The sequence below is a fragment of the Pinus tabuliformis genome, chromosome 8 (genome assembly GCF_031772625.1).
Source record: "Pinus tabuliformis cultivar Carrire ecotype Pingquan chromosome 8, CPIR1, whole genome shotgun sequence".
In the NCBI taxonomy this organism is placed as follows: Eukaryota; Viridiplantae; Streptophyta; class Pinopsida; order Pinales; family Pinaceae; genus Pinus; species Pinus tabuliformis.
Window position 1 is genome coordinate 1,414,537,390 of NC_142294.1, and position 72,089 is coordinate 1,414,609,478.

Here is a 72,089-nt window from a genome sequence, read left to right on the forward strand (position 1 = left end):
AGTTAATATATTTTTTAAAATGTTATAAAATTATTAGGGTTTAACGTTTAGGGTTTAGGGTTTAGGGTTTAGAGTTTAGGGTTTAGGGTTTAGGAGTTTAGAGTTTAGGGTTTAGTGTTTGTGGTTACAGTTTAGGGTTAAGGGTTTATAACACTTTAGTAAATTCACTTAATAAACAATTAAATAAAAATTACAAAATGCTTTTTAAAATCTTATAAAATGCTTAGGGTTTAGGGTTTAATATCCACGGTTTGGGGTTTAGTGTTTAATGCTTAGGGTTTAGTATTTATGAATTAGGGTTTAGGGTTTGGGATTTAGGGTTTAGGGTCTAGGGTTCGGGGTTTTCTGTTTAGGTTTAGGGTTTAGTGTTTAGGGTCTACAACATTTTGGTAATTTATTTCAATAAACACTTAAATAAAAGTTACAAAACAATTTTTAAAATGTTATAAAATGGTTAGGGTTTAGGGTTTATGGATTGGGGTTTATGATTTGGGGTTTGGGGTTTAGGGTTTAGGTTTTGGGGTTTAGGGTTTATGTTTTTGTGTTAAGGGTTTATGGTTTTGCATTTATGGTTTAGGTTTGTAACACTTTAGTAAATTCTTTTAATAAACACAAAAAAAAAAGTTACAAAATTCTTCTTAAATTGTTATAAAATTCTTAGGGTTTATGGTTTAAGGTTTAGGGCTTGGGGTTTATGGTTTAGGGTTTAGGTTTTAGGTTCTATGGTTTAATTTTTACCACAATTTAGTAAATTATTTTATAAAACACTTAAATAAAAGTTACAAAATGCTTTTAAAAAAGTTCTAAAATGCCTGCGGTTTATGGTTTAGTTTATAGGGTTTAGGGTTCAGGGTTTATTGTTTACGATTTATGTTTTAGGGTTTAGGGTTTGGGGTTTATCGTTTAAGGTTCATGGTTTATAAAACTTTATTAAGAGCTTCCCCTTCTCTCCCCGCCCCATCACTCCCCCTACCACCCCTTCTCTCTCTGCCTCCCTCCCTCTCCCTCTTTGTCTCTCCCTCCCTTCCTCTCTCCTTCTCCCTCTCCCTCCCTCTGCTCCTCCCTTAACCCTCCCCCTCTCCCTCTCTCTCTACCTTTCCCTCTCCCCACTCTCTTCCACTCCCCCTATCCTTCTTCTGCTTTCTCTCCCTCTCCCCCTCTCACTCTCTCTCCCTCACCCGCTCCCCCTCCTTTTCCCCTCCCCCCCCCCCACATATCTCTACCTCCCCCTCTCCCTCACCCTATCCTCCTCTCTCCCCAAATATCCCACCCTTTCTCTCCCCCTCCCATCACTCCTCCTACCAACCCTTCTCCCTCCACCTCCCTCCCTCCCTCTCTCCCTCTTCCTCTATCTCTATCTCTCCCACTATCTCCCTATCTCCCCCTCTCCCTCCCTCTCCCTCTCTCTCTCCCTCCCCCATCTCTCTCACTTCCCCTCTCCCTAACCCTATCCTCCTCTCTCCCCAATCTCTCTCTCCTCCTCTCTCTCTCTCTCTCCCTGCCTCCCTTCCCTACCACCGCTTCTCTCTCCCCCTCCCTACCATCTCTCTCTCCATCTCTCTCCCCATCCCTCCTTCTTTGTCTCTCCCTCCCTTCCTCTCTCCCTCTCCCTCTCACTCCCTCTCCCCCTCCCTTGCCCCTCCCCTCCCCATCTCCCTCTCTCTCCCCCTCTCCCTCTCCCACTCTCTTCCCCTCCCCCTTTCCCTCATTCGCTCTCTTTCGTACCCCCCCTCTTACTTTCTCTCTCCCTATCCCCCTCCCCTCTCTGTTTCCCTCCCTGTCTCTCCCGCCACATATCACTACCTCCTCTCTCCCTCACCCTATCCTCCTCTCACCCCCATCACCCACTCCTTCTCTCCCCCTCCCATCACTCCCCTTACCACCCCTTCTCTCTCTACCTCCCTCCCCCTCTCTCTCCCTCTCCCTCTCCCTCTCCCTCTCTCTATCTCTCCCACTATCTCCCTATCTCCCCATCTCCATCTCCCTTCCTCTCTCTCTCTCTTCTCTCTCTCTCTCTCCCCCTCCCTGACCCTAACCTTCTCTCTCCCCCATCTCCCTCTCCGCCTCTTCCTCTCCTCCTCTCTCCCCCATTTCTCTCTCCTCCTCTCTCTCTCTCCCTACCTCTCTTCCTTCCCACCCCTTCTATCCCCCCATCCCTCCCCATATCTCTCTCCCTCTCTCTCCCCATCCTTCCCCCCTTGTCTCTCCCTCCGTTCCTCTCTCCCTCTCCCTATCTCCCCCTCTCCCTCTTTGTCTACCTCTCCCTCTCCCACTCTCCTCCCCTCCCACTATCCCTCTTCTGCTCTCTCCCCCTCTCACTCTCTCTCCCTCTCCCTCTCCCCCTCTCTGTTCCCCTCCCCCTCTCTCCCCCCACCTATCTCTACCTCCCCCTCTCCCTCACCCTATCCTTCCCTCTCCCTCTGTCTCTATCTCTCCCATTATCTCCCTATCTCTCTCTCTCTCCCCCCCCTCCTCTCTCTCTCTCCCCCCCCCTCCTCCTCTCTCTCTCTTTCTCCCCCTACTACCACACCCTGACTCTCTCTCTCTCTCTCTCTCTCTCTCTCTCTCTCTCTCTCTCTCTACCACACCCCCACTCCCTCTCTCGCTCCCTCCCCCTCTCTCTCCTGCTCCTTACTCTCATTATTTCTGTCGCTCTCATTATCACCATCATATCATCAAACAACCTAATTTAGGATGTCATTGAACAAATAAAAACATAATCATGGGTATCTTAATCATATCATTTTACATATATAATCCACATCATGTAGCAAACAAAAAGATCTTATGAATTGGAAATCAATAATCATCATATTGTTTAAGAAATACAATCATTATATCATCTAAGAAATAATAAAACAAATACTTACATAATTTTATACAAATTAAACTTGCAAAAAATATCTACACATATTATCTAATTAGCAAAAAGACAACCATCATATCACATAAACAAACAAACAAAAGTTTTCAGTTAAAAAAAATGTTTTTTTAAGCTTCTTTTCACATTTAAATAAAAAAACATATACATTTAGCATGTCTTATAAAAATAAAATAATTCTACTGATAAATAAATTATTTTATATCATCCAATTTGCAAAAAATATATAATTTAATGTAATTTAATATTGAATAAGTTAAATATTTACTTTACCATAATGGAAATCTTCCCTAAAAATAGAAGTGAAGTAAAACCTAGGCTATTGAAAATCTTATGGAAGAAGAGGCATTGGATCTTTTTAAGAAAGCAGTGGATGACGATAGTGAGAAGAGAAGCAGCTACTTCGTAACTACTTGAAGAAGATAGTCAAGATATGTGGATGAGTCCAAAAAATTCATGTCAACTTCTATTTTCCCAAACATCCAAATTGATCAAATATTTAAAAATACAAATATTTCATTAATTGTAAAATTTAAGAAAATATTTTTACTAAATAGAAAATTAAAATTACGTGAATGGTAATATTTAATAAAACTATAATCACAACCTAATTTAAATAATAAATTTCATTCTTCTATATAGATATAGATATTTCAATAATAAATTGTAAAACTTAAAATAATAAACTTTTAATATATATATATATATATATATATATATATATATATATATATATATATATAAAATACTGAATTAATAATTTAGATAAGCTAAACTAAACTTTTTAGCTGCATAATTTTCATACAAAAATTTAATTCGCATTACACTCTATGATATGGATATAATAAAACATATTTTAAAAATAATTTTTTTTAAATAAATCATTAAAATAGAATAGTGACATTGGGATAAACTGCTACCAAATCAAATAAAAGAGAGCAATAATTATCTAATAAATTCATAAACTGAAATCGGTTAACAATCACTTGCATTGGTTTTATATGCATGCAACTTAACTTACATGTGCGAGGCAATAAATAGATATAGTTTTAAAATCCTATTTATATTACGTTGGATTGTCAACGTTGTATATCGGGTTTTATATCGGGTTTTAATTTCGTTTTCCAGCTGTTATCTCTCAACAAAGTAGTTGAGAGAGACTTTGATCCACGCCCTCTGTTTCCCGAGGATTGGACTGGAAATATGCCAAAACGCTAGGGATTGCAGACGGAAGGATTTTTTAAATTTCCCAGAAGCTTTCCCCATATATTGTGGGAAGAGGAGCAAGTGAGGCTTTATGACAAAAAAAACATTGCAATAAGATTAATGGAATTGCTTATCAAGATTAAGAAAAAAATCCATTAATAACATTAGATTATTAATATGTAATTAATGCTATTAGGGACCAAGAACAAATCTAGAAGATGGAAAGAAAACAAAAAAATTAAGAGTATTAATGGGATTGTTGAATAACAATTAAGATTAAAGGATGAGGGACCAAGAACAAATTTAGAATATGGAAAGAAAAAAAAAAAAAAAAAAGAGGAACTAATGTGATTAGTGGATAACAATTAAGATTAAAAGACAAGTAGATAAGAGATTAATGAGATAGGGAGCAATAACAATAGAGCATCAATATTTGAAAACATTGGGCCATGCAGGTAGTGAAGGAGGAATTAAAAACATTGGGCCACACAGGTAGTGAAGAGGAATTGTAATAAAAACAAAAAAAATAGGAGGAATTAATGTGATTACTAGATAACAATTAAGATTAAAAGACAAGTAAATAAAAGATTAATGAGATAGAGAGCAATAACAACAGAGCATCAATATTTGAAAACATTGGGCCATGCAGATAGTGAAGGAGGAATTAAAAACATTGGGCCACATAGGCAGTGAAGAGGAATTGTAATAAAAACAAAAGATATGAAAATTGAAAATTATGCTCTAATCTATGCAACCAAAACGAGAGAATAAGTCATATAATTATGAATATACAATAAATAAAAGAAATATACCTTTCAATATGGTTGTAAACAATATGACTCTTACCGCTCCCCGTGTAAATACCTCTATCCATCCCTGGGTCGACTTTCATTCATGACATCGACTTTCTTTCATTCATGACATTGACTTTCATCCATTCATTCGCTGATCTTCTTGGTCGACTTCAGATTTAAATAAAATCCGTTCTGACAAAACAGAAGGACAGACCCACGGGCATACGAAAGAAGATATCAATGCAAAAGACAAGGAACGAAGCAATCAACGCAAAAGATAATGAAAAGGAAGAGAGATAAAAGATATACATGTGTACTTCACGAGCCTTTGCTACCCATTAGAGTGTTTATTTACTAGAGACATCAACTCCATGCATCCCTGAGTGTTTATTTACTAGAGACATCAACTCCATGCATCCTTACCCATCAGAGCGTTTATTTACTAGAGACATCGATTCCATGCATCCCTGGGTCCGCTTTCATTCATTCATTCGCTGATCTTCTTGGTTAAATTCAGATTTAAATAAAATCTGTTCTGACAAAATAGAAGGACAGACCCATAGGCATAGAGTCACAGAATTATACATCGACAAGAGGAAGCACTTCCACTTCAAATATAATCAAATATCCTACACAATACGACGAGAAATTTTACTGCAAATGCAAATGATGAAACATCTAGGCTCTTCTCCATCAAATGCTACAGGGTACAGACACACAACAGAGACACAATTTAGACAGAAACAGAGGAACCAACAGAGAGTTAATGGAGCGGATCCCATGCCATCGCTCATGTATTTCAAAAAAGTTGTGATCCGTTGAAAGAGCGGATCCTAGGCCATCCCTCGTGTATTTCAAAAAAGATGTGATCAGTTAAAGGAGTAGATCAACGTCTAAACAGAAAATCCTAACATGCGTTTCTTGAAATTTATTGAGATTCTTTTCAAGAAGTCATCTATCCACGTCGGGGAAAAATTGGAAACCACGTCATCTATCCATGTCGGCCCAAAATTTGAATGTTTAGTGTTCAAATTGAATTTGAATTTAAGACAAAATCTTTGATAGTGGATAAAGTAATCCTGGCACAGGCCCTTTGTGGTCTTCTTCTTTGGTGTTCACGCATTCAACATAATTGACAGTATTCATTTCTTTACCTTCAGTAACAACCTCATGTATTTCCAGGCCATCCCTCGTGTATTTCAAAAAATTTGTGATCCTTAAAGGACCAGATCAACGTATATAACGGAAAAACGTAAGATGCTTTTCTTGAAATTCTCGTGCAAAGCAATTGCGTAAATTCTCTTCACATTCGGTGCAAATTTGGAATGTGAGCACAAATTTGGAATGTGGTTGAATTTCTTTGATATTCGGTAAATGGTAAATAGTACGTATTTTATGAAATAATCTTGGCATACGCCTTTTCTGGTGTTATGCTTTTGGAATGTGGTTCAATTTCAATTTGAATTTAAGGTGGAATTTTTGATACTGTGTATATACAGTATTTTACTTAAGAATTTTGAGGAGAGTAAACTTGGAATGTGTGAGGTTTAAGCTGAGATCTTTCATCTCCATGGATAGACAACTACTATCAGTTCACTAATGAGGAATCTCACTGACCTAACTTACATCGTGACACGATATCTTTCATCGCCACGGATGCACAACTACTATCATTTCACTAATGAAGGACCTCAGGGACCTAGTTTACATCGTGACAAGCTACACGTGTGATTCACTAGTGTGAGAAAAAATTAATAGTGTATTCATATTTTAGGAGGCCCGTACAATTGCACAGAATTTGAGTAAACATGCTGCTTCAATATAACTTCAATATAATACAAAGTTTGCAAAATTGCAAAGAATTTCAGTAGAAACCTTTCACATGAGTATAATATTAAGTGGGATTTACAAGAAACAAAAACTAGTAAGTCAGTGAAGTTGCGTATAAATTGAGTGGAAAATAGTTATTTCAATATAATATTGAGTAGCATTCACAACACATACAAACAGGTAATTTGTATTCATATTCTCTAGTTGCAACTGTCTAGGGCCAAGAACTATATTAAATTGTTTTTCTCACTTATAATGTGTATCATTCAATTCAATTGGAAATTGAAACAACTATAAGTTATGTGATCCAAAGTATAACACATATTAGTTAAATTGTAGCATGTGAAAGCTTGTAGAAACATTGAAAAATAAATTTTTTCTCTTTCAAATTTGATGAGATATCCAATGTAGTTAATTAAGAGAAAATAAGAGGTATGTTGTTGGACAATAGAAAAGCATATTGACTAGATCATGAACTAAGATCATGTAAGGCATTCTATGATTAATGTAAGAATGTTTAGTTTTTTCTAATGGAAAAAAATAAAAATAAAAAGTTTTACGTTTGAATTTTTTTAGTACTACATAATTTAAAATGATGTTGTTTATTAATTAGGTGAACAAAGCATTACTATAATATCACATCTAAACATTATAATATGTGCCATGATACATTCAAATAAGCCAACATTATATGAAACACATTTACTAATGTAGTTATGTTACTTAACTAATATAAGTTAAAATTTGTAAATATTGATAAGAATAAACCATTAATATTATTACTTATAGTAAGAATTAATGATAGTTATCGTCACGATAAAATTGAGATAGCCAAAAAAAATATAGTGTAGTTAAATTATGTTAGGAAAATTATTTTAAATTTAAATTATTAGAATATATTAAAAAATATTTCTTTATAATAAATTAAATTTCTAATATAGTATTACAATATATTAAAAGGAAATAAATATGTATTACAACAAATTACAATGTAGTTGAAGAAATTGAGGGTAGATGTTGAATCATATTAAATAACTTCTTAAATTCAAAAATTTTAATGTTGCGATAATTTTAGTATGGTCAATAATATAAATAATAAATTACAGATTATTGTAAAAATAATAGAATGAGTTCCATGTATTGATCCACCCTTTATTGTACAATTATAAATGAGTAGTTGTTAGTGTTGACAACTAGCAAAACCACATTATTAAATGTGGTTGATATACACAGTAAGCTACAACTTAATATATAATGCATTATAAACTTATAATAATATTATAATCTCACAAAAGATTAGAAAATGCAACATATTATTCATATTATAAACCCAAGGGGTTATAAAGCACAACGAAATTAATAAATGTGGTTAATACACACTAGTAAACTATACCAATCACATACATAAACATATTAGTAAATGTAGTGGAAATATCCCAATAGGCATTAATTGTATAGATTTAACATCCATGTTAATATTGATAATGATAGATAGATATAAATAAAACTAATATTATAAAAATAATAATTATATTATAGTATATTATTAAAAATAATTGCTATTATTATTATTATTTATTTTTAAAAATAATTGTTATTATTATTAGTTATTTTTTAAACCCTATCGTTATTATAAATCCAAGGTATTAATATAATTAACTCTTTGGATTATGAATCCTAATGATTAATATTATAAATCCTAGGGATTTTTAGAACCTAATGATTATATTGTTAATAAAAGGATCAATAATATAAAACAAATTGATTGATACTATAAACCCAATGGATCAATAAACCCAAAAGATGAACAATATATACCCAACGGATTATTCATAATAATTTATAAATTTATATATATATATATATATATATATATATATATATATATATATATATATATATATATATATATATATATATTTATCGCTACAATATATTTATATTATATATATATATATATATATATATATATGAAAAGAATAAAACATCATATATTAATAATTTTGCTATCATATACTTCTAGAATGTGTTATTTATAATAAAAAATTTGATGCACATTAATAGTAGCATACAAATATAACAAAGAAAAACATATTTGGAGACATATTTTAAATAATAATCTTTATTTCCATAAATCATCAAAACCAAATATTGATGTTGGTATAGACAACTATCGACTTAAATAAAACATAATAATAGTTATCCAATAAATTCTTAGACCAAAACCATTTTAATAATCACTCTGGTTGGTTCTATATTCATGTTGTATACCTATAGTTTAGTCTACAGGACGGTAGCATTATGATCTAGTTGGTTGGCACCATATCTCCTTGAATTTATGGTTTACTTTGGAAGGGGTACATTTTACTGATCCTTAGGTTGTGGTGGACAATGGAGGATCTATATTGTGAGTTGGGGTGAATAGATCATTTACTGCGGGGCTGTGTGATTTGAATATAACCTGTGGGAATTGTGAAGGGTGGTTGTATACCATTATCCTTTGGATAAAATTCCACCAAACAAGTGGCTTTCGTAGTCTATATTTGGTTCAGTAGCAGGGAAGAAGAAGATATTATTTTTGGTATCTTCACCATACATCACCATAAACCTCGATATATAGTTGATAAATGCATCAGTGGGGCTAACCATGGTCTACCTAGGATTATAGGATGCCCTCCTAAGGAGGATTTAGGATACGACACTAGGAAGTCAAAAATATACTCCTAAGAGTCCATAAAAATGAAAACATCTTCTAGAATCCATTCTAGTAATATTTTAGATTGATCAACTAGTGCTAACATAGTGGGAGTAGGTATAAGGTTAGTAAGTCCAATAAATTATAGTTCAGATTTGGTCATGACATTTATTGTGAAACTCGGGTCAAGAAATGGATTTGGAATAATCATTTTTCCCAATAGAAAAGGTTATTATTATATTTCTAAGGTCATCACACTTATTAGGTAGGGTTTTTCCTAGCATTAGTTATGATAGCATCCCTACAACAATAACAATGGGAGGATTCCTAGTTTTCAACCAATACTTTTTACACATATCTCACTTACATTTTTAACACAAATTGAGATGTCCTTGATCGTTCTAAGCAATGGAATACTAAAAAAAATATTTTTCAATTATTTCATAAATTCAAACTTAATGTTGAAAATGCAGCAAGAAAAGTCTCTATTTTAGTTTTTTCCTTAATTAAAATTGAGGAAAATAGAAATTTCAATTTCAGGAGAATACTTGGAGGTAGTTAACTGAGGTGACATGGCTCTTATCAATCAATTAACTCAGTAAATTGAAGTTGGAGACACTTGAGTTCAGTTATACATGATTTCGTGTTAATTTGTAGCAACATGTTTCAATTAATTTAAGTTATTGTAAGTTTAACTAGTTCTAACCGTTAGAAGAACTAGTGGAGGTCAAGTTTTGCATGTTGAACTTTTTCCACACTGAGTGATGAACTAGCAAGCTGCCAAAATACGCATGCAGAGAATTCTAGTTACCTAGTTGATATTGGAGTTCAAGGGTAGTGTACTATCAGTTGTAAACTAATCCATGTTATAGAGGTGGTGCATGCAATCATACGATTGGCCTATGGTAATTACACAATTCCTTGGTGTGAAATTCCTAAATAATAGGGTAAATTTCACAAGGGAACACTGCAAGGAAATAAGAGCTCGGGAAGGCTTGAAATTGGATAAGTATTGGCCAAATTTGGTTAGTTAGGAAGGGGGATAGACTATACTAGTGCAGGGTGTCGTTAGTGCAGGGTGTCGTTAGGGTTTAGTAAATTTCATGAGCAATTTTTAATGTACACATTAATTTCTACACTTAACACATGGATCAATTTTATCTACATAATTTTTTTTTATAAATTAAATAACATATAAATGAAACACATAAAATATTACAGAAACAAAAATAAAAAAATCCATAAAAAAAGAGAGAGACAGATATACATGCCTCACCCAATTTGGAGTATGCCGACAGAGAAATAGTTATTCCTTCCTTTTATATAATCTAACAAAATGAAGGGACAAAACCTTCAAAAAATATTTTGTAATGTCCTCTTCACCATCACACAATATCCTATCTTTTTGTCAAATAGAATAATACACAGTCGAAATACAATTTCCTCATAAAAACTAAGGGTTGCCATCTAGCGGAAAAACCTTAAATTAACATAAATTATATCGTCAAATATTCCACCTAATGAATAACCTAAATTGACTAAAATTTACATTTTTTGACAAGGAAATTTGTATCTAAATTTATCCACGAGGGTTCTTCCCCAAACCCTAACGAGAGGGGGACTAAAATCATGTTAACACCCCCTCATGATGATAGTGTGGGGCCAAGCCCCCACACACCCCCTTGTCGGGGACTAGGATCCAAACGTGGCTAAAAAGTGACCTCTAAATGAAGAATATAATTAGGCTCCACACCCAACAATCACCCACTGAGAGACTAAACTTTAACACTGCACCACTGGTTCACTTATTGGACAATGCTTCCACCTGTCCTTGTTGTTTCTCATATTTACCATAATACTTGAAGTTCAATTTAAATTTATTATAATATCAATTTCTCCTTAGTTACCACCTTTGTTAACATGTATGTAATATTCTGGCTAGTGTGTATCTTTTCCAGCTTCAATTTTCCATCTTACAAAACTAACTGTATGAAATGGTAATTGAGCTATCTATTTTTCCTCTTAGAATGAAATGTTGAGTTCTTTGAAATATGAATGACACTTTGGTTGTCACTATATAACCTATCAATCTCCTTCTTCTTGCCCAATTGGTCCATAAACATTTGTAACCAAATCATTTCTTTACTCAAAATTGTAGCAACAACATACCCAACTTCCATCGACGAAAGTGCAACAATGAATTGAATTTTAGAAAATGAAATTATTTTTGTTCAACCTATCATATGGTGCTCATAGTATTATCTCTATCACCTTCCATATCTACATCAACATATCCCCTTAGAACAATGTTTAAACATCTAAAACATAATGCTTGATTAGTGGTGCCTCTCAAATATTTGAGAATCCACTTCACTGTCATCTAATTCTCTTTTCCTAGATTGCCCATATACCTTCTCACAACTCCCATTACATGTGAAATATGAGGCCTTGTACACATCATTGCATCCATTAGGCTTCCAACTACTCATACATATGGAACTTCAGACATATAATCCATATCTTTCTGAGTGTTGGGACACATATCCATACATAGTTTGAAATGGCTAGCCAAAGGTATATTAACATATTTTTCATTATAAATTTTAAATATTTCCAAAACATTATCTATGTACTCACTCTAAGACAATGTTAATTTTTAATTTTTGTTGTGTCCAGTTATTCTCATATGAAGGATTTTCATTCCAACACCAAAATCCTTCATTGCGAATGAATAGCCAATTTTCCTATGAGCACATTTATTTTTTGCATGTTATACATTGCAACAATCATGTCATCTACATAAAATAACAATATAATATAGCTTCCATGATTCTCCTTCTTAAGATAAACACAATGGTCATAGTGACATCTAGTATAACCTTGTTCAGACATAAACATGTCAAAGTTTAGATATCACTACATAAAACTGTCCTAATGATCTATGGTTTTTGTAATCATATAAATGATAACGAAAATCATTAATACCATATCCAGTGAAGGTACACTTCTTTAATTTTTCCTCAAGATTTATTCTATTTGCTTTACTAATGTGGACAAATGCTTCAAACCAAAATTCTTTTGAATTGAGTAATTTACCTTCTTACATGTACATGTCTCCTTTGGAATTCCACCATCGAAGGAACTTGAAGGCCATTTTTTATAAGATAAATAACAATATCAATAGCATTTTCCCGACATTTTAAAGGTAACCTAGGATGTAATCTCATACACCTTAGATGCTCCATGATTGTTTTGTTCATCCTTTCTAACACACCATTTTCTTGTGGTATTCCTCAAACAATATTCTTTCCATGGATTCCATGGTATGACTTTCTACACTATTCACCTTCATTGTATGCTATGGGACACTTTAAATTATTTCCTATCTCGTTCTCGACCAAAGCTTTCTATTTCTTAAAATTATAAAAAACATCAGCTTTATTTCTAATACAATAAACCCATGTTTTTGCATTTACATCATCAATAAAAGTAACGTAATAGCGAGAACCATGGGAGATGTTACCTGACCACTTCCCCATACATATATATGCACAATATCTGAGTTCTCACTCTTCTTTTCTTTCCCAAATCTGAGAAATTCGACTCTCTTTTATTTTCCATAAACACAACTCTCACAAAAATCCAAATCTACATACTTCAAACGGGGAAACAATTTTTTTGAGTGAAGAATTTTCATTCCCTTCTCACTCATGTGCCCAAGCCTAATATGCCACAATGTCATATATGCTTCTACATAGGCTAAAACATTAGAAAAATTAGAAATAAAATTGAATAAATACGATGTACTAGCCTTTTCTCCTTTTAATATTATTGAGGCCCCTTTAGTGACCTTGTAGGTTTTGTTTAGAAATTTTTTATACATCCTCCACCTCCCAAATTCCCTATTTAAATTAGACTTTTTTCAGATTTAAAACATGTGCTACCTCCTATAGAAACAACTAGTTGCATTCTATTTTTTTATAAGTACCTTTACCCATTCAAATAATTTTACACGGTTTATCATCGCCCATAATTTTATTAATAAACACTAAAATAAAAGCTACAAAACTCTTTTTAAAATATTATAAAATTCTTAGGGTTTAGGGTTTACGGTTTAGGATTTATGGTTTGGGGTGTAGGGTTAAGTGTTTAGGGTTTATAACACCTTAGCAAATTATTTGAATAAGCACTTAAATAAAAGTTACAAAACTATTTTTAAAATGTTATAAAATGCTTCGGGTGTAGGGTTGAGGGTTTATAACGCTTTAGTAAATTCTTTTAATAAACACTTAAATAAAATTTACAAAACATTTTTTAAAATGTTGTAATATCCTTAGGGTTTATAACACTTTAGTAAATTCTTTTAGTAAACACTTAAATAAAAGTTACAAAATGCTTTTAAAAATGTTATAGAATTCTTAGGGTTTATGGTTTAGTGTTTAGGGTTTAGGGCTTAGGATTTAGGGTTTATAACACTTTAATAAATTATTTTAATAAGCACTTAAACAAAAGTTACAAATAGTTTTAAAATTCTTATAAAATTTTTAGGCTTTAGCATTTAGGGTTTAGTGTTTATAACACTTTAGTAAATGTTTTTAATATACACTTAAATAAAAGTTACAAAACTCTCTTTAAAATGTTATAAATTAATTAGGGTTTATGTTTTTCAGTTTAGGGTTTAGTGTTTAGGATTGAGGATTTATAATGCCTTAGTAAATTATTTTGATAAAAACTTAAATAAAAGTTACAAATTTTTTTTTAGAATGCGATAAAATGCTCAAGGTTTAGGGTTTATAAGGCTTGAGTAAATTTTTATAATAAACACTTAAATAAAAGTTAAAAAAACACTTTCTAAAATGTGATAAATTGCTTAGGGTTTAGTGTTAAGGGTTTAAGTTTTTTTAACACTTTAATATCAATACAAAAAAATTAACCCTTTCTACTTTTAAATTATCAATCATCTATTTAAACAAATTAGAACACCAATATAATATACCAAGGAAGTAATTCGCAATAAAGATAAAATTAGTAAACATTAGCCTTGAAGACAAATGAATAAAATGAAACCCCATATTATTTTTTCTTCTTGTTTAAAATTTTTCAATAATCGATTGAAACAAGGTAGAACCACGTTGTCCTCTTCATTATTTGTGAATATTTTATGTGGAAACAAAAGAAAAATTAAAGCTTCAACAAACCCAATGTTTAAACTTACATTGGATGGTTTGAGCATAAATTCACTGTTCTGTCCATGGGAGTTAGGTCATAGAAATTCATGAGAACAGATGAGAGATCCTAGCTCAAAAATCCAGTTTACAATTAATGCTAATGAGAATATTACTTCAGATAGTAAATAAATCCTAAATGTGTATGAATATATTGTGAAAGAAAGTTGAAGGGGAAAATAGGCCCTCCCTCATTCCATCCCTTTTTCACTCTCTCTCTCTCTCTCTCAATCCCTATAACTCTTGCTCTATCTCGCTCCTGCTATCTCTCTCTCATAGTGTATCAATCTTTCTCTTTATGACTCTTACTATGTGTCTCTCTCACTCTCTCTATGATATTGTATCATTCTCTATCCCTCTCTCCATTAATCTCTCACTGTATCATTCTTTGTATTACTCTCTCTCTTATCCCCTCTCCCTCTCTCTCTTCATCTCTCTCTCCCTCTCTCTCTCCATTTCCACTTCCTCCTCCCTTCCCTACTCTCTCCTTCTCTTCGTCTATATCTCGGTTTCTTTCTCTCACATGCTCTACCTCTCTCTTGATATATCCCTCTCTCAGTGCCTCCCAATAATTCCCTTTCTCACTCTGAGAATGTCTCTCACACACAATCTCTCTGAGATTATATCCTTCTCACTCTCTTGCTTTAATTGTCTTCCCCTCACTCCCTCCCTTTCCTCTCACTCTCACTCTCATTCTGACTACCTCTCTCTCTCCCCCTCTCCCACTTCCAATCTTTCTTTACGTCTCTCTCCTAGCCCTCTCTATCTCCCTCCTCCTTGCTCACTCTCCCTATCTCTCATTCCCTCTACCTCTGTCTCTCACTCTTCCTCTCTCTCATTCTCCATGTCCCTCTCTCTCTCTCTTGATATCCCCCACCCCTCGCCCTCCCTCTCTCCCACCCTTTCTCTCTGTCTCTTGCACTCCTTCCCTTAAAAAAGACACACTTCACTTAACATTACTTAGCATTAAGTGAAACTAATTCTTTCAACAAAAATATATGGTGACAATATCCAATTTTATATACATTATAAACATGAAATCAATTTTATAATATTAATAAAACAATCACAACCTATTATGCCATTTAAAGTGCAATTTTAAAACCTAAAAATAAAGACATAAATTCTAGCAATTTTTATAAAAAAAATAGATTGTAACATTAGTATTTTTTTATCAAGTCATAATAACCCTGCAATATTTAAATACATGTTAAATAAATATACATTTTCATATTTAGAAAAAATAAAAAATTACCTAAAAATAATAACGGACATAAATTAAATAACAAGTTTATATTACCTTACACTAAAAATTTATATTTTATCATTAACATAAGTCAATGTTGTTTTATAATAAAAAACGAATAAACAAATATATAATTATAAAAAATATAAATTTATAATATGTATATATATTTTCAAGATATTTTTTAGTTAATGGAAAAAACAAAACAACTGGAGCATCTCGCAATAATAAAATATACGTTAAACAAAACGAAACTGAAAAAAACATAATAATAAATTTAGTGGAAAAAACAAAAAAGAATAGAGAATGAAACTAATAGCGGAGAAACTATTTAATCCTCTACATAAATACTCCATTTATAAGAACAATTTAATAGATTTTAGGTACGGTATTTGCAATTCGGGCCATTGTGCCATGTCATTCTGTCTGGTTTGAGATTTGCCTACTGAGAAGATGATGGACGGAACGAGGTTTTACGAGAGAAAGCATTGGAGTAACATCTGTGAGGGTTTTCAGTAGCAACAATTTGAAATGATAATTTCTTATCTCATCATTTCTTCCACGAGCAAAGACGACTTTTCCGTTCATTCTTGTTGTGATAATAGAGGTTGAGATAAGACCAAAATGAAATACTTTGCGAAATGCAGAAGACATTAACAGTAATGAACGACAGACTAGTGTTTTGATGGATTCAGAGATTGGAGCATAACAAGCCGTGAGTAATAATAAAATTTACCCAGAATTAAATGGGTTCCAATGGGTTTCATGGTGAACAATCTTTTGTTAAAATATAATAACGTAGATAAAGGGTGAATTGAAATAAAGAATGAGGGGATGAAATATAATCAATATAGATAAAAACGAACTGAAATCAAGAAACCCTTTTCATGGATAACGAGCCGCAACCAAAAACCAATTTGCCTACTTTTCACTGGATAACACAACAACCTTAGATTTGAACAATAGAACATCAGTTTTGCTCGATAAGAAGATGGTGGAAGGAATTGAGTTGAGTCAGATTTGTTCGGAGTCATTTTGAAAATCCATAGAAATCGTTTGGCAGTGTTTATGAATTGGTTTCGGCGTGTAATGGTGGATTTCTTGAAAGATCAGTTTCCGCTCGAACAACGACTTATTGTAACATAGGAGGCCTAGATCATCTAAAGATATCAATGAATTTAACTCTCAAGCCTTTGATTAATGTTGATGCAACTCTCAAGGAATATTCTATTTCTTGGCGAAATACATTACTATTACTGTTGATTTAATTCTAAAACTCTCAATGAATATTATATCGCTTGACCAAACAAACACCGCTGCAAAGAATAGAAGAAAACTAACCGTAAAGCCTGGCTGGCTTGATCCTCATCCAAACACACACAATGGACGAAGAATGAACCATGAGGGCTAGCTGGCTTCATCCCCATCCAAACACATAGATGCATACGCTCCAATGCCATTACAATAGATTCATGAACATTTAAACACACATATGATTACGCGCTCAGGCTTTAAAGAATGCGCTGAACGCATACAAGCAATTGTAGTGGTTGTATGAGCTAATGGAACTACGATATACAAATGTTTTCAGAATCCTTCCCTTCTTCGCTTTGCTTTTCTCTCGAGGCTTTTAACTTTGTTATAACTGCAACCTCTTTAGATTTTGCGTTTTCTTTTTTTCCTTAAATCATTTTTCTTTCTTCATATTGTAATTATAATTTTTTTTGTTTTTTAGCTTTATTATAAGCCCAGTCATTGGTTCGTTTTTTTCTTTTTGCTTTTTTTTTTTTTTTGTTTTTGATATTTTTTGTGTTTTTTTTAATTTTGCTTTTTTGATTTTCTTTCTTGAAATCAGTGCCACATCAGAGGACAACGACACTCAGAACTTGAAAACGGAGATCGTGGAGGGTATCCGAGGGAGATCGGGATAAAACAGCTATGATGTGTTCTGGAAAATTCGAAAAAGACATAACCGTTGCGGACACTAAGAAATAAATAAGGATTGAACTTAGCTTGTTTTCCATCCGTCTAGAGCGCTCGTAGAAAGCCTTGCTGGTGCGCATCTGCGTGGGAGTTGTTGATTAACCACTTATCATCCAGACGGAGAATGCAGACATAGAATCCACTGAATGCGAGGGCACTACATAGAATCCTCATTATCCTCTGAACGCTCAAAGGCATGTCGAAGGGATCCAAAAGGTCAACTTATAATCCCATTGAAATTTCTGTAAATTGCAGGATGCAGAGCAGGATCACATGGAGTGGGAGCATGGTGGTTCATTTCGTCCAGGTGATCGAGCATGGAGTGGGAGCATGGTGGTTCATTTCGTCCAGGTAATTGAGCATGGGATGGGAGTTCTGGAGCTATGCGTGTAGAGCCTAATCAGGTGGTCCCCATCATAAATTGCAGTAAGTCATCGATACTCTGCAAAACAAAGCGAATTGACCCTTCAACCCTTCGACCAGTAGAGGGTTCATGCTAAGGCAATTTGACCATCCAATATTCTAACCCTTGTGGCTTCCACTAAATGCTAATGGGGCTTGACCGACTCTGCATATGTGCTGGAGTGAAGCACATAGAGAGGAACCATCGTGTGAAGAACCAGCGAGAGGACGTGGTGGTTTACGTGGTGATCGAGGACACCTGATGGGATTTCAGAAAAGGAGACCGTCAGATTCCATTTCTGTGAACACCCTCTGTGTAATATACCTATTGTGATTAACCCCACGTAAGGTAATTTTAAATTACCAATCAATTAATCAAACCTGCGTAAAAGTAATTTTAAATTACATATCAGTTACAACTAATTCTTGGCATTGGTTAAATGGATCAGCAAGCACCCTAACACGGGGGAAGAAAGGGGGATGGAGAATGGTGTGCTGCAGTGACAGACAGAAAGGGAGAAAAGAAAAGGAAAAGAACATACCTTGTTTTGGACTAAGTCTGGTAAAGACCAGATAGTCAAGACCCTAGGTGCTGTCTTACTGAGGATTGGGATCCGGTAAGCATAAGCTCGGGGGGAGACTCAGGTCCCGAAGGACAAAGTCTCAAGGATGGGTGGTTAAAGAGCTTTACACAAGAGATTGCAGGAGGCTTGCTACCAGAAGTACAATACGCACGGTGACCAGGTAAGTATCAGAAACCTATTGTATTTATAGTGTTTTATCAGAATGGTAGATTAAATAATTGATGTTACCGTTTACACGCTATTAGACCAGAATACTCGTAAATCTCTGCTATTCATAGCATGTAAAGATTGAATGAGAGATAGAACTCGTATCCTGGTTATAAAACCCAATCCTTGGGAATTTAAGGCATTAGATAGGAAATGCTGCCTAGCATTAAATCAGACAGCAGAGCTGTGTTATTCTCTGTAGGAATCCCGAGACACATATCCTGTCCCTGTAGAAGTTAGGCCAGGCAAAAAGGGATTTATTTAATAAGAACCGCAGAGGTTCTACGTTATACTAAGTACTGTAACTTGCATTTAACAAAAAAAGAATAAACCCTTATTCTGTGGGTAACTATTAGTTTTTGGACCGCGTATACTGGTTTCATTTCATAAAGACAGATGGAGGGAGAGAGAGCCATAACAAAAGCTGTAAGTTAGGGTTTCAAGCGGAGTCTTGACTGAGCAACTGCGTTAGTATTGATAAACTAATAACCAAGAAATATTTATGACAGCGCCGTAATTGGCTTAGCCACCGAAGGCCTGTATTGTATCAAAAACCTCAGACAGAAGTACGAGGACCTATCATAAGTGTAGTATTAATTTCCTCGCATCATAACCTGAGCCAAGAATGCCGGATATGCAATGCATGCAAGAGCATTCCGCTCTGTTTTCACTTAGAAACAGAAAAGGTCAAACTAAATGGAGCTTATAAATATATATAAATTTCAAAAGAAGATAAAGAACCGAGCTTATAATCATGTATGAATTTCACATGGCGCATTGAATAAGAGCTTGTAAATGTAAACCAGGGACAGAGCTTGAAACAACACATGAACCTCAAATAAAAGCAATGGAAGGATTTAAAAGCTGACGTAAATGACAAACCCTCGAGGTATCGAGTGGTAATTATTCAATGATGAAATGAGAGCCTGCTCTAAGCATAGTAAGGGCGTGAGATAAGCTTTACTGTAACAACCATTGACATATATATATATATATATATATATATATATAATATATATATATAAACGAGAACATGAAATTCATATATGATCCATAAAGCCAGCTATACATACATTTCTGGTTGAAGAATTTAGAACTGTTAGAAAAGGAATAACCTTATTAAATACTGGTAAACCTGTTGGTTTGAACAGTGGTCTATCCACAGAGAACTCTAGCCGGGGTCGACCATGCATCCATCGAGTTCGGATGCAGGTGCAACCCTTATGGCGTTCCTAGTGCATGTACACTTACGTAGAAAGCAAGCAAATGCATAACAGAGGAATTGAACCAAGTAGAATATGTACAAGCAAACACATAACAGAAGAACTGAACCGAGTAGCATATGTATAAGTAAAAATATAATTATACAGACAAGGAAATTGTATTTGCTTAAACAGGAAATGTATAAGAGTGGCTTCCCAAGCACTGTACAAAGAAGGAAGTCTTTAAACTGGAATATAACCATGGCCGCGTTAACCAAGAACCGCCATCCCATATCGGGTCCAGAACTATATACATACACGGCAAAAGTATAGAGCATCATAGCCTAAGCAAAGTCTAATAACATAGATGTAGCTACTTCACAGAACGGTCGAGCGGTACAGTCTCATGAACCAGAGACTGCCTCCTCTGCCGCAGTATCTAAATAAGGGGATTAACCCAGAAATCAAGAGGTTCTCCATCATCTGCGCCCAAGAAGAAGATTGGGAGCTCAGAATCGCTCGGAGTTATAACACTGACAGAGGACAAATGCCGAATAATCAATATACATCGGGGTTAGGAGGAAATCTTGTATGCACCTGTGGAGAACCCGGCCGTAGCAGTTGACAGAGTGTGCAGACCGCCGAGCAGCTCCCAAAACCGCCATCCATAACCTGTAATCAAGGAAGACTAGTGATTGACATTTCTCGGAATTAAATACAGAAAACCTCGAAGTGTTTAACCAAAACAAAACTCACCAAGCCAGTTCGGTAGCTGGTATCCCTGGAATGGTGGCGCCATGACAAATAATACAAGCTGGAGGAGAAATTGTATCAGAACCAAGGGTTTGATACACAGCCGAGACAGAATGGAGCGGAGACAAATGAACGCCGAGCAAAACCAAGGAAATCGCGAGGTATGCGGAGGTTTACCTTTATAAACACCAAGAGCCTTTTTCAGACGTGGAGCGTTTGCCTCCATTGATCTCTGCCAACGAATAACCACCGTTGATCATTGCGGGAATACCAAAGAGTAGGGCGGAAAAGTCCCTAACGGGAGCCACCCCCGTTCACGTGAAGAAGTCAGTCAGCCTTAAAGGTAAGTCCAGGTGTCATGAGATGGCTTTGCCAACTCTCACCTTCAGCACGGAAGCCAGTACGTGTAGATGCAAGGTATTAAAGTACTCACAGCATAGAATCATGTGCAGATGTTTCATAACCAAGTTATGTGAACTGCCTTAATAAAACAACCCTTCGACATATGTATGGTAAGGTATCATGATAAGACCTTATGCACTATGCAGATAAGATGTATATATACGGTTAATGTTATTAGTGCATATAAGATCCATGTACATGGTTAGGATTATTATTACCGTAACCAAAAACTTTTTTTATATGCTTAAAGTTAATCGGTAGAGATGTGACAATTGGTATCAGAGCTAAAGGTTGCAATACTGGCGCCTTTGGGAATTGGTAAGCAGAAAGGATATTGAAGTACGCCATCAGTAGGCATTATCTCAGGTATGAGTTTAATCGTTCGCATATTCATTTATGTCGTACACTACTTTTGGCGTGACAGGTGTGATTCATGTTTATAACTTCTTTGAGAAGTAGGTGATAAGTTGTTGCATAACTACGTTCATAACGTTGGATTCCTGATGAGGAAAAGACAATGAAAACTTTTGTCGCACTTACAAACAAACATTTGAACACTCATTACACTTAAGAACTATATTGAACACTCATTGAGGAAGTGACAACCAACTACCAACTTTTGATTTGCACATATGGCAATAACAACAATGCATATATTGAACTAGATTGAAATTACAATGAACGAAACTTAATGAGCCAATGCATGAATATAAAATTAGGGGAAACATCCTTGAATAGGATGAAAAATTGTTTTAAAAAGAACATTAGAAGAACCCCTTTAGATATTGAAAACATGCAATGAGTCAAGCAGCGAGACTTGATTTTCATAACTAACTTTTGATTCAGTCTTGTCATGGATGCATGAAGACGATTGGTAGATGAGATTGGTTAGTGTTGTATGACTAACCCATAGAAATTATGTGCATTAATTCAATTGGACTAAGATTGTTACATTTCGTAAACAAGTGAAGGTTGAATGGTGTCACATGCATGGAATGTGTGTATGAAGATTCTTTACTCTCTCTGTGCTATAGTCCAGTTGTTCATGAGAAGAGTTCTTAATTTTATTCACCATGAGAATGCATGATGAAGAGTATATGCTTATGTCTTAATAGATTTAATGATGATTACCCTCTAATCAACTGAAATCCATTAGCATGATATGTGTTTATCATTACTTGTTGAGAGATAAAAACTATTGGAACCTCGATGTAAGGATGGTTGAATTTATCTCTACGATGGGAATGATGGATTTCTTATGCATGTTGCATGCCAATGTGAAGTAAATTGTAGAGGCATGTGCAGTGGGTAACATTTCTAGGACCTATTCATGGTATAATTACATGTGATAATTATACATAAATAGACTACCTGTGTTAATACAGCTGTCAGTAAACTCTAATTGCCTTCCCCAACCTTAGATGCTTCCAAAGGAAAAGGAAGCAAGGAGAAGGAAGAAGATCGTGCTGTAGGGACAGACAGAGATGGGAAAAAGAAAATCGCTAAGTCTGGTGATGACCAGATAAAGCAAGCTTTGAGTGTTATAATCTTGCAGAAGACTCTAAGTCTTGGGATGACTAGATGGTGCTCGATGAGCATGTGAGTATTTCCTTGACCATGCTTAAGGAGTTGGAAAATGATAACCATAGTGTGTTGATGTTAATGATTTTCATAATGTCTCCTTGAAGTCATTATTTTGAAAGGGACACATAGTACTGTTATGATAGTTGTTGCATCTAGCATCAAGTGGTAACTCTGGTGCGTGTGTGACACTTAGGAGATGATGCTTCTAATTGCATAAGTAGAGCCATTGCTTCCAGTAAGGGTGGTTTAACTTGTTAATTATGCATGTTGGTCCAAGGATAAGATAAGTGTCTTGTTCACTTATTTGAAGAACATGTATGAATGTTTTATATGAATCCTTAGTAGAGAAAGTATTTGAATGCATGCAATAAAAGAATGGTTCTTTTATAGATTTTTTTCTTGGTAAAGAAAATGGGTTAAGGCATGCAGTTAAAGATTGATGATTCATATGTTTTCTGGGTAGAGAAAATATGATAATACTTGCAGTAAAAGAATTGGTTATTTTATATGCTTCTTAGTAAGAGAATAGGTAGTTCCTCCTAGTAGGACTACATGTGAGTCTTGTGAGAGAAATGTTTGTCTCTTGTTGTTTTTCTTGGAATAAAATCCTTGCTAAATATAGCCAGGAATCTTCTTGAGAAAGAGGATGAAGCATATAAATGTCCTGAGGACATAGCATGGAAGGTGGCCAAGTTTTCTTGAATTAAAGTATGTATCTTTATTTGATAAAAGCTTCTTGGAAAATATATATATATATGCCAATTGCATTATGATTCTAGTTAGTCTCTAAGTTCTAGAAAAATGATTATGCATTACATGCATGATAAAAGATAACTAAGGATGTGCTTCTAGGCACATAGATATTTATCCCTAATTTCTTGAGGAAAGAGTATATTACATATATACATAAATATCGTCTCATCCTAAGAGTATGCATACTTCATGTATGAAGATAAAGGATTTTATGAGAATTCTTGAAAATGGAAATAGAGGTTCCTTCCTTTAAAGACACATTAGAATAGTGTTCATACAATAACCAAAATCCTTACTTGTTGCATGAAAAGAACTATGTGCATTAAAGTAAAGTAATTGTGTTAGGAGCACACATGTTGCATATTGGTAGCTGTTTGACCTTGGAATTATGAGTCTGTGGGTACTTAGAGAAAGTGGTCATGCTAGCTTCCTTGAAAATGATAAATCTCTTGGAGAGATTGTCTTGTTGGATGAGCTGTGTTGATTGCTTGATTTTGATACATAAAGGATAATTAATCCTTGTTTTTGTATCCTGATTTTTATGCCTAAAGATAGATACCTTTCATAATTTCTGGAAAGGGAATCTTGAGAAACCCTCACATCTGAAGATAGAGAAATGAGGATTAAAATGACTTCCTTTAAGAAAGAGGTATGTGGTTTGTCGTATGAAATGATGGTGGTCTTCTAGTGAAGGGAATAAGTGTTGCATACATTAAAGAAGGGCTTATACGATAAGCAATAGTATGCACAAAGATTAGTCATTGTGACATAAGAGTTGTGTTCTTGTATGTTAGAGAAATTATGTTTAATTACACTAACAATGCATGACCCAAGCTAGCCATAGTAAACGTAAGATAATACTCCATTAATGATGATTTGAATTGGAACAACAGACTATGGCAAAATTGGAAATGCTGAGAGTATTAACTCAACTGTTGCTGACATTTATACATTAATGAGTATTTGCATATACTTTTATACATGACAAGATTGTATGTATGAACACTCTTGGAAATGAAATACGTGTTAACTAATGCATATTTATAACTAACGTTGCTGATGGGATTAAGTAGTGGTAGCTTAATGGCAACAAGAAAACTCATCACATAAATTGCTGCAATGTGAAATGCAATTATAAATGAGAAAGAATGATGTTATATGATATGCATGAATTATGTTATTTGGAAAATTTGCATGCATACAACATGTATGATGGATATGTTTCCATCAATCTTGATGTTGTGGACCCATGTTGGGGGTTAAGTGTAAATGCATGGTATACATGCATGTTTGTTGTGCTAATGATAATGTTCATATGGTTCATTGTGTAACTTACTTTGAGAAAGAGTAATAAAAGAGAAATTTAACATGACAGACAGTTGTGGATACTTGGGTTGATGACAGTTACCTGCTCGGAAGGGTTGATGGTACTTGTCTGCCCGGATTGTGAAAGGCTGGAATGCCTTGGGTTGATGACAGTGACCTGCCCGGAGAGGTTGATGGTACTTGTCTGCCCGGATTGTGAAAGGCTGGAATGCCTTGGGTTGACGACAGTGACCTGCCCGGAGAGGTTGATGGTACTTGTCTGCCCAGAGTTGGGTTGATGGCAGTTACCTGCCCGGAGGGGTTGATGGTACTTGTCTGCCCAGATTTCCTCTCCCTGGAATTCTTGAGCTGGTTGGCCAGTGGAATTCCACGTTAGACCTGGTAAGGTCTTTATCAAAGAAACTGTCTAGATGTGAAAATGACTCGATTTGGTTGTGAGAACCAGTTTCCATGGGTTGAGAATTCTTTAGTCCATTGTGGACTCATGGCTAAAGGAATTAACTAATCAGCTATATGTTATGTTAAAAAAGAATTTTACATATAGTTGTGTAAAATATGTTATGCACATTTAATAAGAAATGAGCTTAGTGCTCAATAAAGAATAAATGGAAATGTTAATTCCTTTATTGTGTTATTAATGTTGTGAACATCTTAGTGGGAGCTAAGACAATTCTTGCTTGATGCAGTGATTGACTGTTTTGATGATTAGAGAGCTAGGTGCTCTTTTGGTACTTCTTGAAGTACTTTACGGATGTCTTTAGTGAGAATTCGTTCAATGTGCACGTGAGCAGTGATTTATCATTTGATGATTAGTGTTAGTGCTCTTTAAGTACTTGTAAAAGTACTGTGATTTAGAAAGTATCTAACATTGCACAATTGATTGCTAGTCAAAAGTGTCTCATTTGACTCAAAATATAGTGACTAATATGGTTGAATTTGGCAGTCATATATTGCAGGAACTACTTACCATGGAAGGTTGAAGAAATTGTCCAACCTCTATTAACAGGCTTACATGAAAGTATTCATGATTTTCAAGCATAAGATGGTAAGTTATGGTAAGTTGACACAGAGAATTGCTTATTATGAATGAATAAGGGCCAGGTGGTGGCGATTAAAAGTTGCATATTTTTGCAATTACGAAAGATTATGATTATTGATGCTTATAACTAATGATATTTCTTAAGACTATATCATTACTATTTTGTTTGTCGTCTTTTCTTGGAAGGAAATCGTTGATTTCAAAGAGAAAGGATCATATTTTGTGTGGATTAGATGGTAATACCACGAGTAAAATATCAAGTTCCGACGAAAGATGAACACCGGGAACGGTGTTCCTGTTAAGGGGCGGAGTATGTAATATACCTATTGTGATTCACCCCACGTAAGGTAATTTTAAATTACCAATCAGTTAATCAAACCTGCGTAAAAGTAATTTTAAATTACATATCAGTTACAACTAATTCTTGGCATTGGTTAAATGGATCAGCAAGCACCCTAACACGGGGGAAGAAAGGGGGATGGAGAATGGTGTGCTGCAGTGACAGACAGAAAGGGAGAAAAGAAAAGGAAAAGAACATACCTGGTTTTGGACTAAGTCTGGTAAAGACCAGATAGTCAAGACCCTAGGTGCTGTCTTACTGAGGATTGGGATCCGGTAAGCATAAGCTCGGGGGGAGACTCAGGTCCCGAAGGACAAAGTCTCAAGGATGGGTGGTTAAAGAGCTTTACACAAGAGATTGCAGGAGGCTTGCTACCAGAAGTACAATACGCACGGTGACCAGGTAAGTATCAGAAACCTACTGTATTTATAGTGTTTTATCAGAACGATAGATTAAATAATTGTTGTTACCGTTTACACGCTATTAGACCAGAATACTCGTAAATCTCTGCTATTCATAGCATGTAAAGATTGAATGAGAGATAGAACTCGTATCCTGGTTATAAAACCCAATCCTTGGGAATTTAAGGCATTAGATAGGAAATGCTGCCTAGCATTAAATCAGACAGCAGAGCTGTGTTATTCTCTGTAAGAATCCCGAGACACATATCCTGTCCCTGTAGAAGTTAGGCCAGGCAAAAAGGGATTTATTTAATAAGAACCGCAGAGGTTCTACGTTATACTAAGTACTGTAACTTGCATTTAACAAAAAAAGAATAAACCCTTATTCTGTGGGTAACTGTTAGTTTTGGGACCGCGTATACTGGTCTCATTTCATAAAGACAGATGGAGGGAGAGAGAGCCGTAACAAAAGCTGTAAGTTAGGGTTTCAAGCGGAGTCTTGAATGAGCAACTGCGTTAGTATTGATAAACTAATAAACCAAGAAATATTTATGACAGCGCCGTAATCGGCTTAGCCACCGAAGGCCTGTATTTTATCAAAAACCTCAGACAGGAGCACGAAGACCTAACACAAGCATAGTATGTACTTCCTCGCATCATAACCTGAGCCAAGAATTCCGGGTACAAATATGCAATGCATGCAAGAGCATTCCGCTCTGTTTTCTCTTAGAAACAGATAAGGTCAAACTAAATGGAGCTTATGAATATATATAAATTTCAAAAGAAGATAAAGAACCGAGCTTATAATCATGTATGAATTTCACATGGCGCATTGAATAAGAGCTTGTAAATGTAAACCAGGGACATAGCTTGAAACCACACATGAACCTCAAATAAAAGCAATGGAAGGATTTAAAAGCTGACGTAAATGACAAACCCTCGAGGTATCGAGTGGTAATTATTCAATGATGAAATGAGAGCCTGCTCTAAGCATAGTAAGGGCGTGAGATAAGCTTTACTGTAACAACCATTGACATATATATATATAAACGAGAACATGACATTCATATATGATCCATAAAGCCAGCTATACATACATTTCTGGTTGAAGAATTCAGAACTGTTAGAAAAGGAATAACCTTATTAAATACTGGTAAACCTGTTGGTTCAAACAGTGGTCTATCCACAGAGAACACTAGCCGGGGTCGACCATGCATCCATCGAGTTCGGATGCAGGTGCAACCCTTATGGCGTTCCTAGTGCATGTACACTTACGTAGAAAGCAAGCAAATGCATAACAGAGGAATTGAACCAAGTAGAATATGTACAAGAAAACACATAACAGAAGAACTGAACCGAGTAGCATATGTATAAGTAAAAATATAATCATACAGACAAGGAAATTGTATTTGCTTAAACAGGAAATGTATAAGAGTGGCTTCCCAAGCACTGTACAAAGAAGGAAGTCTTTAAACTGGAATATAACCATGGCCGCGTTAACCAAGAACCGCCATCCCATATCGGGTCCAGAACTATATACATACATGGCAAAAGTATAGAGCATCATAGCCTAAGCAAAGTCTAATAACATAGATGTAGCTACTTCACAGAACGGTCGAGCGGTACAGTCTCATGAACCAGAGACTGACCCTCCTCTGCCGCAGTATCTAAACAAGGGGATTAACCCAGAAATCAAGAGGTTCTCCGTCATCTGCGCCCAAGAAGAAGATTGGGAGCTCAGAATCCGTCAGAGTTATAACACTGACAGAGGACAAATGCCAAATAATCAATATACATCAGGGTTAGGAGGAAATCTTGTATGCACCTGTGGAGAACCCGGCGGGTAGTAGAGTTGACAGAGTGTGCAGACCGCCGAGAAGCTCCCAAAACCGCCATCCATAACCTGTAATCAAGGAAGACTAGTGATTGACATTTCTCGGAATTAAATACAGAAAACCTCGAAGTGTTTAACCAAAACAAAACTCACCGAGCCAGTTCGGTAGCTGGTATCCCTGGAATGGAGGCGCCATGACAAATAATACAAGCTGGAGGAGAAATTGTATCAGAACCAAGGGTTTGATACACAGCCGAGACAGAATCGCGCGGAGACAAATGAACGCCGAGCAAAACCAAGGAAATCGCGAGGTATGCGGAGGTTTACCTTTATAAACACCAAGAGCCTTTTGGAGACGTGGAGCGTTTGCCTCCATTGATCTCTGCCAACGAATAACCACCGTTGATCATTGCGGGAATACCAAAGAGTAGGGCGGAAAAGTCCCTAACGGGAGCCACCCCCGTTCACGTGAAGAAGTCAGTCAGCCTTAAAGGTAAGTCCAGGTGTCATGAGATGGCTTTGCCAACTCTCACCTTCAGCACGGAAGCCAGTACGTGTAGATGCAAGGTATTAAAGTACTCACAGCATAGAATCATGTGCAGATGTTTCATAACCAAGTTATATGAACTGCCTTAATAAAACAACCCTTCGACATATGTATGGTAAGGTATCATGATAAGACCTTATGCACTATGCAGATAAGATGTATATATACGGTTAATGTTATTAGTGCATATAAGATCCATGTACATGGTTAGGATTATTATTACCGTAACCAAAAACTTTTTTTATATGCTTAAAGTTAATGGGTAGAGATGTGACACTCTGTTCATTAATGGTATATATAACGATTACCTTTTGCATACGGGTCATACATCACTTATAAATCGCATTTAAAGCCTTCTACATTTGTTACATTCGTTTCTTTATCGTTTTTTTTATTGAGTTTCTTTTGTTTTTTTAAAGATTGCGGAGCAGCTCGACTGGAGACGTGGGACTCTGTTGTTAACATGCAACTTTGGAAGATAATTATGGGAGGTATTCCCCATATACTTTATACTTAGATATGCTTTATATTTGTCTTTACTATAGTTGGTAAAGAATTTATGTTCTATTTTTTGGTAAAGAATTTATGTTGTATTTTGTTTGACAAGAAATATTACAATAAATAAATAGAGTAAAATCATCTACTTATTATATTGTTTTTTGTTATTTTCTTATAATTAATTTATTTGTTTGTTCACTGTAATCCGATTTAATTTAGTTTTAAGTAATATTTATTATTACATATTTAAATGATATTTTGTTTTTCTAGGAGAAAAATACTGTGAAGATATTTCATTGTATTGTTTTGAATATAAAATATATGTATTTTGGGTTGCTAAAATTTAAAGGGAGAAAGGTAAAGAGAGAGGGAGAAAGGTAGAGAGAAAGAGAGTGGAGGTATAGCAAGAGAGAGAGAGGGAGGGAAAGACAGATAGGGGTAGAGAGATAGTGAGAGAGAATGTTAAAGTAGAGAGTGAGGGAAGGAGGGAGTGGAAGAGAGGGGGAGGGAGACGGATTGGTAAAGAAGAAAGTGGAGGAGGGAGGGAGAGGGGGGGAGTGGGAGAGAGAGGTAGGTAGGGAGGGAGAGAGGGGTAGGGGCACAGTTAGAGAGGGGGAGGGAATCGACAATGAGAGAGAGGGGGAGTGGGAGAGAGATGTAGATAGGGAGGGAGAGAGGGACAGGGGGAGAGAGGTAGAGGGGTGGACGGGAGAGGAGGAGGGGGGGGGGGGGGGAGAGAGAGAGAGAGAGAGGGAGGTAGAGAGGGAGAGACAGACAGTGGGGGAGGAGAGGATGGAGAGATAGTGGGGGAGGAGAGGGGGAGAGAAGGGGTGCAGAGAGAGAGAGAGGGGGGGGGAGGTGGATAAGGCGAGGAGGAGAAGGAGGGGGATAGAGGGAGAGAGAGAGAGGGAGGCAGAGGGGATAGAGGGGGGAGCGAAGCAAAGAGGGAGGGGGGCGCAGAGCGGTGGAGGGTTAGGGAGAGCGGGGGGAGAGGGTGGAGAGAGAGAGCTAGGGAGAGGGTGGGGGAGAGAGAGAGGGGAGGAGGTGGAGAGTGAGAGACATAGGGCGGTAGAGAGGGAGAGACAGAGGGTTAGGGTGGGGGAGAGGAAGGGGAGAGAGAGGGGGAGGAGGGGAGAGATGGAGAGAGAGAGAGAGGGAAAAGGGGCGACAAAGAGGAGGAGGGAGGAAGAGACAAGAGGTGAGAGGGAGGAGGGAGGAGAGAGAGGGGTAGGGTGTGAGAGAGAGGGGGGGAGGTCAAGAGAGAGGGGATAGATAGAGAGAGGGAGAGAGAGAGGGAGGGGAGGGCAGGGAAAGAGAGAGGGAGGGAGGGGAGGGTAATGAGAGAGAGAGAAAGAGGGAAGGGAGGGCAGGGAAAGAGAGGGGGAGGGGAAGGGGAGGGGAGGGAGAGGAGGGAGAGGGGGAGAGGGAGAGAGAGACAACGGGCGAGGGAGAGAGAGAGAGAGATAGAAGGTGGTGAAGAAGGCGTGGGAGAGAGAGGGCGAGAGGATGGGCATGGGAGAGAGGGAGAAGGGGAGGAGGGAGGGAGAGACAGAGGGGTAGGGGAAGGGAGGCAGAGGGTGAGAGGGAGGTATAGACAGAGAGGGGGAGGGACGAGTGGAGGAGAGAGAGAGAAGGTGAGGGAGAAGGTGTGGGAGAGGAGAGGGAGGGAGGGGGAAGGTGAGTCAGGGAGGGAGAGAGAGAGAGAGGGAGAGGTAGAGAGGGAGAGACAGAGGGTGGGGGACGATCGGGACGAGGGAGGGAAAGAGAGAGAAAGAGAGCGAGCAGTGGTGGATATGGGGATGGGTGGAGAGAGAGAGAGAGGGGGGGAGGCGTAGAGAGTGGGGGGGGGGAAAGAGAGCAGGGTAGAGGATGGGAGAGAGATGGGAAGAGGGGAGAGAGAGAGAGAGAGACATACGGTGGGGGAGATGGATGGGGAGGGCAGGAGGAGAGAGAGTGAGAAGGGGAGGATGGAGAGTGGGAGGGTGAGAGAGAGGGGCAGAGAGTGAGGGGGGATAGAGAGGTAGAGAGAGAGAGAGAGAGGAGAGAGAAGAGAGAGAGAGAGAGGAGAGAGAGAGGGATAGGGAGGAGGGAGGAAGAGATAGGAGGTGAGAGGGAGGAGGAGAGAGGGGGGAGAGAGGCAGGGGTAGATGGGGGGAAGGAGAGAGGAGAGAGAGAGAGAGAGGGAAGGGAGGGAAGGGAAAGAGGGGGGAGGGGAGGGGAGGGGAGGGAAGAGGGAGAGAGGGGGAGAGGGAGAGAGAGACAACGGGCGAGGGAGAGAGAGAGAGAGAGATAGAAGGTGGTGGGAGAAGGGTGGGAGAGAGAGGGCGAGAAGATGGCATGGGAGAGAGGGAGAAGGGGAGGAGGGAGGGAGAGACAGAGGGTAGGGGAAGGGAAGGCAGAGGGTGAGAGGGAGGTATAGACAGAGAGGGGGAGGACGAGTGGAGGAGGAGAGAGAGAAGGTGAGGGAGAAGGTGTGGGAGAGGGAGGGAGAGGGGGAAGGTGAGTCAGGGAGGGAGAGAGAGAGAGAGGGAGAGGTAGAGAGGGAGAGACAGAGGGTGGGGGACGATCGGGACGAGGGAAAGAGAGAGAAAGAGAGCGAGCAGTGGTGGATATGGGGATGGGTGGAGAGAGAGAGAGAGAGGGGGGGAGGCGTGTAGAGTGGGGGAGGGGGAAAGAGAGGGGGGTAGAGGATGGGAGAGAGATGGGAAGAGGGGAGAGAGAGAGAGAGGAGAGACATACGGTGGGGGAGACGGATGGGGAGGGCAGGAGAGAGAGTGAGAAGGGGAGGATGGAGAGTGGGAGGGTGAGAGAGAGGGGCAGAGAGTGAGGGGCGGATAGAGAGGTAGAGAGAGAGAGAGAGAGAGGAGAGAGAGAGAGAGAGAGAGAGAGAGAGAGAGAGAGGGAGAGGGGGGGATAGGGAGGAGGGAGGAAGAGATAGGAGGTGAGAGGGAGGAGGAGAGAGGGGGGGGGAGAGAGGGCAGGGATAGATGGGGGAAGGGAGGAGAGGGAGAGAGAGAGAGAGAGGAAGAGAGAGAGGCTGCAGAGAGGGGGAGGGGTAGAGAGATGAGGGCTAGAGGGGGAGGGGAGAGAAGGAGAGAGAGGGATAGACAGAGAGAGGGAGGGGGAGGGAGACAGAGAGAGAGGGAGGGGAGGAGAGAGAGAGAGAGAGAGGGATGGGAGGAGAGAGAGAGAGGGAGAGAGGGGCAGGGGGTGAGAGAGGAGAGAGTGGGCGAGGAAGAGACAAAGAGAAGGTGGGGGAGAAGGTGTGGGAGAGGAAGGGGGAGGGGGGAGGGGGAGAGCGTGGGGGGAGAGAGGGGGATGGGAAAGTGGGTATGTAGGAAGGGAGAGATAGAGGGTAGGGGAGTGGAAGGGGGAGAGGGAGAGGGAGGGACAGACAAATATGGGGAGGACAAGGGGGGAGAGAGAGAGAGTGAGTGAGGCTGAGAGAGAGATAAGGTGGCAGATAAGCTGTGGGAGAGAGAGAGAGAGAGGGAGAGACAAAGGGTGGGGAGAGAAGGGGGGGAGATACAGAGGGTGGGGGACGAGGGGGTGAGGAACAAAGGGTGGGGGCCAAGTGAGGGGGGGGGAGAAGGAGGGGGTGAGAGAGAGAGAGAGGGTGGGGGAACGAGAGAGAGGGGTGAGGCAGGGAGAGAGAGGGGGGATGCAGAGCGGGGGAGGGGGAGAGAGAGTGGGAGGGGGAGCGGGAAAGAGGGGGAGTCAGGGAGAGAGATACAAAGAGGGGGGAACGCAGAACAGGGGAGGGGAAGAGAGATCGGGGGGAGAGGGTGGGCGAGACAGATAGACAAAAAGAGAGAGAGAGAGAGCGGGTTGGAGAGGGGGAGAGACAAAGGGATAGGGTGGAGGAGAGAGAGGGGGAGCTGAGGGGGGCGGGGAGAAGAGAGGGGGGGCAGAGAGAGGAGAGAGAGAGAGAGAGAGGGGAGAGAGAGAGATGGAGGGAGGTAAAGAGGGAGGGAGAGAGAGGTGGGGGAGAGGGAGGAAAAAGGGATAGGGAGAGGGAGAGAGATGGGGAGGGGGAGAGAGAGAGAGAGAGAGAGGAGAGAGAAGAGAGAGAGAGAGAGAGGAGAGAGAGAGAGTGAGCGAGGGGGAGAGATAGGGGGCAAAAGAAGAGAGAGAGGAGAGAGAGAGAGAGAGAGAGAGAGAGAGAGAGAGAGAGAGAGGGAGGGAGGGAGGGGGGTAGGGAGAGACATGAGGTGAGAGGAAAGGGGGGGGAGGGAGAGTGAGAGGAGGGGAGGAGGAGAGGGAGAGGGGAGGGAGAGATATAGGAGGTGAGAGGAAGGGGGAGAGTGGAGGGGAGGGAGAGAAAGAGAAGAGAGAGGGGGAGGGAGGGGGGAGAGGGGAGGCGGGAGGAACATATAGGAGGTGAGAGGAAGAGAGAGAGAGAGAGAGAGAGAGAGGGTGGGATGGGAGGAGGAGAAGGAGAGATAGAGGGCAGGGGAGAGATGGAAAGAGAGGAGGGGAGAAGGAGAGAGAGAGAGAGTGAGAGGGTGGGGGAGAGAGTGATAGAGAGAGGGAGAGAGAGAAAGCGGGGGGGGGGGGGGGGGGAGGGGGTTAGTGAGGAGTGGGGAAGAGGTTGGGGGAGAGAGGTGGAGGGTGAGTGTGAGTGGGGGAGTGAGGGATAGGAGGGGAGACTGAGAGGGAGAGAGAGGGAAGGGTATAGAGGAGAGAGAGATTGTGGGGAGAGAGGGGAGGCGAGAGAGATATATAGGGGGAGAGTGAGAGAAGGGGAGGGAGGAAGAGGGAGGGGGTGGAGAGACAGATAGAGAGAGTGAGGGCAGGGAGGGTGACCGAGAGAGAGAAGGGAGGGGGGAAGAGAGAGAAGGTGGGGGGGATAGTAGGGAGAGAGGGGATGAGGGGACACAGTGGAGGAGTGGGGGAGAGTGGGGGAAGGAGTGAGAGAGAGAGAGAGCGAGGGAGGGTGATAGAGGGTGAGAGAGGGGGAAGAGCTAGAGAGAGAGAGGGAGAGAGAGAGAGAGAGAGAGAGAGGGGAGAGAGAGAGAGAGAGAGGGGGGAGTGAGAGGAGCAGGCGAGTGAGAGAGGGATGCTGGCGGAGTGAGAGAGGGAGGGCAAGAAGGGGAGGGAGTGAGAGAGGGAGAGATAGAGGGTGGGAAGGGGAAAGCTAGAATGGGTGAGTTGGGGGGAGGCAGAGAGAGAGAGAGGGAGGAAGAGGTGGTGAAGAAGAGTCTAATTAGGTTCAGTATTTGTCAATGTAATTTTGATCTTTCAATTTGTCAAGAAAAATAATTATTATTTTTATAAATAATATGAATGAGTTTCTTTCTCATTCCATAGTGCTGGAAAGTCAAAGTGTCAAAACCATATTGAAGAGTTCTACTTGAGCATCTCTGTAATTAAAATGGGTTAACCCAGAGTCTAGCAACCCTCCAGGACAAGCAACATCGTTCAAAGAAGAATTCTGGAAGCAAAGCAATGAAAAGAACATTATGTCGGTTTGCATAATAAAAAAATATTAAATTATTAAAAGATGACATGTCAGTTCACTTGGATAAGTCAGCTCAAATGGAGTCATAACTGCTATATATACCTAGCTGAAGTATCCGCAAAAACATAGGACAAATCTCGGATACCTCTGAAGTTCTCAGAGGTATTCAGGACTTCTGATGGCACAGTAAGACAAAAAATCTTGAATAGCTAAGTGAAGGCGGTATCTTGGACTTGTATGAGATATCTTACAGGATCTCGGAAATGATCATAGAGACTCCTCCTTGAAGGCACAATCTCGGTGAAGGAGAAGATTTTGTTGAAGTAAACCATAGTGGCATAAACCATCTCAGCATAAACCTGATTTGAAGATACTCTGTCTCAAGGGTGCAATAATGTGATCTCAATGAAGACACAGTCATACGACTATAATCTTAGTTAAGGGTGCAACCATGAGACAATTATGATCTCGGTGAAGTTAAGGACAAACATCAGTCATATATGTGGAAACCTCATTGAAGATTTCGATAAAAGAGAAGTACTGAAGTATCTACGCTGATGATCTTAGTAGTAACAAAGGAAGAGGATTGGTGTATTGGTCTTGGAGTGGCATAGAGGGTCAAGTATAATGGTCTTGGTGTTCATCAATTAGAATCTCTATAAGAAGAATTATGTGCGAGAGGTTTTGGCCCTGCCAGAATGCCAACTTCTTGTGTTCTTGTCTCTTTGTTTTGGCAGAAGTTTGATGAAGTAAACACACACACTCATAATATGAAGAAGATCAAGATAAGATAAATAGTAAAATAATTTCATAAATTTTTATCAATTGTAGAAGAATCTATCTAATGCTAACTATGCTAGGTTCTTAAGAAAGGGTTACTTTATCATGACCATATTTTTTTATAAAACCTTGTAACCAATGCACATCCATCATGTTGCATCCTTCTTAGGCACAATTATAAGTGGTGAACCACATTGTGAGGTACTTGGTCGAGAAGCACCATGTTCCAACAGTTGTTGCAACTACTTCTTCACCTTGTTTGTCTCTATAAAATTCCACTTGTTCGACCCACTGTTGGCATTGGAGAGTCTAAAAATAGTTGGATTTTGTGCTCCACTTTGTTGAATTTTCATGATTCCTATACTAGTAATGGCTTTCCAATGATTCATTAACTAAATCATCTTATATCACATTCATCATTAAGCAATTATACATAGAAAATCTCAACAATAAAACAATAATGAGAGTAGGATCATGAAGAGACAACCAAACAAAAGAGACACAAATTTTTACCTTGGGAAAACCCTAACTGGGGAAAAAAATTCAAAAAGGGATACTAATATGATCTTTCAATTCAAAATAAATTAGAACTAACTAGTAATCAAACCCAGGTCATGATGGAAAATCCTCTTAGCACTGCTACTCCCTCTCTCATGTGGGTCATTTCACTCCCGTCAGAGACAAGTCATATGGTAAAGAGGTCTACTAGGAGATTTGATATCCATATAAGGAAAAATATTGTGTCTGAGGTCTATAAAAAACCTTCTTTACTTTGTAAACATGAGATTCCCTCTCATGTACCTCAAATCCCTGACGTAGCTCTATGTGCACTTCTTCTTGCTTAAATACTCCATTTAGGAAAGAGTTCTCCACATCCACTTGATGTAATTTTCAAAAAATAATAGAAGCACGAAAAATAATAGTTGTAACATAAGTGTACCTGGAAACTGGAGTCTCCACATAGTCCTCTCCCTCTTTCTCAGAGAATCCTCATGAATATTTCTTTGTACTTATCTTTGCTTCCATCTTCCACATACTTCATCTTGAGATTAACATGGAAGTCACCAATGACCTGTCTTCGACAAAATTTCCTCCATCATAGCATTCTTTAAATTTGTTGGCCTACGTGCTCCCTTTGATCTAGGAGCTCTTCTGGTCATCAGGTATGATTAGTACAATTTCTCTCTTGAACACAAATTATTGATCCTGGAAGAACCCTCTTGTCATAAATTTTTCCTTGTTCTTCTAGTGCTTCCATTTGTTGCTAGAGCCTTGTCAACCTTCATGATGTACCTTCGATCCTCACTAGGTAAGAGGCTAACTAATTGTAAAACAATAATAATCAAGGAATATATATACAAAGTACTTATCTTTTCAAAGAATTGTCAACTCCCTCTTGATATTTTCATCCTTATAGGAATGATTGAAATCCATCTATGAACTCATCATCCTCATAATCAACATGTTCCTTTTCTTCCCTTCCTTGCATGAGTTAAGGTTTTTTTATCATAGCCTTCAAGCCCGTTGATGGAAAAAAATGAATTAAATCAACAATGGGGAGATCACCTAGTCATGGTCCCAACGAAGCCCTTATCCTTTTGAAATGGTGATTCTGACTGGTTCAAATGGGTCAAATTACCCTCTATCTCCTTATTGACTTGCGGTGTTTCTAATAACTTATCAAAAAGAAAATTCAATCAAACTTACCCTCTTGTAGCATGCTTGCAATGAAGCAATTCTTAAGCTGACATAAGGGCTCAACTAATCCACCAATGTAATTTCTCCTACATAAGGAAACTTCTAAAATATGAGAACTAAATCTAAGTGCAAATCTAAATGCAAATATAATATAATCTATTATGAAAGCATTCAAAAGTATAGATTAAATCTAACTCGATTAAATGAAGGATTAGTCCTCCTCTCAATCTAGAGAAAAATATTGAATTTTGGACCAACTTGAATTTAGAATAAAAATAAAGATAATAAGCCAAGGAAATATTTCCAGTACTTGCTACTAATTTGAACAAATATATACATTCAACTATTGATAAATAGTTATCCTGCTGCACATACCTTTAAATTCAAATAAAATGAATTCAAAATAAGTGGTATAATTGCATTAAAGAAATAGTTTTCATAATACAATCATGATTAAACCAAAGATAAACTTGTCATCAATCTACTAAAGGGTTATCAATGATAACATGCATATCTATTCAAATTCATTGCCTATCTTTAATATGAATAAGAGGCATCATTAAAATATAGGTTTTTAATGTTTAGATAAGCCTACAATTAAGTGAAATTTGTAATAGCATAAAACCCAATTATCAAATAGTTATCTCAATCAATCCGTCAATCAAAATTAAATTGAAATTAATACCTTCAATCAACCTTTAAATTTGAAATTAGTGCACAAAGGTTGCAGTCGTGATCATGGCTTTTGAGTACATGATCTAAGAAAATTCCATGACATCATGAAATTTTGGAGCTGGAATACACCTCTTAAGATCTAGTCCAAATATATGCAATTTTATACAAAATTCAGTCCTCTACAATAGTGCAAAAAAATCTCTTTTTGCAAATAATTGGAAACCTTTTCTGCCTGTCCCAATTGTTATTTATAATTACAAAAATAAATGCTCGAAAAGGAGATTTGTTGAAAGAATGATTGAGATCTTTGATTTTAGTTGGAAATAATCCTTTTCTCTTCTTTGTTAGTGCAATCCATTTGCTCCAAGATTTTTTTGAGACATAGTTTCCACCAAGCTCTATAAAGAACCAATAATAATAAATAAATAAACTAATTAAAATGGAGAAAAACTAAGATTTCAAAATTTGTGAAAAACAAACTAAACGGTCCAAATTTAATTTAATAATTTAATAAAACCAAATATAAGTTTTCCCTTGCTTTATTTTGAAGAGAAGATTCGAAAATTTGATCTTCTAAAATGAATTTGCAACAACAAACCACTTTGGACCAACGAAAATTCTCCAAAACAAACTCATAAATTTATTTTTTGTTGCAAATTCATAGTTGTAGATTATGTTATTTTTTGGAGTGGTTAATGACCAAATCTGGTCATACAACCACTGTGATATCCTTCTCGATGATATAATATTTCCAACAAGCCCTCACGTGCTCATTTCCATTCCATAAAATTCAAGATATTAGCCTCCAAAATCTAGATTCCAAAATTAGCAAAGTGTTGGAAAATACATAGTCCTAAGATGTTTTTTATTAATGTTATGTTTAAATAAATTTAAAAATATCTAAAAAAACAAATACAATAAAAAATAGATATAAAAATTCAAAAGAGCAGGATTTTAAGGTTTTTATGGTTTCAAAGTAAAAGTAAATGAGGGGATGCTTGTACATGTGAAGGAATAAGAGAGGGAGTGGGTGGAGGCTCGTGAGTGGTGTACGAGCACTCCACCACTCCAAGGTATTTTTGATCTACCCATTAATAAATATAAGCTCCCCTTTTAATTATAATTTGTGTTGAATACTCTTTGTGCTCCTCCCATGTCATCCCAAAGTCTAGTGAACCAGTCTAGTGAACCTGGGTGATTCGAAAAAAATGAAATTTCAATACCTCTAAGAAGTCAGGGAACTCAGGGAGAATACTCCATGTCGTTGTTAAATAGTTAAAATTATATTTATAAATAATTAATTTTAATTAAAATAACCAGTTAAAGTCAAATAAATTTAATTAAAAATATTACATATTGATATAAATTTTATTTACAATTTATAAAAATATAATAGATAGTCGAAATACAATTCCCTCATAAAAATTGAGGGTTTCCATCTAGGGAAAATAACCTTAAATTAACATAAATTATATCGTCAAATATTCCACCTAATGAATAACCTAAATTGACTAAGAAAATACATATTTTTACAAGGAAATTTGTATCTAAATGTATCCACGAGTGTGCTTCCCCAAAACCTCGCGAGAGGGGGGCTAAAATCATGCTAACACCCCCTCACAGTCATAGTGTGGGGCCAAGCCCCCCCACACCCACTTTTGGGGGACTAGGATCAAAACATGGATGAAAAGTGACCTCTAAGTGAAGAATATAATTAAGCTCCACACCCAACAATCACCCTCTCAGAGACTAATTTTTAACACTCCACCACTGCTTCACTTATTGGACAATGCTTCCACCTAGCCTGGTTGTTTCTCATCTTTACCATCATACTTGAAGTTCAATTAAAATTTATTAGAATATCAATTTCTCCTTAGTTACCACCTTTGTTAACATGTATGTAATATTCTTGCTAGTGTCTATCTTTTCCAGCTTCAATTTTCCATCTTACAAAACTAACTATATGAAATGGTAATTTAGCTATTTATTTTTCCTCTTAGAATGAAACGTTGAGTTCTTTGAAACATGAATGACACTCTGGTTGTCACTGTATAGCCTATCAATCTCCTTCTTCCTGCCCAATTGGTCCATAAACATTTGTAACCAAATCATTACTTTAGTCAAAACTATAGCAACAACATACTCCACTTCCATCGATGAAAGTGCAACAATGAATTGAATTTTAGAAAAGGAAATTATTTTTGTTCAACCTATCATATGGTGCTCATAGTATTATCTCTATTACCTTCCATATCTACATCAACATATCCCTGCAACACAATGTTTAAACCTCTAAAACATAATTCTTGATTAGTGGTGCCTCTCAAATATTTGAGAATCCACTTCACTGTCATCTAATTCTCTTTTCCTAGATTGTCCATATAGCTTCTCACAACTCCCATTAAATGTGAAATATGAGGCCTTGTACACATCATTGAATCCATTAGGCTTCCAACTACTGATATATATGGAACTTCAGACATATAATCCATATCTTCCCGAATCTTGGGACACATATCCGTACATATTTTGAAATGGCTAGCCAAAGGTGTATTAACATATTTTTCATTATAAATTTTAAATATTTCCAACACATTATCTATGTACTCACTCTAAGACAATGTTAATTTTTAATTTTTCTTGTCTCCAGTTATTCCCATATGAAGGATTTTCATTCCGACACCAAAATCCTTCATTGCGAATGAATTAGCCAATTTTCATTTGAGCACATTTTTTTTTGCATGTTATATATTGCAACAAGCATGTCATTTACATAAAATAACAATATAATATAGCTTCCATGATTCTCCTTCTTAAGATAAACACAATGGTCAGGCTGACATCTAGTATAACCTTATTCAGACATAAACATGTCAAATTTTAGATATCACTACATAAAACAGTCCTAATGATTTTATGGTTTTCGTAATCATATATATGATAACGAAAATCATTAACACCATATCAAGTGAAGGTACACTTCTTTAATTTTTCCTCAATATTTGTTCTATTTTCTTTATTAATGTGGACAAATGCTTCACAACCAAAATTCTTTAGAAAGGAGTAATTTACCTTCTTACATGTACATGTCTGCTCTGGAATTCCACCATCGAAGGAACTTAAAGGCCCTTTTTTATAAGATAAATAACAATATCAATAGAATTTTCACGACATTGTAAAGGTAACCTAGGATGCAATCTCATACACCTTAGATTCTCCATGGTTGTTTTGTTCATCCTTTCTGACACACCATTTTCTTGTGGTGTTCCTTAAACTGTCTTCTCTCCATGGATTTCATGGTATGAATAGTAATTATAAAAATACTTGCTACACTATTCACCTCCATTGTATGATATGAGATACTTTATGTTCTTTCCTATCTCGTTCACGACCAAAGATTTCTATTTCTTAAAAGTATAGAAAACATTAACTTTATTTCTAATACAATAAACCCATGTTTTTGTATTTACATCGTCAATAAAAGTAACGTAATAACGAGAGGCATGAGAGATGATACTTGACAAGGTCCCCATACATATATATGCACAATATCTAAGTTTTAACTCTTCTTTTCTTTCTCAAATCTGAGAAATTTGACTCTCTTCTATTTTCCATAAACACAATTCTCACAAAAATCCAAATCAACATACTTCAAACCCGGAAAAAAAAAAAAAAATTGAGTGAAGAATTTTCATTTGCTTCTCACTCATGTGCCCAAGCCTAATATGCCACAATGTCATATATGCTTATACATATGCTAAAACATTAGAAAAATAGAAATAACATTGAATAAATACAATGTACTAAATAAACACTTGAATAAACACTTAAATTAAATGTAACACAACTCCTTTAAAATGTTATAAAATTTTTCTAGTGTAGGGTTTAGGGTTTATAAGGCTTTAGAAAGTAAATTATTTAAAAAAAATAGTTAAATAAAAGTTACAAAACGCTTTTTTAAAAGTGTTATAGAATTCTTATGGTTTATGGTTTAGGGTTTAGGGTTTTTGGTTTAGGTCTTAGGATTTAGGGTTTATAACACTTCAGTAAATTATTTTAATAAGCACTTAAATAAAAGCTACAAATAGTTTTTAAAATGTTATAAAATTCTTAGGCTTTAGCATTTAGGGTTTAGGGTTTAGAAATAAAAGTTACAAAACTCTCTTTAAAATGATATAAATTAATTAGGGTTTAGGTTTTATTACTTAGGGTTTAAGGTTTATAAAACTTTAGTAAATGCTTTTAATAAACACGTAAAAAAAAGTTACAAAACACCTTTTAAAATGTTATGAAATGCTTAGGGTTTAGGTTTTAGGTATAAGGTATAGGGTTTAGGGTCTAGTGTTTATGGTTAATAACAGTTTAGTAAATTATTTTAATAAAAACTTAAATAAAAGTTACAAAATTCTTTTTAAAATGTTATAAAACGCTTAGGGTTTAGGTTTTTCAGTTCAGGGTTTATAGTTTAGGGTTTAGGATTTATAACTCCTTAGTAAATTATTTTGATAAAAACTTAAATAGAAGTTACAAAACGCTTTTTAGAATGCTATACAATGCCCATGGTTTATGGTTTATAAGGATTTAGTAAATTCTTATAATAAACACTTAAATAAAAGTTAAAAAAACACTTTTTATAATGTAATAAATTTCTAGGGTTTACTGTTAAGGGTTTAGGTTTTTTAAGAATTTAATAAATTTTCTTAATAAACACTTAAATAAGAGTTCGAAAATATTTTTAAGATGTTATAAAATTCTTAGGGTTTAGGGTTTATGGTTTATGGTTTGGGGTTTGTAGTTTAGAATTTAGGGTATAGGGTTTATAACACTTTAGTAAATGCTTTTAATAAACACTTAAATAAAAATTACAAAACACTTTTTAAGATGCTATAAAATTCTTAGGGTTTATGGTTTAGTGTTCATGATTTGGGGTTTACTAAAGGTTTACGGCTTAGGTTTTAGTGTTTACGATTTAGGGTTTAGGGTTTGATGTTTAGAGTTTAAGGTTTAGGGTTTATAAGACTTTAGTAAATGCTTTTAATAAACACTTAAATAAAAGTTTCAAAACACTTTCTAAAATCTTATAAAATGATTAGGGTTTAGGGTTTTGGGTTTGGGTTTTAGGGTTTAGGGTTTAAGGTTTGGGGTTTGGGATTTAGGGTTTAGGGTTTAAGGTTTAAGGTTTGTTGTTTGGGGTTTAGGGTTTAGGGTTTAAGGTTTAAGGTTTGAGGTTGGGGTTTTAAGGTCTAGAAGACTTTAGTAAATTCTTTTAATAAACACATAAATAAAGCTTACACAACTCTTTTTAAAATTTTATAAAATGGTTAGTGTTTGGGGTTTTGGGTTTAGGGTGTGTGGTTTGTAGTTTATGGTTTAGGGTTTAGGTTTCAAGGTTTATAGCACTTTAGTAAATGGTTTTAATAGAAACTTAAATAAAAGTTACAAAATATTTTTTAAAATTTATAAAATGCCTAGGGTTTAGGGTCTAGTGTGTAGGGTTTATGGTTTTGGGTTTAGGGTTTAGGGTTTATAACACTTTAGTAAATTATTCTAATAAAAAGTTAAATAAAAGTTAAATAACTCATTTTAAAATGTTATATATTGTTTAGGATTTAGAGTTTAGAACACTTTAGTAAATGCTTTTAATAAATCTTTAAATTAAAGTTATAAAACACTTTTTAAAATCTTATAAATTTCTTAGGGTTTAGGTTTTGCAGTTTGGGATTTATGGTTTTGTGTTTAGGGTTTGGGATTTAGGGTTTAGCGCTTAGGGTTTAGGGTTTGGGGTTTAGGTTTTAGGGTGTATGGTTTAACATTTATACCAATTTAACAAATTATTTTAATAAACACATAATTAAAAGTTACAAAATGCTTTTAAAAATGTTATAAAATGCCTAGGGTTTAGGGTTTTGTGTTTAGGGTTTAGGGTTTATAACACTTTAGTAAATTATTTTAATAAACACTTAAATAAAATTACAAAATTCTTTTTAAATTGTTATAAGATTCTTAGGGTTTATGGTTTAGGGTTTAGGCCTTTGGGTTTAGGGTTTAGGGTTTAGGGTTTGGGGTTTATGTTTTAGGGTGTATGGTTTAAGGTTTATAACACTTTGGTAAATTCCTTCAATAAACACTTAAATAAGAGCTACAAAAAACTTTTAAAAATGTTATAAAATGATGTGGGTTTAGGGTTTAGTTTATAGGGTTTCGGGTTTATTGTTTAGGGTTTGGCGTTAGGGGTTGAGGGTTTAGGGTTTATAAAAATTTATTAAGTGCTTTTAATAAAAACTTAAAAAAATGTTACAAATTTATTTTTAAAATGTTATTACATGATTAGGGTTTAGGGTTTAGGGTTTGGGGTTTAGGGTTTAGGGTTTAAGGTTTAGCGTTTAGGGTTTAAGTTTTATAAAACCTTAGTAAATTTTGTTAATAAACACTTAAATAAAATTTACAAAATTATTTTTAATATATTATAAAATGCTTAGGTTTTATGGTTTAGGGTTTCGGGTTTATGGTTTATGGTTTGTGTTTGGGGTTTAGGGTTTTGGGTTTATAACACTTTAGTAATTTCTTTTGATAGAGACCTAAATAAAAGTTACAAAACTCTTGTTAAAATGTTATAAAATGCTTACGGTTTAGGGTTTAGTTAAAAAAGTTACAAAATGTTATAAAATTCTTAGTGTTTATGGTTTATATTTTAGATTTTGGGGTTTAGTGTTTAGGGTTTAGGGCTTATGGTTTACGGTTTAGAGTTTATAACACTTTAGTAAATTCTTTTGATAAAAACTTAAATAAAAGTTAAAAAACACTTTTTAAAATTTTATAAAATGCTTGGGGTTTAGGGTTTAGGGTTTAGGTTTTATAAACCTTTAGTTAAAAAATTATTAAACACTTAAATAATAGTTACAAAACACTTTTTAAAATGTTATAAAATGCTTATGGTTTAGGGTTTAGTGTTTGGGATTTATATTTTAGGGTCTTGGGTTTAGGGTTTAGGGCTTAGGGTTTGGGGTTTAGGGTTTCGAGTTTAAGGTTTATAGTGCTTTAATAAATTATTTTATAAATGCTTAAACAAAAAGTTAAAAAGAAATTTTAAATTGTTGTAAAATTCTTAGGGTTTACGTTTTAGGGTTTGGAGTTTAGGCTTTAGTGTTTAGGGTTTGGATTTTACGATTTAGGGTTAGGGATTATAACACTTTAGTAAAATTATTTAATAAACATTCAAATATAAGTTACAAAACACTTTTTAAAATGTTATAAAATGCTTAGGTTTTAGGGTTTATGGATTAGGTTTTCGGGTCTAGGGTTTAGTGTTTATAAGACCTTAGTAAATGTTTTTTATAAAAGCTTAAATAAAAGTTCCAAAACATTTTTTAAACTGTTATAAAATCTTAGGGTTCAGGTTTTAGGGTTTTTAGTTTGGTGCTTAGGGTTTAAGGTTTAGGATTTACGACACATTAGTAAATGGTTTTAATAAATACTTAAACAAAAGTTACAAAAATAGTTTTTAAAAAATGTTATAAAATACTTAGGATTTAGCATTTAGGCTTTAGGCTTTAGACTTCACGGTTTGGGGTTTAGGGTTTAGGATTAAGGTTTAAAACAAATTAGTAAATTCTTTTAATAAACACTTAAATAAAAGTTACAAAACACTTTCTAAAATGTTACAAAATTCTTAGCGTTTAGGGTTTAGAGTTTAGTTTTGGGGTATAGGGTATAGGGTTAGGGTTTGGGGTTTAGGGTGTAGGGTTTAGGGTTTGTGGTTCAGGTTTAGGGAATATGGATTAGGGTTTACAATTTATAAGACTTTAGTAAATGAATTTAATAAACACTTGATTAAAAGTTACAAAAAACCTTTTTAAATGTTATAAAATTCTTAGGGTTTAGGGTGTAGGCTTTGTCGATTAAGGTTTTAGGATTTATGATTTAGGCTTTAATGTTTATAACACTTTAGTAAAGGCTTTTAATAAAGACTTAAATAAAATTTACAAAACACTTTTTAAAATTTTATAAAACGCTTATGGTTTAGGGTATACGGTTTGGGGTTTGGGGTTTAGTGTTTAGGGACTAGGGTTTATAACAATTTAGTAACTTCATTTACTAAATACATAAATAAAAGTTATAAAACACTCTTTAAAATATTGTAAAATTCTTAGAGTTTCGGGTTAGTCTTTAGGGTTTAGAGTTTAAGGTTTATGGTTTACGGTTTAGGGTTTCTCGCACTTTATTAAATGCTTTTAATAAACACTTAAAGCAAAGTTACAAAACTCTTTGTAAAATGTTATAAAATGCTTAAGGTTTAGCATTTGCAGTTTAGGGTTTGTGGTTTGGGGTCTAGGGTCTAGGGTTTAGGGTTTGGGGTTTGGGGTCTACGGCTTAGTGTTTAGGGTTTACGGATTATAACACTTTATTAAATTCTTTTAATAAACACTTAAAATAAAACTTAAAAAATGATTTTTAGAATGTTATAAAATTCTTAGGATTTAGGGTTTAGCTTTTATAACACTTTAGTAATTTTTTCTAATAAACATTTGAATAAAAGTTACAAATCACTTTTTAAAATGTTATAAAATTCTTAGGTTTTAGGGTCTAGGATTTAGGGTTTGGGGTTTAGGGTTTAAGGTTTAGGTTTAATAACACTTTAGAATATTCTTTTAATAAGTACTTAACTAAAAGTTATAAAACACATTTTAAGATGTTCTGAAATGGATAGGGTTGAGGGTTTTACATTTTTTAATAAACATTTAAAAAGAAGTTTCAAAACACTTTTTAAAATGTTATAAAATTCTTATGGTTTAGGCTTTTGTTTTTAGTGCTTAGAGTTTATAACATTTTATTAAATTATATTAATAAATGCTTGAAAGAAAGATACAAAATGCTTGTTTAGATATTATAAAGTATTTAGGCTTTAGGCCTTAGGCTTTAGGGATTTGGGGTTTATTACATTTTAGTTAATGCTTCTAAGAAACATTTAAATAAAAGTTACAAAACAATTTTTAAAATGTTATGAAACTCTTAGGGTGTAGGGTTTACGGTTTAGGGTTTAGGGCTTCATGTTTATAAAACTTTAGTAAATTCTTTCAATAAACACTTAAAATGTTATAAAACTCTAAAATGCTATAAAATGTTATGAATTTCTCAAGATTTATGATTTAGGGTTTTGGGTTTAGGGTTTAGTGTTTATGGTTTGGGGTTTAATGTTTAGGATTTAGGGTTTAGGGTTTGTGATTTAGGGTTTAGAGTTTAGGTTTTAATTGACTTTAATAAATTATTTTAATAAAGACTTAAATAAAATTTATAAAACACTTTTTAAATTTTATAAATTCTAGCGGTTTAGGGTGTAGGGTTTTGGGTTTAGCGTTTGTGGTTTAGGGTTTAGGGTTTAGGGCTGATAACAGTTTAGTAAATTGTTTTAATATACACTTAAAGAAAAGACAAATGCCTTTTAAAATGTTATAAAATTCTTTGATTTTAAGGTTTAGGGTTTATGGTTTGGGGTTTAGGGTTTAGGGTTTAGGTTTAGTGTTTATAAGACCTTATTAAATTCTTTTAGCAAACACTTAAATAAAAGTTCCAAAATGCTTGTTAAAATTTTATAAAGGTTTTGGGTTTTGTGCTGCGGGTTTATGGTTTATGGTTTATGGTTTAGGTTTTAGGGTTTATAAATATTTACTAAATGCTTTTAGTAACCACTTAAATAAAAGTTAAAAAGTGGTTTTTAAAATGTTATAAAATTCTTAGGCTTTAGAATATAGGCCTTAGGCTTTATGGTTTTGCGTTTGGGGTTTAGGGTTTAGTGTTTAGCGTTTATAACAACTTACTAAATTATTTTAATAAAAAATTAAATAAAATTTACAGAACACTTTTTAAAATGTTATTAAACGCTAGTGTTTAGGGTTTAGATTTAAGGGTTTGGAGTTTAGGGTTCGGGGTTTAGGTTTTAGGGTTTAGGTTTAGGGTTTATGGTTTATGGTTTATAATAATTTAGTAAATTATTTTAATAAGGGTTTAAGGATTAGGGTTTATGGTTGACGGTTGACGGTTTAGTGTTTAGGGTTTAGGGTTTAGAGTTTATAAAACTTTAGTAAATTATTTTTAATAAACACTTAAATAAAATTTACAAAATTCTTTTTAAAATGTTAAAAAATTCTTAGGGTTTTGGGTTTAGGTTTAGGGTTTAGGCTTTGGAGTTTAAGTTTTAGTGTTTATAAGACCTTAGTAAATGTTTTTAACAAACACTTAAACAAAAGTTCCAAAATGCTTGTTAAATTATTATAAAATGTTTATGGTTTAGGGGTTAGGGTTTTGGGTTTTGGGTTTTGTGTTTAGGGTTTAAGGTTTATAGTTAAGGTTTTAGTGTTTATAAAATTTTAGTAAATGATTTTAATATATACTTGAAGAAAAGTTACAAAATGGTTTGTAAAATGTTATAAAATTCTTAGGCTTTAGGGTTTAGGGTTATAAAATGCTTGGTGTTATAAAATTCTTCGGGATTAGGGTTACAAAATGGTTTTTAAAATGTTATAAAATGCTTAGTCTTTAGGATTTAGAGTTAAGGATTTCGGATTTATGCTTTATAATACTTTAGTAAATTCTTTTAATAAACACTTAAATAAAAGTTACAAAAAACTTTTTAAAATTTTATAAAATGCTTAGTGTTTAGGTTTTAGGGTTTAGGGTTTGGGGTTTAGGGTTTGGGGTTTAGGGTTTAGCGTTTGGGGTTTAAGGTTTAGGGTTTAGGGTTTAATGTTATAAAATGGTTAGGATTTAGGGTTTATGGTTTAATGTTATAAAATGCTTAGGGTTTATGGTTTATGGTTTAGGTTTTGTTGTTTAGGGTTTAGGGTTTGACGTCTAGGGTTTAATGTTTAGAGTTTAGGTTTTAGATATTATAACGCTTTAGTAAATTATTTTAATAAACACTTAAATAAAAGCTACATAACACTTTTTAAAATGTTATAAAATACTTAGGGTTTAGGGTTTACAGTTTAAGATTTAGGGATGGGGTTTAGGGTTTAGAATTTATGGTTTAGGGTTTAGGGTTTATAACATTTTTGTAAATATTTTGAATAAACACATAAATAAAATTTACAAAAGTCTTTTTAAAATCTTATAAAATTCTTAGTATTTAGGGTTTTGGGTTTAGGGATTAGGGTTTAGGGTTTATAACACTTTAGTAAATGCTTTTAATAAACACTTTAAATAGCCATGCCCATTAAAACATGTGTCTTGCAATGCAGTTGAACGTTTGAGGCCATAGCTATACCACACCCTAAAAATTATTTAGGTTCAAATTGTTTATTTCATCTAATAAATCCTTTTATATATATTTTGTACTTTTACAGCCATAGTTGTAACCCACCCTAAAATTGTTACTATGTACATATATTGTAGATATATTCTAGAACAATTATTGCAGCTTTGGAGGCATAACCGCAACACTTAACTTTTCAGTTGATGACATGTTTTAAATGACAAGTTTTAACTTCTAAATATAAAATTACAGTTTTTAATATAATATAATATGACAACTTGTATATATTTTACATATATATTTATTTTATAACAATCTTTATATATTATACATATATGATTTTATAAGAATATGGCAGTGAATGTTTTAATTTTTTAGTATAACATCAGACTATAAAATAATGTAAATCATGATAAACCATAACGGTTTTGTATTTAGTAAAAGGTCTACTATATTATACTATTTTTTCATGATATTTTTTTATGTTTTCAAAGTTTTAATATGTAAGTGGATAGGTTTTATAAAACTAGCATTTGCACCTAATGTTGCAAAGGAAACGCCGTAAGGCATAGAGTGGGGAAGAATAGCAGACATGTAAATGGAAATTATTGAAAGCAAGGGTGGATGATCAGAAACCAAGTGACCAGTGCGTGTTTAATCAGAAGATTGGGCAAGCGTTCTTTGGATTGGTGATCATTATTAAAATTGCAAGGAGGAATATATATATATCAGTAAAAGCTCATTGTCGGGAGAACAATGAGTGCAGTTTGACTGCAATATCTTTTCCTTCTGGCACTTTTATTGCTATATCTTTTCCTTCTGCCATGCTCCTGCTCTCTAGAAATTCCCAGAGAGCAGTTTCCCTTGAATATCTGTCATGCTCAATTGTGTAGATTTTGATTTCAATTAGAGCTAGAGGAAGCAATGTAAGAATGTCATTCTTGATCACAATAAAACAAGTCGTTGGAGGATATCAAAAATGAAGTGACCAATACATGTTTAGTCAGAAGACCAGGGAAGTTCTCTATGAATTGGCGATCATTGGTAAAATTGCAAGGAGGAGAAGATATAGCAGTGTAAGTTCATTGTTTAGAGAACATTGAGCACACTTTGACTGCTAAATCTTTTCCTTCTAGAACTTCTACTGCTATAGCTTTTCTTTCTGTCATGCTCCTACTCCGATATACTACATTCTCATTCCATTTTCATTAGAAAACATAGTACAACTATAGTCCTGAGCACACCTCTCTCTCCATGAAGTCCAGCTAATCTTATTCCTTCCGTGATGACAAGTTCTGGATTTCATTCCAAAAAGGTGCATATGTCTGACAAGTTTGATATGAAAATCAAGTTTATATCTAGAAAGTTTGTAGATACTAGGCACAGTCACTGCCTACCATGTAATCACATCCTTTGCATTCGTTCCTTCACTCAATAAAATGTAGTTTAGATTCTCACACTAACATCTATCGATCTATCTACATATATGACTAGCAGTCTCCACAAAAAACAGAGCTCATAGGTAGCTAAGTCATTAAAATTAACAGTTGGATTGATTTTCCTTTCATAGGTCAGTTCACCCTAATAGGTGCTGCAATTTTAAATGGCCAAAGAAGATGCTCCAGCCCTATCACTTATGATTACAACTATCAAACCATGTAATGGCACCCACCCTGATAAGTGCTACAATTTTAAATGGCCAAAGAGGATGCTTCAGCCCTATCACTTATGATTACAACTATGAAGTTGAAGAACAAGAAACCATATGTCTAAAAATAACTTAAGTCAAAAGCCAGACACTGAATATATTTGTTCTTTTCAAACAGGGCTATTCATTACAGAGATGTAATATAACTCTTCACAACAAGAAGCTTCTCCATTCATGTCTTTAAGTGCCAACAAAACCACTTATTATGGTATTTTGGCGACACCAACAAGGTGGAAACTAACAAAGGTTGCACTTTCCACTATTCCCTACATGATCCATCCTTCTCATTAAAGTTCGAGCCACTGGTCTATCCTTCACTTTTTCTCTGAGAAGAAACCCACTGATTTATTATTCAAAATGCTTGATTGATTTTCCTTGGTAAATTATCTTAATTCAAAAGAGATTGTAATTGGTTTTCACCTGTGTTCATCTTGAAAGAAACATACAAGAATAAAAGCTAAAGAACGATGTCTCATTCAAAATTAGTGGGCCTCCTAATAACATTGCCAAACCTGCTTTCACTCACTCCCCACGAATTTAGATAAAAACACATTCCAAAGAAGAAATAAATATTTTTTCTATAATCTAGATCTATCTCCATAAGCACTAGACCCTAGCAGAGTAGTTTCCCTTGAATATCTGTCATGCTCAATTGTGTAGATTTTGATTTCAATTGACTAAAATGATATAAAAAAAGTTGTAAAAAAGGAAGCCCATTTTATCTTCAGATGCATAGCCAATTACTTCAGAGGCTCAGCGTATATCTATGGTTGTAAACATGGCCAGGTCAGTGGCTGACCTTAGAGAAGACAAGCATGCATTTGTAATCTTTTCTTAGGCAAAGGATTGATTACAACAATGAAGATCAAATCACAAGTATGAGTAGTCGGAGGCAAATTGCACATGTATCTCAAGTTGGTGAAAATACTCATTATAACTTCAACACAAGGAATAAAAAAAACAGACTCATTTAGGGTTTAGGGTTTGTGATTTAGGGTTTAGAGTTTAGGTTTTAATTGACTTTAATAAATTATTTTAATAAAGACTTAAATAAAATTTACAAAACACTTTTTAAAATTTTATAAATTCTAACGGTTTAGGGTGTAGGGTTTTGGGTTTAGCGTTTGTGGTTTAGGTTTTAGGGTTTAGGGCTGATAACAGTTTAGTAAATTGTTTTAATATACACTTAAAGAAAAGACAAATGCTTTTTAAAATGTTATAAAATTCTTTGATTTTAAGGTTTAGGGTTTATGGTTTAGGGTTTATGGTTTGGGGTTTAGGGTTTAGGGTTTAGGTTTAGTGTTTATAAGACCTTATTAAATTCTTTTAGCAAACACTTAAATAAAAGTTCCAAAATGCTTGTTAAAAATTTATAAAGGTTTTGGGTTTTGTGTTGCGGGTTTATGGTTTATGGTTTATGGTTTAGGTTTTAGGGTTTATAAATATTTACTAAATGCTTTTAGTAACCACTTAAATAAAAGTTAAAAAGTGGTTTTTAAAATGTTATAAAATTCTTAGGATTTAGAATATAGGCCTTAGGCTTTATGGTTTTGCGTTTCGGGTTTAGGGTTTAGTGTTTAGGGTTTAGTGTTTAGCGTTTATAACAACTTACTAAATGATTTTAATAAAAATTTAAATAAAATTTACAGAACAATTTTTAAAATGTTATTAAATGCTTAGTGTTTAGGGTTTAGATTTAAGGGTTTGGAGTTTATGCTTTGGGGTTTAGGTTTTAGGGTTTAGGGTTAGGGTTTATGGTTTATAATAATTTAGTAACTTATTTTAATAAGGGTTTAAGGATTAGGGTTTATGGTTGACGGTTTAGTGTTTAGGGTTTAGGGTTTAGAGTTTATAAAACTTTAGTAAATTATTTTTAATAAACACTTAAATAAAATTTACAAAATTCTTTTTAAAATGTTAAAAAATTCGTACGGTTTTGGGTTTACTGTTTTGGGTTTCAGGCTTAGGGTTTAGGCTTTGGAGTTTAAGTTTTAGGGTTTATAAGACCTTAGTAAATGTTTTTAATAAACACTTAAACAAAAGTTCCAAAATGCTTGTTAAATTGTTATAAAATGTTTATGGTTTAGGGTTAGGGTTTGGGTTTTGGGTTTTGTGTTTAGGGTTTAAGGTTTATAGTTAAGGTTTAAGTGTTTATAAAATTTTAGTAAATGATTTTAATATATACTTGAAGAAAAGTTACAAAATGGTTTGTAAAATGTTATAAAATTCTTAGGCTTTAGGGTTCAGGGTTATAAAATGCTTGGTGTTATAAAATTCTTCGGGATTAGGGTTACAAAATGGTTTTTAAAATGTTATAAAATGCTTAGTCTTTAGGATTTAGAGTTAAGGATTTCGGATTTATGCTTTATAATACTTTATTAAATTCTTTTAATAAACACTTAAATAAAAGTTACAAAAAACTTTTTAAAATTTTATAAAATGCTTAATGTTTAGGTTTTAGGGTTTAGGGTTTGGGGTTTAGGGTTTAGCGTTTGGGGTTTAAGGTTTAGGGTTTAGGGTTTATGGTTTAGGGTTTAATGTTATAAAATGCTTAGGATTTAGGGTTTATGCTTTAATGTTATAAAATGCTTAGGGTTTATGGTTTATGGTTTAGTTTTGTTGTTTAGGGTTTAGGGTTTGACGTCTAGGGTTTAATGTTTAGAGTTTAGGTTTTAGATATTATAACGCTTTAGTAAATTATTTTAATAAACACTTAAATAAAAGCTACATAACACTTTTTAAAATGTTATAAAATACTTAGGGTTTAGGGTTTACAGTTTAAGATTTAGGGATGGGGTTTAGGGTTTAGAATTTATGGTTTAGGGTTTAGGGTTTATAACATTTTAGTAAATCTTTTGAATAAACACATAAATAAAATTTACAAAAGTCTTTTTAAAATATTATAAAATTCTTAGTATTTAGGGTTTTGGGTTTAGGGATTAGGGTTTAGGGTTTATAACACTTTAGTAAATGCTTTTAATAAACACTTTAAATAGCCATGCCCATTAAAACATGTGTCTTGCAATGCAGTTGAACGTTTGAGGCCATAGCTATACCACACCCTAAAATTGTTACTACGTACATATATTGTAGATATATTCTAGAACAATTATTGCAGCTTTGGAGGCATAACCGCAACACTTAACTTTTCAGTTGATGACATTTTTTAAATGACAAGTTTTAACTTCTAAATATAAAATTACAGTTTTTAATATAATATAATATGACAACTTGTATATATTTTACATATATATTTATTTTATAACAATCTTTATATATTATACATATGAGATGATTTTATAAGAATATGGCAGTGAATGTTTTAATTTTTTAGTATAATATCAGACTATAAAATAATGTAAATCATGATAAACCATAACGGTTTTGTATTTAGTAAAAGGTCTACTATATTAGACTATTTTTTCATGATATTTTTTTATGTTTTCAAAGTTTTAATATGTAAGTGGGTAGGTTTTATAAAAATATTAGGTTTGGTTTTAATATAATGTGTTATTATTAAATTTAGATTTAATTTTGTTATTAAGTTTAAATTTTTAGGTTATTATTATTAGTTGGTTTAAGTTTTTCATGATTATTTTAATTTTAATGTTAATATTAATAGTCAATCATTATAAGCCATGTTCAACCATTTTTGAACTATGTCTAAATATGTTTGACAATCAGCACTCTTCAACATTGGTAAAATATAATTGCATATTATTATTGATTAATATTAATAGCTAAAGAGACTCAACCACATTAGATAAATGTAGTCAAACCTTGATAGACAATGTTTAAATAATTGACCATGATCAAATTTGGTCAACGCTATGTTGACCATATTTAACAATATTCAACTTGATGGCATAGTCCAACATAGTCAACCTTTCGAGAGTCAACATAAACAACCATAGTCAACCATGTTCAACTACAATCAAACAATCATTAACCATAGTAAAAAAATAGTTGGTGATGTATAACAATAATCACAGATTGTCACCCATAGTCTAACCATGGTGATCGATGTGGTTTACTATGATTGACCATAGTTATCTATGGCTACCGTGGTGGACGATTGTCAACCATAGTTTACTATATTTAGCACAGTTGATGATCCAATTGGATATTGGTGGCCACCCACCTATTCCACTTGGATCTCAACACTGTCTCTTTCAGTTTTTTGGTTTCCTTAATTGTAGAGAAATTTACTATTTTTGTCATTTTTCGGGTCTTGAACTTCTAGAGCCATTTTGAGGTCCTAAATGACTTATTTAGGGAAGGCGCAGAGGCCAATTTTACCCCAAATGGGCTTTCCAATTTTCTTTTGACCTCATCTTCGAGATCTTCGAAATGAGGTATTAGGATAGTGAAATGAAGATCGTATGCCAAAGTTACGACCCCTGGAAGTTGATGTAACAATTTACCCCAATGGGGCCCATAGTTTTGGTGCTTCATCTTCTAGGGTTAGGTTGCTGGATGTTTAGGGTGTTGCATTGTTTCTCAATAATAAATAGGTCTTCGAGCCTCATTGTAACATAGTTCAGAGGCATGTAGCTGCCACATCTCTTCTTAGAGATAAGCTACCATTGCCCAAGCTAGTTTATTTCCATTTTGTATGTAAGAATATTTCAATTCTTTGATATTAATGACGGTTTTATTTCTGCTTCAACTGTATGTTTATGTCTATATTTTTATTTTGTTGCATTCCTACATAAGTGTGGATCTTCGTAACATGCACTAGGAGTAAAAGAACTCCTCCCTAGGACCACTACAAGCACATGTCATAGTATAAGATGTTGAGTCGTTGTATTGAGGGATTCTTTGTTGTAAGGTGCAATAGTTGGAGTTTCTTTTGAATTAGGACATGTTGAGTAGAATTAAAGCTTGGATCCTCTTTTAGAGAGCACAATACCATGTCACAAGGATTGCTTGAAATGTGGATCCTAAGCTTAAATACAACACCACTTTGGAGGTGGCTTCCAACCACCACACGACACTTGCATATCTTCACTAAACTACCCTAATGTGGATATACCATAATAACTTATATTAGGTTGTTGCACACATGATCTAGTTTCTATTATTTTCCTAACTGACCTATCTTATAAAACTAGGAGAGTGTCCTCATTATCACAACTTAGTCACTAGATCATCCATATATTCTTGATGTAATCATATTGTAGCCCTTTTTTTGGTAATGCAAGGGTTAAATCTTGGGTGGATTATTGGGAACTAGGGTTTGTCTAAGATAAAATAAAGAGAAGTATCTCAGCACAAGCATTAACATGTTGCATGACCTAAGGCTTGTGAGGTGAAACCTTAGAAAATAACTGGAGCACTTAATGCTAATGGAGCTCATGTCATGCAAGTTTAGATAAATCTCATTGAGAACATGTTTATGAGTGAAAATATTTCAACTGTGAGATTGTTGGTGTGATTCTAGCTTATAGTGGAACCTTTGATGTATCTAAGAGAGCTTGGTGAGATGCCTTGATAGCCTAATATATTGTTGGCCAAAAATTGTAAATGGTAAATGATCTAGCAAGGATTTAGTAGGAGCTCTATTATCTTTGCTAGGGCGCACTAGAAAGACATGTTGTATAACATAGAATGTCTAGGGGATTGTATTTTATCTTCATTTATGCTGTAATATGAACTGTACCCTTGTTGTCTAAAATTGTGTGATGTATTTCTAAGGATTTCACCTACCTTTTTATTTTAGGTTTTACTGTTTGGGTTTAGTCAATTCTTTCAATAAACACTTAAATAAAAGTTATAAAATTATTCTTAATAGATCATAGAATGCTTAGGTTTTAGGGTTTAGTGTTTGGAATTTGGGGTTTACGGTTTAGGGTTTAGGGTTTTAAACACTTTAGTAAATTATTTCAATAAACACTTAAATAAAAGTTACAAAACTCTTGTTAAAATGTTATAAAATGCTTAGGATTTAGGGTTTAGGGTTATAGCACTTTATTAAATGTATTTTAAAATGTTATAAAATTATTAGTGTTTAGGGATAGTGTTTATGGTTTAGGGTTTGGGATTTATGATTCTTTGGTAAATTCTTTTAATAAGAACATAAAAGAAAGTTACAAAACACTTGTTAAAATGTTATAAAATTCTTAGGGTTTAGGTTTAGGGTTTAAAATGTTATAAAATGCTTAAGGTTTAGGGTTTAGGGTTCACAAGACTTTAGTAAATTATTTTTATAAACACTTAAGAAAAGGTAGAAAACAATTTTTAAAATGTTGTAAAATGCTTAGTGTTTAGGGTTTAGGGTTTATGGTTTAGGTCTTATAACACTTCAATAAATTCTTTTAATAAACACTTAAAAAAATGTTACAAAACACTTTTTAAAATGTTATAAAATGCTGAGGGTTTAGGGTTTAAAATGTTATAAAATTCTTAGGGTTTAGATTTTAGGGTTTAGGGTTTATAAAACTTTAGTAAATCCTTTTAATAAACACTTAGAAAATAGTTAACAAACACTTGCTAAAAAGTTATAAAATGCTTAGGGTTTATGTTTGAGGGACAGTTTAGTAAATTCTTTTAATAAACACTTTAAAAAAAGTTACAAAACTCTTGCTAAATTTTTATAAAATTCTTAGGGTGTAGGTTTTAGGGTTTAGGGTTTATAACACTTTTGTAAATTCTTTTAATAAACACTTCAAAAAAGTTACAAAATTCTTATTAAAATGTTATGAAATGTTTAGGGTTTAGGGTTTTAAAAACTTACAAAACACTTGCTAAATTATAATAAAATGATTAGGGTTTAGGGTTTATAACAATTTAGTAAAAATAAACAACTAAAAAAAAGTTACAAACGCTTGTTAAGACGTTATAAAATACTTAGGGTTTAGGGTTTGGTGTTTAAAATGTTATAAAGTGCTTATGGTTTAGGGTTTAGGGTTTAGGTTGGAGGTGTGGGTATTAGGGTTTAGGGTTTATGGTTTATAATGCTTTAATAATTTTTTTGATAAACATTTATAAAAAAGTTAAAAAATCGTTTTTAGGGTTTAGGGGTTTTGGGGGTTTTTAGGGTTTAGGGTTTATGGTTTTTTAAGGTTTATGGATTTTTATGGTTTATGGCTTTTTAGGGTTTCTAGGGTTAAGGGTTTTTTAGTGTTTAGGGTTTGGGGTTTAAGGTTAAGGGTTTAGGGATTAGGGGATTAGATTTTATAGAACTTTAGTAAATAGTTTTAGTAAACACTTTTAAAATGAAACACTTTTTAAAATGATATAAAATCCCTAGGTTTTAGGGTTTGGGGTTTAGGGCTTAGGGTTTAGGGTTTATGTTTTGGAGTTTATGGTTTAGATTTTATAAGACCTTAGTAAATTCTCTCAAGCTTTAGGCTTTAGGGTTTAAGGTTTATAAGACCTTAGTAAATTATTTTAGGGTTTATCCTTTAGGCTTTAAGCATTACGATATAGGGTTTAGGGTTTGGGGTTTACGGTTCAGGTTTTATAACACTTTAGTAAATTCTTTTAATAAACATTTAGGTCAAAGTTACATAACGCTTTCTAAAACATTATAAAATTCTTAATGTTTAGGCTTTACAGTTTGGGGTTTACAGTTTGGGGTTTAGGGTTTCTGGTTTAGGTTCTAGGTTTTAGGGTTTATGGTTTAGGATTTATAACACTAAAGTTACAAAAAAAATTTAAAATATTAAAAAAATTAGTGTTTATGGTTTATGGTTTAGGGTTTGTGATTTATAACACTTTAGTAAATTCTTTCAAGAAACACTTAAATAAAAGTTTAAAAAGTTTTTTAAAATGTTATAAAATGATTTAGGTTTAGGGTATAGGTTTAACTACTTGGGATTTACAGTCCTGGGCTTAGGTTTTAGGGTTTATAACAATTTAGTATATTAATTTAATAAAAAGTTAAATAAAAGTTACAAAACACTTTTCAAAATGTTATAAAATACTTAGGGTTTTGGGTTTAGGTTTTAGGATTTATAACACTTTATAAAATTCTTTTAATAAACACTTAAATTAAAGTTACAAAATGATTTTTAAAATGTTATAAAATGATTAGTACTTAGAGTTTGAGGTTTGGGGTTTAGGGTTTAGTGTTTAGGGTTCATGTTTTAGGGTTTAGGGTTTATAAGGATTTAGTAAATTCCTTTAATAAACACTTAAATAAAAGTTAAAAAACTCTTTTTAGAATGTTATAAAATTCTTAGGGTTTAGAGTTTGGGGTTTAGGGTTTAAGGTTTAGGGTTTATGAGGGTTCAGTAAATGATTTTAATAAACACATAAATAAAAGTTACAAAACACTTTTTAAACTGTTATAAAATGCTTAGAGTTTAGTATTTAAGGTTTAGGGTTTAGGTTTTGAGGATTTTGGTTTAGAGTTTAGGCTTTAGTGTTTAGGGTTTATAATGCTTTAGTAAATTAATTTTAATAAACATTGTAATAAAAGTTACAAAAAGATTTTTAAAATGTTATAAAATGATTAGTGTTTAGGGTTTAGGGTGGTTTAGCATAGTGTTTATGGTTTACAAGACTTTAGTAAATGGTTTTAGTCAATGCTTAAATAAAAGTTACAAAATTGTTTTTAAAATGATATAACATGCTTAGGGTTCAGTGTTTACAATTTGGCTTTTGGGATTTAGGGTTTAGGGTTTGTAAGACCTTAGTAAATGCTTTTAATAAAGACTTAAATGAACATTCCAAAACGCTTTTTATATTGTTATAAAATGCTTAGGGTTTAGGCTTTTGGTTTTGAATTTTAGGTTTTAGGTTTAAGGTTTAGGGTTTAGGTTTTAGGGTTTATAACACTTTAGTAAATGATTTCAATAACCACTTAAATAAATGTTACAAAACAGTTTTTAAAATGTTATAAAATGCTTAGGATTTAGGGTTTAGGCTTTAGGGTTTAGGGTTTGTGGCTTCGGCTTTAGAGTTTAGGGTTTAGGGTTTATAACACTTGAGTAAATGCTTTTAATAAACACTTAAATAAATGTTACGTTCTCCTTTTCAAAATTTTATAAAATGCTTAGTGTTATGGTTTAGAGTTAAGGGTTTGAGGTTTATTCTTTGGGGTTTAGGGTTTATGGTTTTCAATTTAGGGTTTATAACACTTGTGTAAAATATTTTATAAACACTTAAATAAAATTTACAAAATGCTTTTTAAAATGTTATAAAATGTGTTACATTTACGATTTAGGGTTTAGGGTTTGGGTTTTAGGGTTTAGGGTGTAGGATTTAGGGTTTGGGGTTTAGGGTTTAGGGTAGAATGTTTAAGGTTTATAAAATTCTTAGGGTTTAGGGTTTATGGTTTAGTGTTTAAGTTTTAGGTTTTAAGGTTTATAACACTTTAGTAAATGCTTTTAATAAACACTTAAATAAAAGTTACAGAACACTTTTTAAAATGTTATAAAGCGATTAGGGTATAGGGTTTATGCTATATTGTTCAGGGTTTAGGGTTTAGGGTTTAGGGTAGGGTTGATGGTTTATAACACTTTAGTAAATTATTTTAATAAACACTTAAAAAAAATTACATAACCATTTTTAAAATGCTATAAAATTTTGAGGGTTTAAGGTTTGTGTTTAGGGTTTAGGGATTAGGGTTTTAAGTCTAGGGTTTAGGGTTTATAGTTTAGATTTAGGGATTATAACACTTTAGTAAATTCTTTTAATAAACATTTAAATAAAATTTATAACACCTTAGTAATTGTTTTAATAAACACTTAAATAAAAGTTACAAAAGATTTTTAAAAATGTTCTGAAATTCTTAGGGTTTAGTGTTTAGGATTTGGGGTTTAGGGTTTATGGCTTATGGTTTGGAGTTTAGGGTTAAGGGTTTAGGGTTTAGGGTGTAGGGATGAACCACCCCACCTTAGGTGGGTATCCGTTGCTACATATTTCACATAATGCATTCATCTAGTTGAGCCTCGAGGAGCTATGAAGAAAAATAAATAAAAGAAAATAGGTTTATGGAGAAGGGTGGAAAAACAAAGGTCGGGGTATCTCATGTACCACAATTTTATCCCTCCTACACTCACATACCCAATTTTTGTCCTCCCTTATTATAGATACTTATAAAACTCTTAGGGTTTATGGTAGAGGGATTAGGATTTGGGGTTTAGGGTTTAGGATTTAGGGTTTATAACATTTTAGTAAGTTCTTTTAATAAGCACTTAAATAAAAGTTACAAAAAGTTTTTAAAATGTTATAAAATTCTTAGGCTTTAGCATTTAGGGTTCAGGGTTTATAACACTTTAGTAAATGTATTTAATATACACTTAAATAAAAGTTTCAAAACACTCTTCAAAATGTTATAAATTAATTAGGGTTTAGGTTTTAGGGTTTATGTTTTAGGGATTAAGGTTTAAGTTTATAAAACTTTAGTAAATTTTTTTAATAAACATGTAAAACAAGTTACAAAACACTTTTTAAAATGTTATGAAACAATTAGGGTTTAGGTTTTACGGTATAAGCTATAGGGTTTAGGGTTTAGGGTTTATAACACTTTAGTAAACTATTTTAATAAACACTTAAATAAAAGTTACAAAACACTTTTTGAAATGTTATAAAAGGCTTAGGGTTTAGAATTTAGGGTTTAGGTTTTTCATTCTAGGGTTTTTAGTTTAGGGTTTAGTTTTTATGGTTTAGGGTTTATAACACCTTAGTAAATTATTTTGATAAAAGATTAAGTAAAAGTTACACATTTCTTTTTAGAATGCTATAAAATTCTTAAGATTTTGGGTTTATAAGACTTTAGTAAATTCTTATAATAAACACTTAAATAAAAGTTAAAAAACACTTTTTAAAATGTTATAAATTGGTTAGGGTTTAGGGTTAATATTCTAGGGTTTATAAGACTTTACTAAATCCTCTTAATAAACACTTAAATAAAAGTTAGATTTTTTTTTAAGATGTTACAATTTTATTAGGGTTTAGGGTTATATGTTTTTGTGTTTGGCGTTTAGAGTTTAGGGTTTAGGTTTTATAACACTTTAGTAAATGATTTTAATAAACACTTAAATAGAAGTTAATATATTTTTAAAATGTTATAAAATTATTAGGGTTTAACTTTTAGGGTTTAGGGTTTAGGGTTTTGGGTTTAGAGTTTAGGGTTTAGGGTTTAGGAGTTTAGAGTTTAGGGTTTAGTGTTTGTGGTTACAGTTTAGGGTTAAGGGTTTATAACACTTTAGTAAATTCACTTAATAAACAATTAAATAAAAATTACAAAATGCTTTTTAAAATCTTATAAAATGCTTAGGGTTTAGGGTTTAATATCCACGGTTTGGGGTTTAGTGTTTAATGCTTAGGGTTTAGTATTTATGAATTAGGTTTAGGGTTTAGGGTCTAGGGTTCGGGGTTTTCTATTTAGGTTTAGGGTTTAGTGTTTAGGGTCTACAACATTTTGGTAATTTATTTCAATAAACACTTAAATAAAAGTTACAAAACAATTTTTAAAATGTTATAAAATGGTTAGGGTTTAGGGTTTATGGATTGGGGTTTATGATTTGGGGTTTGGGGTTTAGGGTTTAGGTTTTGGGGTTTAGGGTTTATGTTTTTGTGTTAAGGGTTTATGGTTTTGCATTTATGGTTTAGGGTTTGTAACACTTTAGTAAATTCTTTTAATAAACACTTAAATAAAAGTTACAAAATTCTTCTTAAATTGTTATAAAATTCTTAGGGTTTATGGTTTAAGGTTTAGGGCTTGGGGTTTATGGTTTAGGGTTTAGGTTTTAGGTTCTATGGTTTAATTTTTACCACAATTTAGTAAATTATTTTATAAAACACTTAAATAAAAGTTACAAAATGCTTTTAAAAAAGTTTCTAAAATGCCTGCGGTTTATGGTTTAGTTTATAGGGTTTAGGGTTCAGGGTTTATTGTTTACGATTTATGTTTTAGGGTTTAGGGTTTGGGGTTTATCGTTTAAGGTTCATGGTTTATAAAACTTTATTAAGAGCTTCCCCTTCTCTCCCCGCCCCATCACACCCCCTACCACCCTTCTCTCTCTGCCTCCCTCCCTCTCCCTCTTTGTCTCTCCCTCCCTTCCTCTCTCCTTCTCCCTCTCCCTCCCTCTGCTCCTCCTTAACCCTCCCCTCTCCCTCTTTCTCTCCTTTCCCTCTCCCACTCTCTTCCACTCCCCTATCCTTCTTCTGCTTTCTCTCCTCTCCCCCTCTCACTCTCTCTCCCTCACCCGCTCCCTCCCCTCCCCTTCCCCCCCCCCCCCCCCCCCCCCCCCCCCCCACATATCTCTACCTCCCCCTCTCCCTCACCCTATCCTCCTCTCTCCCCAAATATCCCACCCTTTCTCTCCCCCTCCCATCACTCCTCCTACCAACCCTTCTCCCTCCACCTCCCTCCCTCCCTCTCTCCCTCTTCCTCTATCTCTATCTCTCCCACTATCTCCCTATCTCCCCCTCTCCCTCCCTCTCCCTTCTCTCTCCCTCCCCCCTCTCTCTCACTTCCCCTCTCCCTAACCCTATCCTCCTCTCTCCCCAATCTCTCTCTCCTCCTCTCTCTCTCTCTCTCTCCCTGCCTCCCTTCCCTACCACCGCTTCTCTCTCCCCCTCCCTCCCCATCTCTCTCTCCATCTCTCTCCCCATCCCTCCTTCTTTGTCTCTCCCTCCCTTCCTCTCTCCCTCTCCCTCTCACTCCCTCTCCCCCTCCCTTGCCCCTCCCCTCCCCATCTCCCTCTCTCTCCCCCTCTCCCTCTCCCACTCTCTTCCCTCCCCCTTTCCCTCATTCGCTCTCTTTCGTACCCCCCTCTTACTTTCTCTCTCCCTATCCCCCTCCCCTCTGTGTTTCCCTCCCTGTCTCTCCCGCCACATATCACTACCTCCTCTCTCCTCACCCTATCCTCCTCTCACCCCCATCACCCACTCCTTCTCTCCCCCTCCCATCACTCCCCTTACCACCCCTTCTCTCTCTACCTCCCTCCCCCTCTCTCTCCCTCTCCCTCTCTCTATCTCTCCCACTATCTCCTATCTCCCCATCTCCATCTCCCTTCCTCTCTCTCTCTCTTCTCTCTCTCTCTTCCCCCTCCCTGACCCTAACCTTCTCTCTCCCCCATCTCCCTCTCCGCCTCTTCCTCTCCTCCTCTCTCCCCCATTTCTCTCTCCTCCTCTCTCTCTCTCCTACCTCTCTTCCTTCCCACCCCTTCTATCCCCCCATCCCTCCCCATATCTCTCTCCCTCTCTCTCCCCATCCTTCCCCCCTTGTCTCTCCCTCCGTTCCTCTCTCCCTCTCCCTATCTCCCCCTCTCCCTCTTTGTCTACCTCTCCCTCTCCCACTCTCCTCCCCTCCCACTATCCCTCTTCTGCTCTCTCCCCCTCTCACTCTCTCTCCCTCTCCCTCTCCCCCTCTCTGTTCCCCTCCCCCTCTCTCCCCCCACCTATCTCTACCTCCCCCTCTCCCTCACCCTATCCTTCCCTCTCCCTCTGTCTCTATCTCTCCCATTATCTCCCCCCCCCCTCCTCTCTCTCTCTCCCCCCCTCCTCTCTCTCTCTCTCTCTCTCCCCTACTACCACACCCAACTCCCTCTCTCTCTCTCTCTCTCTCTCTCTCTCTCTCTCTCTCTCCCCTCCTACCACACCCCCACTCCCTCTCTCGCTCCCTCCCCCTCTCTCTCCTACTCCTTACTCTCATTATTTCTGTCGCTCTCATTATCACCATCATATCATCAAACAACCTAATTTAGGATGTCATTTAACAAATAAAAACATAATCATGGGTATCTTAATCATATCATTTTACATATATAATCCACATCATGTAGCAAACAAAAAGATCTTATGAATTGGAAATCAATAATCATCATATTGTTTAAGAAATACAATCATTATATCATCTAAGAAATAATAAAACAAATACTTACATAATTTTATACAAATTAAACTTGCAAAAAATATCTACACATATTATCTAATTAGCAAAAAGACAACCATCATATCACATAAACAAACAAACAAAGGTTTTCAGTTAAAAAAATGTTTTTTTAAGCTTCTTTTCACATTTAAATAAAAAAACATATACATTTAGCATGTCTTATAAAAATAAAATAATTCTACTGATAAATAAATTATTTTATATCATCCAATTTGCAAAAAATATATAATTTAATGTAATTTAATATTGAATAAGTTAAATATTTACTTTACCATAAAGGAAATCTTCCCTAAAAATAGAAGTGAAGTAAAACCTACGCTATTGAAAATCTTATGGAAGAAGAGGCATTGGATCTTTTTAAGAAAGCAGTGGATGACGATAGTGAGAAGAGAAGCAGCTACTTCGTAACTACTTGAAGAAGATAGTCAAGATATGTGGATTAGTCCAAAAAATTCATGTCAACTTCTATTTTCCCAAACATACAAATTGATCAAATATTTAAAATACAAATATTTCATTAATTGTAAAATTTAAGAAAATATTTTTACTAAATAGAAAATTAAAATTACGTGAATGGTAATATTTAATAAAACTATAATCACAACCTAATTTAAATAATAAATTTCATTCTTCTATACAGATATAGATATTTCAATAATAAATTGTAAAACTTAAAATAATAAACTTTTAATATATATATATATATATATATATATATATATATATATATATATATATATATATATATATACTGAATTAATAATTAAGATAACCTAAACTAAACTTTTTAGCTACATAATTTTCATACAAAAATTTATTTCGCATTACACTCTATGATATGGATATAATAAAACATATTTTACAAATATTTTTTTTTAAATAAATCATTAAAATAGAATAGTGACATTGGATAAACTGCTACCAAATCAAATAAAAGAGAGCAATAATTATCTAATAAATTCATAAACTGAAATCGGTTAACAATCACTTGCATTGGTTTTATATGCATGCAACTTAACTTACATGTGCGAGGCAATAAATAGATATAGTTTTAAAATCCTATTTATATTACGTTGGATTTTCAACATTGTATATCGGGTTTTATATCGGGTTTTAATTTCGTTTTCCAGCTGTTATCTCTCAACAAAGTAGTTGAGAGAGACTTTGATCCACGCCCTCTGTTTCCCAAGGATTGGACTGGAAATATGCCAAAACGCTAGGGATTGCAGACGGAAGGATTTTTTAAATTTCCCAGAAGCTTTCCCCATATATTGTGGGAAGAGGAGCAAGTGAGGCTTTATGACAAAAAAAACATTGCAATAAGATTAATGGAATTGCTTATCAAGACTAAGAAAAAAATCCATTAATAACATTAGATTATTAATATGTAATTAATGCTATTAGGGACCAAGAACAAATCTAGAAGATGGAAAGAAAACAAAAAAATTAAGAGTATTAATGGGATTGTTGAATAACAATTAAGATTAAAGGATGAGGGACGAAGAACAAATTTAGAATATGGAAAGAAAAAAAAAAAGAAAAAAGAGGAACTAATGTGATTAGTGGATAACAATTAAGATTAAAAGACAAGTAGATAAGAGATTAATGAGATAGAGAGCAATAACAATAGAGCATCAATATTTGAAAACATTGGGCCATGCAGGTAGTGAAGGAGGAATTAAAAACATTGGGCCACACAGGTAGTGAAGAGGAATTGTAATAAAAACAAAAAAAATAGGAGGAATTAATGTGATTACTAGATAACAATTAAGATTAAAAGACAAGTAAATAAAAGATTAATGAGATAGAAAGCAATAACAACAGAGCATCAATATTTGAAAACATTGGGCCATGCAGATAGTGAAGGAGGAATTAAAAACATTGGGCCACATAGGTAGTGAAGAGGAATTGTAATAAAAACAAAAAATATGAAAATTGAAAATTATGCTCTAATCTATGCAACCAAAACGGGAGAATAAGTCATATAATTATGAATATACAGTAAATAAAAGAAATATACCTTTCAATATGGTTGTAACCAATATGACTCTTACCGCTCCCCCGTGTAAATACCTCTATCCATCCCTGGGTCGACTTTCATTCATGACATCGACTTTCTTTCATTCATGACATTGACTTTCATCCATTCATTCGCTGATCTTCTTGGTCAACTTCAGATTTAAATAAAATCCGTTCTGACAAAACAGAAGGACAGACCCACGGGCATACGAAAGAAGCTATCAATGCAAAAGACAAGGAACGAAGCAATGAACGCAAAAGATAATGAAAAGGAAGAGAGATAAAAGATATACATGTGTACTTCACGAGCCTTTGCTACCCATTAGAGTGTTTATTTACTAGAGACATCAACTCCATGCATCCCTGAGTGTTTATTTACTAGATACATCAACTCCATGCATCCTTACCCATCACAGCGTTTATTTACTAGACACATCGATTCCATGCATCCCTGGGTCCGCTTTCATTCATTCATTCGCTGATCTTCTTGGTTAAATTCAGATTTAAATAAAATCTGTTCTGACAAAATAGAAGGACAGACCCATAGGCATAGAGTCACAGACTTATACATCGACAAATACATCGACAAGAGGAAGCACTTCCACTTCAAATATAATCAAATATCCTACACAAGACGACGAGAAATTTTACTGCAAATGCAAATGATGAAACATCTAGGCTCTTCTCCATCAAATGCTACAGGGTACAGACATACAACAGAGACACAATTTATACAGAAACAGAGGAACCAACAGAGAGTTAATGGAGCGGATCCCATGCCATCGCTCATGTATTTCAAAAAAGTTGTGATCCGTTGAAAGAGCGGATCCTAGGTCATCCCTCGTGTATTACAAAAAAGATGTGATCAGTTAAAGGAGTAGATCAATGTCTAAACAGAAAATCCTAACATGCGTTTCTTGAAATTTATTGAGATTCTTTTCAAGAAGTCATCTATCCACGTCGGGGAAAAATTGGAAACCACGTCATCTATCCATGTGGGCCCAAAATTTGAATGTTTAGTGTTCAAATTGAATTTGAATTTAAGACAAAATCTTTGATAGTGGATAAAGTAATCCTGGCACAGGCCCTTTGTGGTCTTCTTCTTTGCTGTTCACGCATTCAACATAATTGACAGTATTCATTTCTTTACCTTCAGTAACAACCTCATGTATTTCCAGGCCATCCCTCGTGTATTTCAAAAAAATTGTGATCCTTAAAGGACCAGATCAACGTATATAACGGAAAAACGTAAGATGCTTTTCTTGAAATTCTCGTGCAAAGCAATTGCGTGAATTCTCTTCACATTCAGTGCAAATTTGGAATGTGAGCACAAATTTGGAATGTGGTTGAATTTCTTTGATATTCGGTAAATGGTAAATAGTACGTATTTTATGAAATAATCTTGGCATACGCCTTTTCTGGTGTTATGCTTTTGGAATGTGGTTCAATTTCAATTTGAATTTAAGGTGCAATTTTTGATACTTTGTATATACAGTATTTTACTTAAGAATTTTGAGGAGAGTAAACTTGGAATGTGTGAGGTTTAAGCTGAGATCTTTCATCTCCATGGATAGAAAACTACTATCAGTTCACTAATGAGGAATCTCACTGACCTAACTTACATCGTGACACGATATCTTTCATTGCCACGGATGCACAACTACTATCATTTCACTAATGAAGGACCTCAGGGACCTAGTTTACATCGTGACAAGCTACACGTGTGATTCACTAGTGTGAGAAAAAATTAATAGTGTATTCATATTTTAGGAGGCCCGTACAATTGCACAGAATTTGAGTAAACATGCTGCTTCAATATAACTTCTATATAATACAAAGTTTGCAAAATTGCAAAGAATTTCAGTAGAAACCTTTGACATGAGTATAATATTAAGTGGGATTTACAAGAAACAAAAACTAGTAAGTCAGTGAAGTTGCATATAAATTGAGTGGAAAATAGTTATTTCAATATAATATTGAGTAGCATTCACAACACATACAAACAGGTAATTTGTATTCATATTCTCTAGTTGCAACTGTATAGGGCCAAGAACTATATTAAATTGTTTTTCTCACTTATAATGTGTATCATTCAATTTAATTGGAAATTGAAACAACTATAAGTTATGTGATCCAAAGTATAACACATATTAGTTAAGTTGTAGCATGTGAAAGCTTGTAGAAACATTGAAAAATAAATTTTTTCTCTTTCAAATTTGATGAGATATCCAATGTAGTTAATTAAGAGAAAATAAGAGGTATGTTGTTGGACAATAGAAAAGCATATTGACTAGATCATGAACTAAGATCATGTAAGGCATTCTATGATTATTGTAATAATGTTTAGTTTTTTCTAATGGAAAAAATAAAAATAAAAAGTTTTACGTTTGAATTCTTTTAGTACTACATAATTTAAAATGATGTTGTTTATTAATTAGGTGAACAAAGCATTACTATAATATCACATCTAAATATTATAATATGTGCCATGATACATTCAAATAAGCCAACCTTATATGAAACACATTTACTAATGTAGTTATGTTACTTAACTAATATAAGTTAAAATTTGTAAATATTGATAAGAATAAACCATTAATATTATTACTTATAGTAAGAATTCATGATAGTTATCGTCACGATAAAATTGAGATAGCAAACAAAAAATATAGTGTAGTTAAATTATGTTAGGAAAATTATTTTAAATTTAAATTATTAGAATATATTAAAAAATATTTCTTTATAATAAATTAAATTTCTAATATAGTATTACAATATATTAAAAGGAAATAAATATGAATTACAACAAATTACAATGTAGTTGAAGAAATTGAGGGTAGATGTTGAATCATATTAAATAACTTCTTAAATTGAAAAATTTTAATGTTGCGATAATTTTAGTATGGTCAATAATATAAATAATAAATTACAGATTATTGTAAAAATAATAGAATGAGTTCCATGTATTGATCCACCCTTTATTGTACAATTATAAATGAGTAGTTGTTAGTGTTGAGAACTAGCAAAACCACATTATTAAATGTGGTTGATATACACAGTAAGCTACAACTTAATATATAATGCATTATAAACTTATAATAATATTATAATCTAACAAAAGATTAGAAAATGCAACATATTATTCATATTATAAACCCAAGGGGTTATAAAGAACAACGAAATTAATAAATGTGGTTAATACACACTAGTAAACTATACCAATCACATACATAAACATATTAGTAAATGTAGTGGAAATATCCCAATAGGCATTAATTGTATATATTTAACATCCATGTTAATATTGATAATGATAGATAGATATAAATAAAACTAATATTATAAAAATAATAATTATATTATAGTATATTATTAAAAATAATTGCTATTATTATTATTATTATTTATTTTTAAAAATAATTGTTACTATTATTAGTTATTTTTTAAACCCTATCGTTATTATAAATCCAAGCTATTAATATAATTAACTCTTTGGATTATGAATCCTAATGATTAATATTATAAATCCTAGGGATTTTTAGAACCTAATGATTATATTGTTAATAAAGGGATCAATAATATAAAACAAATTGATTGATACTATAAACCCAATGGATTAATAAACCAAAAAGATGAACAATATATACCCAAAGGATTATTCATAATAATTTATTTATATATTATATATAAATTATATATATATATATATATATATATATATATATATATATATATATATATATATATATATATATATATATATATATATATATATAATCGCTACAATAATAAAATTTAAAACTAAACATAATAAACACTTATATATATATATATATATGAAAAGAATAAAACATCATATATTAATAATTTTGCTATCATATACTTCTAGAATGTGTTATTTATAATAAAAAATTTGATGCACATTAATAGTAGCATACAAATATAACAAAGAAAAACATATTTGGAGACATATTTTAAATAATAATCTTTATTTCCAATAAATCATCAAAACCAAATATTGATGTTGGTATAGACAACTATCGACTTAAATAAAACATAATAATAGTTATCCAATAAATTCTTAGACCAAAACCATTTTAATAATCACTCTGGTTGGTTCTATATTCATGTTGTATACCTATAATTTAGTCTACAGGACGGTAGCATTATGATCTAGTTGGTTGGCACCATATCTCCTTGAATTTATGGTTTACTTTGGAAGGGGTACATTTTACTGATCCTTAGGTTGTGGTGGGCAATGGAGGATCTATATTGTGAGTTGGGGTGAATCGATCATTTACTGCGGGGCTGTGTGATTTGAATATAACCTGTGGGAATTGTGAAGGGTGGTTGTATACCATTATCCTTTGGATAAAATTCCACCAAACAAGTGGCTTTCGTAGTCTATATTTGGTTCAGTAGCAGGGAAGAAGAAGATATTATTTTTGGTATCTTCACCATACATCAGCATAAACCTCGATATATAGTTGATAAATGCATCAGTGGGGCTAACCATGGTCTACCTAGGATTATAGGATGCCCTCCTAAGGAGGCTTTAGGATACGACACTAGGAAGTCAAAAATATACTCCTAAGAGTCCATAAAAATGAAAACATCTTCTAGAATCCATTCTAGTAATATTTTAGATTGATCAACTAGTGCTAACATAGTGGGAGTAGGTATAAGGTTAGTAAGTCCAATAAATTATAGTTCAGATTTGGTCATGACATTTATTGTGAAACTCGGGTCAAGAAATGGATTTGGAATAATCATTTTTCCCAATAGAAAAGGTTATTATTATATTTCTAAGGTCATCACACTTATTAGGTAGGGTTTTTCCTAGCATTAGTTATGATAGCATCCCTACAACAATAACAATGGGAGGATTCCTAGTTTTCAACCAATACTTTTTACAC

General features: G+C 34.4%; 2 long non-coding RNA genes across 2 annotated transcripts; both read right to left on the reverse strand.

Annotated features, from left to right (window-relative positions):
* Positions 1-20,380: 20,380 nt before the first annotated feature.
* Positions 20,381-21,147, reverse strand: LOC149240888 (uncharacterized). The gene is made up of 2 exons (XR_016245565.1): positions 21,012-21,147; positions 20,381-20,927 (listed from the first exon to the last, which is right to left on the reverse strand). It is a non-coding gene; the product is annotated as an uncharacterized LOC149240888 (long non-coding RNA).
* Positions 21,148-28,204: 7,057 nt separating this feature from the next.
* On the reverse strand, positions 28,205-28,977 carry LOC149240889 (uncharacterized). Its single transcript, XR_016245566.1, has 2 exons — positions 28,841-28,977; positions 28,205-28,756 (listed from the first exon to the last, which is right to left on the reverse strand). It is a non-coding gene; the product is annotated as an uncharacterized LOC149240889 (long non-coding RNA).
* Between the last annotated feature and the right edge of the window lie 43,112 nt (positions 28,978-72,089).